Below are 72,089 nucleotides of genomic sequence, written 5' to 3'. Positions count from 1 at the left end.
TATTCATATGGAGGGTTGAAAAAGTATGTAATTCTAGTGGAATAGAACTTCTAATAGGAATTGAACTGATTTTCACTCATATAGTTACAGGATGGTAAGGTATATGTTTCTGATAGGACATTCGCGTCTGGATCCCAATTGAAGTCATATTTATCGCTATCACCCCTTTCTAAATCAAAAGGAGTAAAAACATAATGCACATTTGTAATAGAAATTGATGCAGTGGTGTTGGTAATGTAATGGTTATAAAAAAAAAAACGTGTATAAAAAGTGCTGTTAAAAATGCTAAAATGCTTTAAAAACAGTAAGGAAAAGAATGCTCTAATTCATGAAAAGTACATGGTTAAAAACATAACATCATAAGTCATTCTGAATGTTAAAAAAGTGTATTAAGGAGAAATTCATTGCGATCTACTGATCGAGTGATCTATTATCTGCTACTCAGGTCTTCTCGACTAACAAGCAAGATTTGATAAGATAAAAGGGATATCTGTGTTCACTAATTCTTTGTTATTTTGGGAAAGCTCTCTTATTAATGTTTAATGTTGTTTCCTAAACTGCCACTTCTTATTAGTTATTTCTTGAAAACTAATCACCTCTGTGTTCGGTTTTCGATTGCTTATGTCTGAGCTGAGACGGTAGAGGGGAAACGATGTTTCGCTCGTTCATTATAACATTGGACGTGACCGAAGCGGCATCGTGTCTGTGTTTTTCATTTATTATTCCCCTCTACAGGGGTGTAACATTTTCTGGAGGCACCGCTGGGATTGGGTGAGACGAGGTTTGACTTCTGCCAGCAACAGATGTCCCCAGCTCTCATTCGATCCCCTCAACTTACCCAGGCGCGCAGCATCTAGTGGCTTCTACTGTGGTGGTTTGGGTGTCTACAATAAAGAGCACAGGCAATCTGAGGTGAACTTCAAGTACCAGGTGCGCTATTGCTATTGGTTAGTACACAAACTACTACTGCTACAAAGCACTGAGTTGTTGCCACAAGGACAATGGAGTCAAGTGAGATAGAGACATTGCAAATGGAAATACTTGGACTTTTGTTTACACTGCCAGCAGACAGTCTGAAAAGTTTATGTGCCCTCCTCGATATTGCTGGAGAAAAATTTGAGTATGTGGCAGAAAGAAACAGAGCATCGTTAATCACAATGATAAGTAATCACCTGCAAAGGGAGGAGTTACAAGAACTTGAAGATATGGGAATGTCAGAGCTCCTCTCCGTAAAAGACAAGGTAACTGAGCTCCACACTGAGGTAGCCATGATTGAACACTTAGCCAAACTTAAAGCAACACCAAATGGGGAGAAAGATAGACAAGATCAGGCTCAGGTCACCACAACTATCCCCACGGCACCAGTCTCAGCTATAGGTCCAGGTCAGGCCCCTCCCCCCTGGCACAGAGAGTTTAAAATATCGGGACAGATCGGGGAACCAGGACAAAAAGACCGCCTCACATTCTCCAGCTTAGCACGGCAAATCGAGCATGGCCTCCTAAAGGGCTTTCCTGAGACTGAGATTGTTGATGCCGTCATAAGAGCCATTGTTCCAGGAATGCAATTACGTAGTTACTTAGAGGGGAAGCGTGACCTCAAACTACCAACACTCAGGAGGATACTCCGCTTGTCATTATCAAGAAAAGAGCGCTACAGAATTATATAAACAGCTGTCATCTGAAGTCCAGGGCACAAAGGAGACGCCTCAAAACTTCCTCATCCGTGCTCTAGATTTAAGACAGAAGATTCTGTTTGCCTCACAAGAGTCGGAGTCAGGCCTAAGATATGATCCAGTGCTAGTACAGAACATGTTTCTTTACTCAGTGATGACTGGCCTGCAGAATGATAATGTCAAACGAGATCTCCAGCCATACCTGGAACAACCTGGTGTTTCTGATGAACTTCTGTTTGAAAAATTGAATACAGCATGTGCTTATGAAAGTGAGAGGCAAGATAAGAGGAAAATGACAACACCACACCGACCTGTAGCCGTTCACTCTGCTCAGTCTGACCACACTCCTGCTGAAAAGAAGGAAAAAACGAACCAGCCGGGTCACGGTAAGAATCAGACTGATATTCTCTCAGAACTGCAGGAGATGAAAACTAATATGTCTCTCTTAAAGGACCTTAAAGCCGAAGTGGCTTCCATCAAAGAGTTCATGCAGCAGCCCTCTTACCCACCCAGGCAGCACCCAGATCCAGTGTTACCACCAGACTATACTCCTCACCATCCAGCACCAGTTCATCACGGCCCACCACAGAGACAATGGTTTGCCAACCAACGCCCTTTCCCCACACCTACACCACGCCGTAGAAGGAGATGTTATGCTTGCGAGCAGGAAAATGTAGAAGACTGCATTCACTGCTTCAGATGTGGCAGTAATGAACACTTTGCAGCCGGTTGCAGAATAGGCAGGTCAGGTCAATCCAGAGGGAGCGCTTTAAACGGGCCAGGGTTACCCCAGCGGGGCAGGGAGTGACCGCTTCATCAACAGCGCCCCAACTTTGTGTACACTGTGGTGCACATGGAAGCAACATGAGACTGAGACAATGTGCATCATGTAAAAATGTGTTATATTGTTCCAAAGCATGTCAACATGAACACTGGGTCATTCACAGGAATCAGTGTTTAACAACCTCTTGCAACACAGTCCGAGCTACAGCACGAAAGAGAAAAACCAAAGTTGCTCCCCTGGTCGGAAAAAAATATCTTATTGACTGCCACATCCAAGACCGTCAGGTTAGAGCCTTATGGGACTCCGGCTCACAAGTGACTGTGGTGAGTGAACACTGGAAAGCAGAGCACTTACCACATGTAAGATTGAGAGACATTTCTGAAATCATTGACGCTAATGACACTTTAAACCTTGTTGCTGCTAATGGGGAAGACATGCCATATGTTGGATGGATAGAGGTGACATTTAGATTGGCTGCAGATGGAGTCCCCACAACAGGGGTCGTTGTTCCCACCCTAGTGATCAAAGGTAACAGTCTTCCACAACCTATTATTGGCTCAAATGTTATTGGACTGATTGTTGATACTTTGCTGCAGCAGAACAACGCCACTGAAAAACAGCAGCTAATAAAAATTGTCCAAGCAGCTTTTCCTGGCTTTGAAATGGATTGTGCTAAAGTTTTTGTAGAACAAGTTACTGCTGAACAACGATCACATGAATATGTAGTCAAGATGACCAGAGAGCGAGTGCATGTCCCCAAACACACATCGATAAAAATAGACTGCCGTGTTCTGACAGCACCTTTAAAAACTGAGACAGTACTGATGTTTGAGCCTAGTGTTGACCCACAGTGGCCAGAGGGCCTTGAATTTACTGACACTCTTGTGACACTGAAAAAAGGGGCAAAACCATTCATAATTGTGGATGTGCAGAATCCTACAGACCATGACATCATGCTCACTGGCAGAACTGCTATTGGGACAGTGCAGCAAGTCTAAGCAGTTTATCCGTCGACAATCTTCAAACGGTCCTGTGCCTCTCCCCCAGTAACGGTGAATAATGTGAGAATGAGAAATGAACAAACATGTGAATGGGATCCCCCAGTTGACGTGAACCATCTCAGCCCATCTGAAAAGGAGATAGCTCAGCAAATGTTAAGAGAAGAGTCAGGTTCTTTTTCTCATTCTGACGACGACATTGGCTGTATTGAAAATCTACGACTCTCCATCTCACTGAAAGACGCAGAGCCTGTGGCCAAAACTTACATCTCTGTGCCAAAACCACTCTATCAAGAGATGAAGAGCTACTTGCATGACCTCATCACACAAGGTTGGGTGCACAAATCGAACTCGCCCTATGCATCTCCAGTTGTGTGTGTTCGTAAAAAAGATGGAAGCTTACGCCTGTGTATAGATTACCGTGAGCTAAATCACAAAACTGTACCAGATCGTCAGCCCATTCCCAGGGTCCAAGATATTATGGACGGCCTGGGTGGCCACTCATGGTTTTCCTTGTTGGACCAGGGGAAAGCCTACCACCAGGGGTTTATGGCGGAAGAGAGTCGACCCCTCGCTGCTTTTGTGACCCCCTGGGGCTTATATGAATGGATCCGAATCCCCTTTGGCTTGATGAACGCACCGGCTGCCTTCCAGCGATGCATGGAGGAGTGTCTGGAGGGAATTCGAGATCAGATTTGTATTCCATATCTTGACGATATACTTGTGTTCAGTCAGTCATTCGAAAGTCATGTTGAAAATGTCAGAACTGTGCTGCGACGATTGAGAGGGTATGGCATAAAATTAAAGCCGGCCAAGTGTGAGATGTTTCGCCGAGAGGTTCGCTATCTTGGACGGGTCGTTTCATCAGAGGGCAGTAAGATTGACCCTGCGGACACCATAGCTGTTAGAGCCCTAAAAGACAAGCAACCAACTACTGTGGGAGAATTAAGAGCCATCATGGGTCTCCTCAGTTATTATCGTCAGTACATTCGTAATTTCTCTCAAATAGCTGCCCCTCTGTACGACCTCTTGAGAGCTCCTACTGCTGAACAAAAGAGTGACAAACATGGAACGAAAATGAGACACATGAAAAGGAAACACAATGGGGCGTCCTCTAACCAGCCCATTGTGTGGACAGAAAAACATCAGCACTTGCTTGAGGAACTTTTGGATCATCTAGTGGAGCCACCAATACTCGCCTTTCCTGACTTCAGCAAACCCTTTGTCCTTCACACGGACGCGTCCAACCTGGGCCTGGGGGCCGTTTTATATCAGCAACAGGAAGGAAAGATGCGAGTAATAGCATACGCGTCCCGGACCCTCACCGTATCTGAGAAGAACTACCATCTACATTCTGGAAAATTGGAGTTCCTGGCCCTAAAATGGGCCGTGTGTGAAAAATTCAGAGACTATTTGATTGGCTCATCATGCACTGTGTACACGGATAATAATCCGCTCACGTATGTTTTATCCACGGCAAAGCTAAATGCAACTGGATGTCGGTGGGTTGCTGAATTAGCGGATTTTCACCTCACTATAAGATACCGACCAGGAAGGGAAAATGTTGATGCCGACAGTCTTTCAAGGATGCCAGTAGATATCGACACCATGTTGAAAGACTGCACTGAGGAATTGTCATCTCGTTCAGTACAAGCAGTAGTACAGTCAGTTGAGGATCCAAGTCCTAATCCAGCATGGTCCATGGTTCTGTCTGCTCAGTGTAAAGACATAAAAAAGTCAAAACATCAGCCTCTCTTGCCAGCAGAGATTTGTCAAGCTCAAAGAGAAGATAAAAATATTGGCCCAGTGATTGAGTGTCGTCAGCTCAATGAAAAACCTGATAACAAACAGTTAAAATCATTCAGTGTGCAAAGTAAAAGACTGATACGTGAATGGGAAAAACTCACCTTAGATGATGATGGCATCTTGCGTCGAAAAACAGCCACACGAACACAGCTTGTTCTGCCAGAAAAGTACAAGACAACTGTTTTGAAGGAGCTACATGATGATATGGGGCACCAAGGAGTCGACCGCACCACCTCATTGGTAAGAGAGCGCTTCTTTTGGCCTCATATGCAACAGGACATTGAACATTATGTTGCCCGAAGCTGTTCATGTTTGAAACAAAAGAAGCCCAGCCGAGAGCTTAGAGCACCCCTAACCAACATTGTCACAACCCAGCCCTTTGAATTAGTCTCCATTGATTTTTTGCATCTTGACAAGTGTGCTGGCGGGTACGAGTATATATTGGTTATCATTGACCATTTTTCAAGATTTGCCCAAGCCTACGCCACAACCTCCAAGTCAGCGAAAACGGTAGCAGACAAACTGTTCAACGATTACGCCTTGAAATTTGGATTCCCTCAAGGCATCCATCATGATCAGGGAGGTGAATTCCAAAACCAGCTCCTCGCACAACTGAAGCAGACCTCGGGAGTGCTTGGCTCGCGAACAACGCCATACCACCCCGAAGGAAATGGCCAAGTCGAGCGTTTCAATCGGACACTCATGCAAATGCTGAGGACACTGACAGAAAAGGAGAAATCGAACTGGAAGGACTCATTGAACAAGCTGATTTTTGCATACAACTGTACAAGATGTGAAGTCACAGGCTTTTCTCCCTTTTATCTCCTTTTTGGGAGGACTCCAAGACTGCCCATCGACATACTCTTCCGCCTGACACCTGAAATAGGTACGCCTGACCACAGAGAGTACATGCGAAAGTGGCGAGAAGGGATGCAAGAGGCATATGAAATAACAAAGAACAGTGCAAGAAAGTCAGCTGAACGAGGTAAAAGAAACCATGATCGCAAAGTAAGGAGCTCAGAGTTGGAACCAGGAGACCGTGTTCTGGTCAGAAACTTGACCCCAAGAGGAGGAACTGGCAAGCTACGCAGTCATTGGGAAGAAATTATCCAAAAGGTTGTTCGACGAGTAAACAAGGATGCTCCAGTTTACGAAGTGGTACCAGAACAAGGAAAGGGGAGAGATAGCAGGATATTGCATCGCAATCTTTTGCTTCCGTGTGACCATCTGCCGTTGGAAGTTCCCCTAAAAATCGCCAGATCACAGAGGAAAAACTTAACACAAACAAATGAAGGGAAAACCAATACTCAGCAAGAGGATGGCAGTGATGAAGACTCAGAGGATGACTGGTTCTATTATCCACCTCAACAGCCTCCCCAGGATGCACATCCACAGGCAGCAGACTCTGAAAAGACAGGGGCACAACACGAGCAAGGGGAGCCAGAGGAAAGATTGATACAGTTGAGGGAGGATCCAAGCGGGATTGAGTTGCTAAGCAGAGATGAGGGGCCACAGGAACAGGAAATTCTTGGAGACAACCCTGTACCGCCACCTCTGTCACCTCCACCTCATGACAGTCACAGTGAAAATGAACAAGCACAAGAACGGCCAAGGAGAGCCCGGCGACCGCCAAAACTATTCACCTATAATGAGTTTGGTAGTCCAGTTTGCTACAGTATGGGACCTCCAGCCAGACCCATGTATAAGTTGAACCCTATAGAACACTACAGAGTCCATCAACCAGGAACCTTGTGGCCAGATTCTGTCCAGTATCCCACATACCAACCTGTGTTCCTGCACGGGTACCCATAGACATTTTATGGACTGTCTTGCACACATGCACTCATGGACTTTTAGGGAAGCAGAGTGACAATACACACAAACACACTGATAATGGACTGCTGAAGCAGCACACACTCACACACTCAAGGACTTTCCAAGTGCCTATATAAGAACTGTTGGAATATCTTGATTGTATGCTATGCACCTGCCTTAATCATTTCATGTCGAGGACGACATCTTTATTGAGGGGGCGTGTGTAATGGTTATAAAAAAAAAAACGTGTATAAAAAGTGCTGTTAAAAATGCTAAAATGCTTTAAAAACAGTAAGGAAAAGAATGCTCTAATTCATGAAAAGTACATGGTTAAAAACATAACATCATAAGTCATTCTGAATGTTAAAAAAGTGTATTAAGGAGAAATTCATTGTGATCTACTGATCGAGTGATCTATTATCTGCTACTCAGGTCTTCTCGACTAACAAGCAAGATTTGATAAGATAAAAGGGATATCTGTGTTCACTAATTCTTTGTTATTTTGGGAAAGCTCTCTTATTAATGTTTAATGTTGTTTCCTAAACTGCCACTTCTTATTAGTTATTTCTTGAAAACTAATCACCTCTGTGTTCGGTTTTCGATTGCTTATGTCTGAGCTGAGACGGTAGAGGGGAAACGATGTTTCGCTCGTTCATTATAACATTGGACGTGACCGAAGCGGCATCGTGTCTGTGTTTTTCATTTATTATTCCCCTCTACAGGGGTGTAACAGTAACAGCAACATAATCGCTATTTCCTAAAGAATGAAAGGGAAACAGTCCAGTACATGTCTGACAAAACCAGTTTGACCATAGATCAATGTTCTTCTTTGTAACAAGTGGACATCGATAGTGGGATATGTTTTTGCAAATACCACAACAAATACAAGTATTTAGCCTTTTTTGCATCTTGCACACATTGATCATGATCTGTTGGTGTCCAAAAGACAATGGCTTAATTGCTACCCTGGGCAGCATTTTAAGATGCTGGCTTTAGAGAGGGTTGACTGTTTATCTTTTTGCCTAAGTAGCTTTACTATCAGGACTCAGAGCAGAGGAACCCAAAAGCACGAACACAGAGACAGTGGACTGGTATAAGTATAGGAGACTGATGGGGGAATGGGCCTCAGGTGGGAAGATGGGTGGAGCAAACCAGGTGCAGGGAATGAAGGTGATAACCAGGCAGGTGGGTGTGTCAGGAACTGCAGAGACAGGAGAGAGAGATCAAGTAGATGTGACGGTGACATTTACTACCGTAGGTCTTGTTTTTTTCCCATCCCCGCCGGCCAACAGCTTCCCAGTGTGGTGCGCTCGTTCGATTTCAATGTGCCTTTGATCAATTTAGTTTTTTCCAGTTAGATTTTGTCTAAATTTCTTCTCCGAAATCAAACCAACTTTCATTAAGTGACTCGGTGATGCCGTCTATGATGATGCTGTTCCTCCTAGATTGGTTTTCCAGATATTCAGCGTTGTCCATCCAGTGTTCAATATCAACTTGCAGGGCTTCAGCATTGGATTGGAGATGTTTAATGGTATCCATGGTCACAGACGTAAAGGGACTTTCAGGCCATCCACTTCACTTTGAGTAAATTCAAGGCTTCTTTTTACCTCCTGCAGTTCTCTAGTCAGGTCATCAACACGATTACTGTTGGAATCATTAATTATTTTCACAAAGCCCTTAAAGCTCTTGTTGCATGATCAGGTCTTTATAAAAAGCCTTTTGCTGATCCAAGAGGTCTCAAACAACTGAGAGAAACATACTCTTCTTCTCTCTTCTTAAGTGGCATTTTATAAAACTATCAGCCGATAATCAGACAAAACAGAGTCCTACCAGTTGGATGTGAAGATAAGCTGCTTGGAGAAGGCTTCGGGCTCCTTCCTTGTCATACTTCTGTCCCATCGTCTGTGTAGACAGTATTTGTGTCTGAACTTCTTCCTGAACTTTTGATTTGACCCACTGGACTCCTGAGGGCAGGGGTGCAGCCTGATGAGGCTGCAGTTTTTGCACCAGCAAATCAAATCAAATCAAATCAGATTTATTTGTATAGCGCCAAATCATAACAAAGTTACATCAAGGCACTTTACATATAGAGCAGGTCTAGACCAAACTCTTTATAAATTTATTTAAAGAGACCCAACAGATCCCCCGATGAGAAAGCACTTGGCAACAGTGGCAAGGAAAAACTTCCTTTAAGAGGCAGAAACCTCGAGCAGAACCAGGCTCAGGGGGGGCGGCCATCTGCCTCGACCGGTTGGGTTGAGAGAGAGAGAGAGAGACAGGCAGGCAGACATTGGAGGGTGGGGGTGTAGGCAGGAACATGTTGTTGCATGAAGTTCATGGAGTTGAGCTGTAATACAGAATTCATGCTATATGGGACCAGCAGGTGTTGCAGGAACATGGGATGGAGATGAGTCACCACCTGCAGGATGAGGACAGGGAGAGAGAGGAGAGGAACTGGGAGAGACAGAGACTTTGGCAGAACATGGTTAGTAAATGCAGTATAAATGCTTAGAACTGGGTGAAACTGTTTTTTTTTTTTTTTTTTTTAAGAAGGATGGTTTTTATCAGCGCATGCAAGGAGGGAGTTAGAGAGAAAGAGGGAGAGAGGGTGACAGGGAGAGACAGAGAGCGGGAGAGAGAGAGAGAGAGAGAGAGAGAGAGAGAGAGAGAGAGAAGCTCAGTCCTTCCCCCAGCAGCCTAGGCCTATAGCAGCATACCTAAAGAGTAGAGGACTTTTTAACTGTACGCTCTGTCATACAGGAAAGTTTTAAGCCTGGTCTTGAAAGTTACTAAAGAGTCCGCCCCCCGGACCGATGCTGGGAGTTGGTTCCATAGAAGAGGAGCCTGATAACTGAACGATCTGCCTCCAGATTTACTCTTGGAGACTCTAGGAACCACAAGTAAACCTCCATCTAGAGAGCGGAGTGGCCTGCTAGGACAGTAAGGAACTATGAGCTCTCTGAGAAACGATGGAGCTTGGCCATTAAGAGCTTTATACGTTAAAAGAAGGATTTTGAATTCTACTCTATATTTTACTGGCAGCCAATGAAGAGCAGCTAACACGGGAGAGATGTGATCTCTTTTCCTAGTTCCTGTTAATATTCGTGCAGCAGCGTTCTGAATTAACTGAAGGCCTTTTAGAGATTTGTTTGGACATCCAGATAGTAATGAGTTACAGTAGTCCAGCCTAGAAGTTACAAATGCATGGACTAGTTTTTCTGCATCATCCTGAGAAAGGATGTTTCTGATTTTCCTAATGTTTCTCAGGTGGAAGAAAGCTGCCCGACTAACTTGTTTTATGTGAGGGACAAAGGACATGTCCTGGTCAAAAATTACTCCAAGGTTTCTTACAGTGGAGCTGGAGGCCAAAGTAATGCCGTCCAAACTGATGAGATGATTAGATAGTATTTTTCTGAGGTGCTTAGGACCGAGTACAATAACTTCTGTTTTGTCAGAGTTGAGAAGTAAAAAATTTCCAGTCATCCAGACTTTTATGTCTTCAAGACATGCCTGCAGTCTGACTATCTGACTGACTTCATTTGGCTTCATTGATAGGTACAGCTGAGTATCGTCTGCGTAGCAGTGGAAATTGATGCTGTGTTTCCTGATAATGTTGCCTAGAGGAAGCAGATAAAGCGTAAAGAGGATTGGTCCAAGTACCGAACCCTGCGGGACTCCATGACTGACTACAGTACATGAGGAGGAGCTGTTGTTTACATGAACAAACTGATGTCTATCTGATAAGTAGGATTTGAACCACTTTAGTGCAGTTCCTTTAATTCCAATTTCATGTTCCAGTCTCTGTAGTAAAATATTATGATCTATGGTGTCGAATGCAGCACTAAGATCTAGAAGGAGAAGTATGGAGGCTGATCCATTGTCTGAGGCCATTAGAATGTCATTGGAGACTTTAACCAGCGCTGTTTCTGTGCTATGATGGGCTCTAAATCCTGACTGAAACTCTTCAAACAAACTGTTCCCATCCAGATGCTCGTGTAGTTATTTTGCTACAGCTTTCTCAATGATTTTAGAAATAAATGGAAGGTTCGATATGGGTCTATAGTTTGCCAAAACATCTGGATCAAGATTAGGCTTTTTAAGCTGGGTTTGATGACCGCAGTCTTAAGTGCCTGAGGTACATAACCCAGAAATAAAGTCAGATTAACCAAATCTAGAGCACCAGCACCAGCACCAACCAGGGTCCATATCGGCTGATAATAGCGCATCTAAAAAAAAATATTTTGTGCACTGAAAAAAAAAAACAAAACAAAACAAAAACATATATATATGTGTGTGTGTGTGTGTGTGTGTGTGTGTGTGTGTGTGTGTATGCATGGCCTCAGACTGGTTTCACTGGCTTTGTTACATCTTGTTATTCATTTCTCAACACATAATACAATGTTAGACAACAGGCCACTGTACCAGGAAAAGAAAAAGGTGTTTGGAACCAGGTTAATCTCTTTGTTATGAAACCCTCAGGTGGCTCGTTCCCTTTGAAAGCATTACACGCTGTAGAAAATGTAACCACATTTGTCTCGTTTTTCAAAATATGGTTACCAAAGCACAAAGACCTGAGCAAAGCGAGAGGAAGGAATCTTTTAGATCAAACTGTGATCCAGGAAAAAATGAAGCTTCAGGTGACAAAGACAATACAGACTTTCAAAGGTGTGTTTGCCCATTTCAGGTTTTAACCACATCTAACTCAGTTAACAGCGTTATGAAAACCATTCTCTGCAGCTTTGGACACACAGCACAGGTCATTTTTACTGGGACAATATTTAATATCATTACTCATTCTTACAAATCATGATGCTTTATTGATACCAAGGTACTTTGAAAGTCTCCCACAGAAGAGAATTACACACTTTGTGAATTTTTTATGGGATTTTTTTTTCCTTGTTTGTTTCAGTATTGCACTTTGGACACCAGGGGTCACCAACTCCGCTCCTGGAGAGCAACTGTCCTGCACGTTTTAGGTGTTGTCCTGCTCCCGGTGTGAGCTTCAAACTAAAAATGCAGCAGTTTGACACAGTTTTAGTAAAACTGTAAACAGACACACAGTAAAAAGAATCCATAAACATCTGACATAAACATCTACTGAGACATTTTCATTTCAGCTCGTACCGCAGCCAGTCAGTAAACGTGGTCCGATTATCTTTTTTTTTACTTTTAAAAATAAACAACTAAAGCAATACAAAAATAACACAACAGTATTTGTAATAGTGAACTCGACAGAGGCAGACAGGCTCGGTTCCTGGTGTCTTTCTGTGCGGAATCTGCGCTAACTACTGTGCCGCCGTGCTGCCACTTTAAGAGGCAAAGGTTGGAAATTGACGACAGACAAAAGCGCCAAATAAAGCGCAGAATAAAGAGGGATAAAAATAACACCGGGAATAAATACTTATCACCCGCAAATTATAGACAAGTTAAACTGTTCACTAATGTGCCTGGACAAACAGATTTACGTTTATTCACACTAATGGCGGCGTACGGAGACCTTCGAAAGTTCCCGGAAGTTAGCATAAGCTAGCCGCAGCTCAATGTATTTGAAAGGAGCAGATTGTCGGAGCCACACATTTTCAAGGTAAAATGTTTAAATAATCGTCTTTCCATATCAGCTGTACATCGAAATCAAATTTGTTCGAGTATTTAAGTATGTTGACGGAATGTCGCCGTCTCGATTCGTAGATTTATAGAATATTAACCGATAAACATTAAGGCTAGCACACTGGATAATGATAGCAACAGATGCCACAGGCTGATAAATGCAAATTCTGTTCTTAAATATAACTTCATCCAACACAGTTGATAGCGACATTAATATATTGGGATAGCTATTGTAAACATTTGTCCAACTGTATTTATTTTTATTTCTTCTATATCTATTTCTGCAACTGTGAACGCAAGACTACCTGACAATGACGTCACTCGTATTTATCAAAGCAGCGAACGATAGCGCTGTGAAACGTCACAGATGACGTCAGATGTACTTGTATATAGGACCGTTTGCTTTGATCTGGTATCAGGATAAGGACCGGAAATCAGAGTGAAAGATACTAAAGAAGTATTCAGGGAAAGAGACCACAGAAGCCCACAGACATGGACAATCTGGAGATAGAACAGAAAGACAAGATCGTTAGGAAGAAGAGTTATCAAATTTCTTATCTGCAGCAGACTGAATTTCAGACACTGGAAATGCAGACAGAGAGTAAAGATCGAAGGGAGAATTTTCTTACTCTGCAGGAAGAAAATACATTCTTCAAAATTAAGCTCAAGCATCTCAATAACAAGGTATCTCATTTAGAATTTCTGAGAGACATACATAGAGCCGAGGTTGACAGCTTGAGAAGAGGAATCAATTGTCTTGTGTCCCAACAGGGCCAGCATCTTAACTTGGATAAAGATGAGGACATCAGGGCTCTAGAAATTGAGTTAAAGGGGCTAAGGGCCAAAGAAAGCAAATGTATACAGCAACAAGAAGAGACGCTTAAACTGCAGAGCCAGTTGGACAAGCTCAAATTTGAGTTGGGTGTAAAGACACTGCAGGAAACTGAGCTGAGAAAGGAGAACACCAGACTGCAGCAGTCTGTCAGTGAAATCCCAGAGATGAAGGAATCACTAGAGCGGGTCTCTAAACTCTTTTCCCAGGAGCAAATTGTAAGGGAAAAAAACAAAGCTTACATCAAAGAGTTAGAGACAGAAAAACAGTTTTTTTGCAAGACAAAGACAAAAATGGCTGCTGATCTGACTCGACTTGAATCTCTGACAGAGAGACAGAAAATAGAAAATGAAAACCTGCAGGCAGAGAATTGTGCTCTATGTGAAAAAATACAAACAATAGATGAGAATAGTAAGAGCCTCATTGCTGAGCTGACAGATAAATATCAAAGAGAGAATGAAAGTCTGAAAACAGCAATGAGGGATCTTCAGTCTCAAGTGTACAATACTCACCAAGAGCTATTGAAAAACAAGGAACAATGTACAAAGTCCAATGAAGTCATGGCTCATAAGCAGCAAGTGACAGAAGAGCCTGGTGCTTTTACAACCTTTTCAACACAATTAGCCCCTGATGTTGAGAAGCAGGAGGAGGACACTTTGGCTGGAGCAGAGAATCACACAGAGGAATCTGGGATTTTTCTTGAAAATACAGAAGAAGAACCAAAACTGTCTGAAGAGCAGAGAGTTGAAAGCCAACCGGAGACTCTTGTTGCAGAAGCTCAACAGCTGGAGACTCCTCCTGCAGCAATATGTGACCATGAGCTTACAGTAGAGCATGTTCAGCAAGACAGCAACGACAGAGATACGCTGTTGCAAAAGCTTGTGGAAGTTGAAGGCCTGAATGATAAACTGTTGGCAGCACTGGACAAGGCACAGAACAAGAATGACAGATTGAGGGCTCAGTTAGCTCTACTTGAATCTGAGGCAGATGAACAACAAGCAGAGAATAAATGTCTGCGTGCAGAGATTAAAGCTCTAAAGGATAAGGAGAAAACATTGAAAAATGACATGGACTGCCTTGAATCTGCGACAGAGAATTATCAAGCAGAGATTAAAGGTCTGAGAGCAGAAGTCTACCTTCTTCAGTGTCAAGTTAATGATGGCGAGGAAGTATTCAGAGAAAGAGAGCAGTTAGCACAGAAGCTCACTGACACGGAGACTCTGTTGGAGAAAAAACAAAAAGACATAGTGAAGCTGAAGGAATCCCTGCACCATCATCAACAAAATGAAGAATTTCTGAATGAACACAACTACATTGTTGCTACTGAGATAGGCAAACTCCAGTCTTTGAGAGAAAAACAGATTGAAGAGAACCAAAACCTGAAGGCAGTCATCCTGGAACTTCAGTTCCAATTGAAGGAAAATGAGGAACTGATTTTAACGAAAGATGAGATCATTAGCAAACAGAATAAACAAATGCAGCAGGACACGGATGAGCTTCACACACTCATAATTGAGATGAGACAGTCAAATATGGACCTTAAGAAGCAGCTGGAAATAAAGCAGAATGATGAGATACTGGCCGGAGCAATTCATTTCAGAGAGGAAGCAAAGGCCTTTTATGAATATCCAGAAAAACTGGGAATGCCCGAGGAGGACAGCATTGAAAGCCTCGAGGAGACTGAGTGGTATGATGCTCCAGAAGACATTAACCTACAGGAGACACTTGCAGTAGAGCCGTTACAGTTGGACCCTCCCGTTCTTGAAGTCGATCAGATGGACACTCCTTCAGCAGAACCTAAATGGTGTCGTTTCAAACGTATACTCAAGCTAAGCCTAAATATTTTCTCTGCCGCAGGGTGTTTTGTTCGTTTTGCAGACATCCTGACCAACAGCTGGTTTTTCCTGTTAAATGCAAGTCCTTGTATCTCTGAGTTTGTTTACGAGCTGCTAGAACCGCATTGTGGCTGTCAGGCTACCCCAAAACCCTTCTAAACACCATAGACTGCATAAATGAATACCAACACCGGCCTGGTCTGTCAAGGTCTTCAGACATCGACATCATGGACATAGCACGAGCTGCCGGGATTTGCACAAATGTACAATAAGTAGATACTGTAGAACGTTTTATTACTCCATACAATTATTTATGAATGATACAAAGATACAAACACAAAAAAATAAAACTAAGGCAATGCAGAGGCAGAACAGCGGCATAGTGGTTAGTGCTGTTGCACCCACAATCAGAAGGTCATGGGTTTGGCTCCCAGCCTGGGGCCTTCCTGTGTGGAGTTAGCGTGTTCTCCTGCCTGTGTGGGTTTCCTCCGGGTACTCCGGTTTCCTCCCACCATCCAAAGACCTCATGTTTGTGTTAATTGATGACTCTTAATCAGACTTTGCGCTAAACTTTTTCATTGTCCATCATTTTGACCGACAGGTAAAAAAAATCCATCATAATCTATTTTTCTTTCTTTCTTTCTTTTTCTTTCATTTTAATTTAGGTTTTTTAATTAGAATAAACACAGTCAATAGCATTAAATTTTCATTAATTTTTTTTTTTTTTTTTTATTCAATTACAACCAACTAAATGATGCACTTATAAAGGCATGAGAGAAAACATTCATCGTGTCAACACCACATTTCCCCAAAGTGACATCGGTGGCCACTAAAAACACTAACTGTGGCCATGTGCGAAATGAACAACGCAGTTTTTGGACTTTATTTTTTTTATTTTTTTCCTTCATAACACAAACAGGAGGTCATATACAGACATTCAGACATATTGGGTAATTTACGCGGGTGCTCACCACAGGATAATAAGCTTTTGTTCAAAATCAACAGCAGTTTCAACCGTCACACTCAGCATCAGCTAGGTATGTAACCCATTTGGCCCAATAATCTTTCCCCTTTTCCTTCTGTAGCCTCAAAGAGAAAGTTAAGCTTTCCATATTGTATATGTCATTCATTATATTTTTCCATAGGTGCAGGGTGGGAAGTTCTCTCAGAAACCAGCATCTGGTTATTGCTTTCTTACTTGCTACCATAAGTATCTTTAATAAATATCTGTCTCTGTTATGCAAATCCTTTGATACATTCCCCAAATAAAATGAAAGACAAGTAAAGTCAATGTCGAATCCCAGAATCTTCCTTGTTGTTGCTTGAACTTGGGTCCAGAAAGGTTGCAAGGCGGGGCAGGTCCAGAAAATATGAGTATGGTCTGCCATTAGTTGGCCACATTGTCTCCAGCATCGGGCCTGATGGCCTGGTTGCCTTGATTTTATTTTGGGGGTTATGAAAAACCTCACCAGGTTCTTCCAACAAAAAGTTCTCCAACACTGTGAGTTTGTGGTCGACATCTGGGTGTGTATTGTGGCAGTCCATTCCTCTGGGGAGATTGTAATTTCCAACTCTCTTTCCCATTTTTGTTTAATATAGTCTGTTGAGTGAGTCTTCATATGTGAGATACTTGAGTACAGATTCCCAATAATTCGTTGAGAGGACTTTGAGTTATAAGCTCTCATGAACATTTGTGTAACCCCAGATTGTTCCTCTATACCATGACCTTTCACCTCGTTTTGATAGTAGTGACATATTTGTGTATGTCTATACAAATCTTGTCTTCCTAGACCATATTTTCTAGACATAGACTGAAAGTCCATTAATTTCCCATCCTTCACTAATAGAGAGTATGATGTAATTCCATACCTTATCCACTGTCTATATTTTAAATCTAGGGATGCTGGCTTAAAATCTGGGTCGTATGCTGGCCACCTCAATATTTTTACTTCTTTTTGGATCTGATACTTCTTTACAAAGTCTAGCCACACATTCAAAGAAAAACAAACCCATTGATTTTGAAGATCAGGAAGGTCCTTGATAACAGAAGGGCAGCCCAACAAAGATTGCACAGGTCTATTTGATATTGATAATTCAATATCTTTCCAGTTGGCTTCATACTCGGGGTCACACCAAAGAATCAAGGGTCTTAATTGTGCTGCTACATAGAAATCCCTCAGGCATGGTAGGGCCAACCCCCCCTCCTCCCTCGGCAACCGCAATGTATTATATCTTATTCGTGGTTTTTTCCCTTCCCATATGAATCTTGAAATTTGCTTGTCCCATGCTTTAAACTGTGAGTCAGGAATTTTGACTGGTAGTGACTGGAATAAATATAACAAGCGAGGTAAGATATTCATTTTGATGGTCATTATTCGGCTGCCTAAGTCGAGAGGGAGTGAGCCCCACCTGTTAAAATCGTCACCTATCTTCTTGTTAACTACTACATAATTCTCATTGTAGAGGTGAGTTGTGTCCTTTGTCAATATCACTCCCAAATATTTTATACTTGTAGCGTTCCATTTAAAATTGTACCTGTTAACAAGATCCTGCGGGGGGATGAAATTAAAAACCAGAGCTTGGGTTTTCTCTATATTGAGGGTATAACCTGAGAAGGTGCCATACATTGTTAAGAGATCCATGAGTAAGGGTACACTTAATGGTGGTGCTTTCAAAGCTACCAGGACATCGTCCGCGTACAAGCATATTTTATGTTCTGAACCTCCTATTGTGATGCCTTCAAGGGCTGTCTCTTGCCTTATGAGTTGGGCTAATGGTTCAATAAACAAGTTAAAGAGTCCTGGGCTAGCAGGACAGCCCTGACGACATCCTCGTTGTAAATGTATGGTCTTCGACATATGGCCATTAATCTTAATTCTAGCGGTTGGTAGCGTATATAGTGTTTGTATGTAGTGTATGGACTGTATAAATTTTTTACAGAAACCAAATTTCCCCATTACCTGGTAGAGGAACTCCCACCCCACCGAGTCGAACGCCTTTTCAGCATCGAGACTCACCAGGACAGCACTAATCCTTTCGTGTTTTATTTGTTCTATTATATGGAGAGACCTCCTTATGTTATCCTGGGTTCGTCTGTCACTAATAAAGCCGGTTTGGTCTTCATTTATTATTAATGGTAACACCTTCTCCATCCTTTTAGTCAATATGGAAGCATATAATTTGTAATCTTGATTCAGCACGCTGATTGGCCTGTATCCGCTGCATTTTTTCCTGTCTTTGCCTTCTTTTGGGATTACAGAGATAAAGGCTTCCCTCCAAGATGGAGGCAGAACTCCCTCTTTTAGGACATAATTAAAACACTCGCAAAGTAGAGGGGTTATTTGTTCCCTAAAAGACCTATACCACTCACCAGGAAACCCGTCGGTGCCCGGTGATTTCCCTGCTTTCAGACCAGAGATTGCTTTATCAACTTCCTCAGTTGTTATTTCTTTTATGAGATCATCGTTGTGTAACTTCCCTATAGAAGGAAGGTCTAGTTGATTTAAGAACCGTTCTACAATATCTGACTCTGGTCTGTCTGGCTGTGTGTACAGGCGTTCATAATATTTCTCAAATGCTTTTTGAATGCCATCCAGTGTGCGGGTTGTTTTATTAGAATTAGGATCTCTTATTTCGTGAATAGTATTTTCAGCTTGTTGTTTTCGCAGTCTCCACGCTAACAGTTTTGTTGCTTTCGAACCTGTCTCATAAAATTTTTGCCTCATAAACCGAAGCTTTTTCTCTAACTCTTCACTGTGAATTTTATCTATTTCCTGCTTAATTGGTCTAATTTGTTGCAGTAGAAGGGGATTTTTGTGTTTGCTATGCAACTGCTCTAATTGTAGCAAATTATTTTGCAGATCAATTAGTCTTTGGGCTTTTGTCTTCTTCATAAAGGCAGTAATTGATATAATTTTACCTCTGAGGACAGCTTTTGCGGCGTCCCATAGTGTCACTGCATTTACCTGTCCGTTATTATTATTTTCCAGATATGTTTGTAATTCTCCTTTAATAGTTGTTTTAAATCCTGGGTCATTTAACAAGTTAGTGTTCAACCTCCACAGTGTATTTTTGCGTTTGCTGTCCACGTGCAGTTTTAAGTGCAAACTAGAATGGTCAGACAGGTCTCTTGTGCCCATCCTACATTCCTTTACTCTATGTTTTTCAGAGTTGTACATAAAAAAGTAATCTATTCTGGAGTGTACATCGTGGCGTGCAGAATAAAAAGTGTATTGTCTATCTTGCTTATGGAAATCTCGCCATATATCTATCAAACCTAAATCCTGTAATCTTTTCTTTACCCATTTTTCTAAGTTATTTATTTTCCTTTTTTGGTTAGTTGTATCTAGTTTGGGGTTAATTATCATGTTTAAGTCCCCCGCACAAATAAGAACACCAAGAGTTTCACAGGAAATTAGATCAAAGATTTTCTTGAAAAGAACCTTATTGCTTCCAGGAGGGGCATATATGTTAAGTAGGGTCACCTCTTTGTGATCCAATTTACCCTTGACCAATATAAATCTTCCCTCCTTGTCCTTAATCTCTGATATAAATTCAAAGTTAACCGAGTTTGAGATCAAAATTGCAACCCCACGTTTGCGACCTCTTTTATAAGAGGAGTAAAATGTATTTCTGAATCCCATCTTTTTTAGCTTTTCATGTTCAGACGACTGTAAGTGTGTTTCTTGCCAGAATACGATTTGTGATTTCTCCTTCTTAGCCTTAGCTATCATCTTTGCCCTCTTAGTAGGGCTACTGAGACCATTTACATTGAGTGTGACAACATGAAATTCTCTTTCACCCATAATCTGCAATTGTAAAGCATCTCAGTTCCTGTGGTGATACCCTCTTAGACCTCAAAACATAATAACAATATAACACGACGGAACAGTATAAACAAACATAACTATAATACAAAAAAAATGAGTGAGCTTCCAACTTGGAGGTTCAGGCTAATCCAACCTCTGGGGTGGGGATATGTTCCAGCCACTGGGTGGGGCCCCTGACTAGTTACAACCAGTAGTTCACTGGTGGCTTACTCTGTATATGCCGGTATTTTATCAGACTAAATTTATAACATTAGGGTCCGTTGCTATTACGTCCCGAGAATCAGAACTTAGTGAAGTAAATTCCAGCTGCAAGTGAGCAGCGCAAACGCTGTGATTCAAAGCTTACAAGTCTCCACAGGACCGGGCCTGTATATTACCAACCTGATCAGTCATTTATTTTAAGGCTTTAACTTGGTTTGCAGACAGAGAACAAAAACCAAAGACCGATGTGGGCCAAAAAGGGGATAAAGCAACCAGACTCTCTCTCTCTCAGTCGCCGGCGGGTGTAGTTTCCTCCTCTCCTGTGCGCCGCTGAAATCCCCTCAGTTTCTCGCGTACGCTTCGTTGGAATTTTGCCGGGTCTCTATGGCGGGGGCCTTTGACATTCTCCCACAGTGGCTGAAGGTTGTCCAGCGTCCTCTTAGTCGGGCGGGTGGGGGGCACTGCAACACCCCTGGCACGTAGATCGTCTGCTGCTTGCTCAGCGCTGTGATATGTGACAGGTCCATCTTTGAGGAATACGCGCATCCTTGTTAACGGAGTTTGAAACCGGATGCCCTTTTCTTTAAGTGTCTTCTTTATTATCGTGTATTCCTTTCGTTTTGACAACACTTCAGTTGCGTAGTCGTGGTCAAAGGACAGCCTTTTGCCCTCAAAAGTGATAGGCTTCTTCCAGGCGGCCCGAATAACTTTTTCCTTCGTTGTGAATTTAAGGAATTTTATGACAATGGATCTTGGAGTTGCGTTGTCCGGGGGCCTCGTGCCCAGGGCTCTGTGTGCCCGCTCGATGCCCAGATTCGTGTCGGGGGGGATGTCCTCACCCAGTTCAGTCTTGATAAGTTTCTCCACAAAGTCAGCCACGGAGGTGGCTGGTGGCTTCTCTTACGCCGTACAGCCTGATGTTATTCCTGCGCGAGTGCCCTTCTAACTCCGTAACTTTAGCTCGTAGAGCGTGTTGTGTTTTCAGAAGGGAATTCACTGCATCTTTCGCGTCCGTACTCCATGTCTCCATATCCCCGATGCGTTGCTCGGCTTCCTCGAGTCTTTCGTTTGTGAGGGCGATTTTCCCTGTTGCCTCCTCCATTTCTTGATGTACGTCAGCTCTCAGTTCGTTCAGCTGTTTCTTAATATCTGCCTGGAAGCTAGTTTGAAAGTCAGTTAGTCGATTTGCAATATCAGTTTTGATTTCCGTCATCAGTTCTCTTATGGTGGTCAATATTGCGGACTCTTCTCCTGACATTGGCTTCGTAGCTGATGCTTCCTCGCCGCCATCTTCTACGGTGTTTGCGCTTTCAATGGTGTCGTCCTCTCGATCAAAATCGTCCTTCTTAGCTCTTCTTTGTGACTTACCACGGCCCTTTTCCTTCCCCCCTTCCATCTTCAGATGTATTTAGGTCGATTTTAGTATCAAAAACTTTTGAATTGGGGGGGGTTTAGCTAACCGGTAGAGAGCAATTTTTTACACAACCATCCTCGAGCTCGCGCCACCGGAAGTCCAATCTTGAGATTGATATCAAAATCACCCAAAATGAACATTAATTTCCCCTCCTTATTAATAACATCCATCACATTAGCCACACAATCACTGAATTCACTGATAACAGTATTTGGTGGATTACACACAACCTATAATGATTTTTTGGCTTCAACAAGCATTTCAATTAAAATTGATTCAGTTGGCACAGTTTCAGAATTAAAGTACAGATCATGTCTTAACTTGTATTCATAATCGCGATGGACAAAAGTTGATACACCGCCGCCCGCTTTCTTCACTCTGTAAGAGTGAACTGAATTGTTGTGGGAAGCTCATATAGACTGCTAATGTTATCAGAAAGCCAAGTTTCTGTAAGTGCTATTATTGGGGAAAGTATGCTCAAGAGATGACAGATAATGAATTAGCTGATCATGATTCTTTACCAAACTCCAAATATTCATATGGAGGGTTGAAAAAGTATGTAATTCTGATGGAATAGAACTTCTAATAGGAATTGAACTGATTTTCACTCATATAGTTACAGGATGGTAAGGTATATGTTTCTGATAGGACATTCGCATCTGGATCCCAATTGAAGTCATATTTATCGCTATCACCCCTTTCTAAATCAAAAGGATTAAAAACATAATGCTCATTTGTAATAGAAATTGATGCAGTGGTGTTGGTAACAGCAACATAATCGCTATTTCCTAAAGAATGAAAGGGAAACAGTCCAGTACATGTCTGACAAAACCAGTTTGACCATAGATCAATGTTCTTCTTTGTAACAAGTGGACATCGATAGTGGGATATGTTTTTGCAAATACCACAACAAATACAAGTATTTAGCCTTTTTTGCATCTTGCACACATTGATCATGATCTGTTGGTGTCCAAAAGACAATGGCTTAATTGCTACCCTGGGCAGCATTTTAAGATGTTGGCTTTAGAGAGGGTTGACTGTTTATCTTTGTGCCTAAGTAGCTTTACTATCAGGACTCAGAGCAGAGGAACCCAAAAGCACGAACACAGAGACAGCAGTAAGTCCGACAGGCTTTAATCAGTCTTAAAACAGGTAGGGGTCAGAAACCAGGCAGAATCTCTAAAACTGCAGAGACAGGCAGGTAGGTGAAGACACACTAGACAATCTGGCAGAGAGCAGGTGAAAGTGGACTGGTATAAGTATAGGAGACTGATGGGGGAATGGGCCTCAGGTGGGAAGATGGGTGGAGCAAACCAGGTGCAGGGAATGAAGGTGATAACCAGGCAGGTGGGTGTGTCAGGAACTGCAGAGACAGGAGAGAGAGATCAAGTAGATGTGACGGTGACATTTATTACCGTAGGTCTTGTTTTTTTCCCATCCCCGCCGGCCAACAGCTTCCCAGTATGGTGCGCTCGTTCGATTTCAATGTGCCTTTGGTCAATTTAGTTTTTTTATAGTTATAGTTATAGTTTTATAGACAAGTTAAACTGTTCACTAATGTGCCTGGGGAAACAGATTTACGTTTATTCACACTAATGGCGTCGTACGGAGACCTTCGAAAGTTCCCGGAAGTTAGCGTAAGCTAGCCGCAGCTCAATGTATTTGAAAGGAGCAGATTGTCGGAGCCACACATTTTCAAGGTAAAATGTTTAAATAATCGTCTTTCCACATCAGCTTTACATTGAAATCAAATTTGTTCGAGTATTTAAGTATGTTGACGGAATGTCGCCGTCTCGATTCGTAGATTTCTAGAATATAAACCGATAAACGTTAAGGCTAGCACACTGGATAATGATAGCAACAGATGCCACAGGCTGATAAATGCAAATTCTGTTCTTAAATATAACTTCATCCAACAGTTGATAGCGACGTTAATATATTGGGATAGCTATTGTAAACATTTGTCCAACTGTATTTATTTTTATTTCTTCTATATCTATTTCTGCAACTGTGAACGCAAGACTACCTGACAATGACGTCACCCGTATTTATCAAAGCAGCGAACGATAGCGCAGTGAAACGTCACAGATGACGTCAGATGTACTTGTATATAGGACCGTTTGCTTTGATCTGGTATCAGGATAAGGACCGGAAATCAGAGTGAAAGATACTAAGGAAGTATTCAGGGAAAGAGACCACAGAAGCCCACAGACATGGACAATCTGGATATAGAACAGAAAGACAAGATCGTTAGGAAGAAGAGTTATCAAATTTCTTATCTGCAGCAGACTGAATTTCAGACACTGGAAATGCAGACAGAGAGTAAAGATCGAAGGGAGAATTTTCTTACTCTGCAGGAAGAAAATACATTCTTCAAAATTAAGCTCAAGCATCTCAATAACAAGGTATCCCATTTAGAATTTCTGAATGAAATACATAGAGCTGAGCTTGACAGCTTGAGAAGAGGAATCGATGGTTTTGTGTCCCAACAGGCCCAGCAACTTAACTTGGATAAAGATGAGGACACTTTGGCTGGAGCAGAGAATCACACAGATGAATCTGGGATTTTTCTTGAAAATACAGAAGAAGAACCAAAACTGTCTGAAGAGCAGAGAGTTGAAAGCCAACCGGAGACTCTTGTTGCAGAAGCTCAACAGCTGGAGACTCCTCCTGCAGCAATATGTGACCATGAACTTACAGTAGAGCATGTTCAGCAAGGCAGCACTGACAAAGATAAGTTGTTGCAAAAGCTTGTGGAAGTTGAAGGCCTGAATGATAAACTGGACAAGGCAGAGAACAAGAATGACAGATTGATGGCTCAGTTAGCTCTACTGGAATCTGAGGCAGATGAACAAAAAGCAGAGAATAAATGTCTGCGTGCAGAGATTAAAGCTCTAAAGGATAAGGAGAAAACATTGAAAAAGAAGAACCAGTACCTCATTAATGACATGGACTGCCTTGAATCTGCGACAGAGAATTATCAAGCTGAAATTAAAGGTCTGAGAGCAGAAGTCTACCTTCTTCAGTGTCAAGTTAAAGATGGCGAGGAAGTATTCAGAGAAAGAGAGCAGTTAGCACAGAAGCTCACTGACACGGAGACTCTGTTTGAGAAAAAAACAAAAAGACATAGTGAAGCTGAAGGAATCCCTGCACCATCATCAACAAAATGAAGAATTTCTGAATGAACACAACTACATTGTCGCTACTGAGATAGGCAAACTCCAGTCTTTGAGAGAAAATCAGATTGAAGAGAACCAAAACCTGAAGGCAGTCATCCTGGAACTTCAGTTCCAATTCAAGGCAAATGAGAAACTGATGTTAACGAAAGATGAGATCATTAGCAAGCAGAATAATCAAATTGCTTATCTGCAGCAGGACACGGATGAGCTTCACACACTCATAATTGAGATGAGACAGTCAAATATGGACCTTAAGAAGCAGCTGGAAATAAAGCAGGATGAGGAGATACTGGCCGGAGCAATTAATTTCAGAGAGGAAGCAAAGGCTTTTTCTGAATATCCAGAAAAACTGGGAATGCCCGAGGAGGACAGCATTGCTCCAGAAGACATTAGCCTACAGGAGACACTTGCAGTAGAGCCGTTACAGTTGGAGCCTCCCGTTCTTGAAGTCGATCAGATGGACACTCCTCCAGCAGAACCTAAATGGTGTCGTCTCAAACGTATACTCAAGCTAAGCCTAAATATTTTCTCTGCCACAGGGTGTTTTGTTCCTTTTGCAGCCATCCTGACCAGCAGCTTGTTTTTCCTGTTAAGTGCAAGTTCTAGTATCTCTGAGTTTTTTTACGAGCTGCTAGAACCGCATTGTGGTTGTCAAGCTACCCCAAACCCCTTCTAAACACCATAGACTGCATAAATGAATACCAACACCGGCCTGGTCTGTGAAGGTCTTCAGACATCGAGGTCATGCGTGTTCTCCTGCTTGTGTAGTTTCCTCCGGGTACTCCGGTTTCCTCCCACCATCCAAAGACATGTTTGTGTTAATTGGTGACTGTAAATCAGACTTTGCGCTAAACTTTTTCATTGTCCATCATTTTGACGGACAGGTAAAAAAAATCCATCATAATCTATTTTTCTTTCTTTCTTTTTCTTTCATTTTAATTTAGGTTTTTAAATTATAATAAACACAGTCAATAGCATTGAATTTTCATTAATTCGGTTTTTTTTTTTTTTTTTTTTTTTAATTCAATTACAACAAACTCAATGTGGGCAATAAATACTATTTATAAGATTAATTTTTGTTATTACAAGATTTCTATGATCCTGAGGTAAACTAAGGTTTGCTCATATCTCCACTGCATTTAGGTCTAGCAAAACATTTGTTAAATACTACATTCAGTGAATGAGAAAAACACTTGTAAGCAGATTCAGCACTTCACATCTATACACTTTGCTCCATGAGACGTCCTGAAGCTCTCTCTTAAACATTGAAATGTTACGTTTGCTGAATTTACGATGGGCTGTTTACTATATTGACCGTTAAGCCTAGTAAACTGATATGTAGGAAAATGGTCAGATAAGTCTGTAACTAGTATTCCACAATGGATTACCTCATTCAAAGAATTGGTAAAAATATTATCAATCAAAGTAGCCGATTTATCATTTACTCTGGTGGGTTTACTTATGACTGGATAAGAGTAATTGGATTAAATGGCACTTAAGAAGTCCTCAGTCCCAGAATGCGTCTCAATCTTGAGATTGATATCAAAATCACCCAAAATGAACATTAATTTCCCCTCCTTATTAATAACATCCATCACATTAGCCACACAATCACTGAATTCACTGATAACAGTATTTGGTGGATTACACACAACCTATAATGATTTTTTGGCTTCAACAAGCATTTCAATTCAAATTGATTCAGTTGGCACAGTTTCAGAATTCAAGTACAGATCATGTCTTATCTTGTATTCATAATCGCGATGGACAAAAGTTGATACACCGCCGCCCGCTTTCTTCACTCTGTAAGAGTGAAGTGAATTGTTCTGGGAAGCTCATATAGACTGCTAATGTTATCAGAAAGCCAAGTTTCTGTAAGTGCTATTATTGGGGAAAGTATGCTCAAGAGATGACAGATAATGAATTAGCTGATCATGATTCTTTACCAAACTCCAAATATTCATATGAAGGGTTGAAAAAGTATGTAATTCTAGTGGAATAGAACTTCTAATAGGAATTGAACTGATTTTCACTCATATAGTTACAGGATGGTAAGGTATATGTTTCTGATAGGACATTCACGTCTGGATCCTAATTGAAGTCATATTTATCGCTATCACCCCTTTCTAAATCAAAAGGATTAAAAACATAATGCTCATTTGTAATAGAAATTGATGCAGTGGTGTTGGTAACAGCAACATAATCGCTATTTCCTAAAGAATGAAAGGGAAACAGTCCAGTACATGTCTGACAAAACCAGTTTGACCATAGATCAATGTTCTTCTTTGTAACAAGTGGACATCGATAGTGGGATATGTTTTTGCAAATACCACAACAAATACAAGTATTTAGCCTTTTTTGCATCTTGCACACATTGATCATGATCTGTTGGTGTCCAAAAGACAATGGCTTAATTGCTACCCTGGGCAGCATTTTAAGATGCTGGCTTTAGAGAGGGTTGACTGTTTATCTTTTTGCCTAAGTAGCTTTACTATCAGGACTCAGAGCAGAGGAACCCAAAAGCACGAACACAGAGACAGTGGACTGGTATAAGTATAGGAGACTGATGGGGGAATGGGCCTCAGGTGGGAAGATGGGTGGAGCAAACCAGGTGCAGGGAATGAAGGTGATAACCAGGCAGGTGGGTGTGTCAGGAACTGCAGAGACAGGAGAGAGAGATCAAGTAGATGTGACGGTGACATTTATTACCGTAGGTCTTGTTTTTTTCCCATCCCCGCCGGCCAGCAGCTTCCCAGTGTGGTGCGCTCGTTCGATTTCAATGTGCCTTTGATCAATTTAGTTTTTTCCAGTTAGATTTTGTCTAAATTTCTTCTCCGAAATCAAACCAACTTTCATTAAGTGACTCGGTGATGCCGTCTATGATGATGCTGTTCCTCCTAGATTGGTTTTCCAGATATTCAGCGTTGTCCATCCAGTGTTCAATATCAACTTGCAGGGCTTCAGCATTGGATTGGAGATGTTTAATGGTATCCATGGTCACAGACGTAAAGGGACTTTCAGGCCATCCACTTCACTTTGAGTAAATTCAAGGCTTCTTTTTACCTCCTGCAGTTCTCTAGTCAGGTCATCAACACGATTACTGTTGGAATCATTAATTATTTTCACAAAGCCCTTAAAGCTCTTGTTGCATGATCAGGTCTTTATAAAAAGCCTTTTGCTGATCCAAGAGGTCTCAAACAACTGAGAGAAACATACTCTTCTTCTCTCTTCTTAAGTGGCATTTTATAAAACTATCAGCCGATAATCAGACAAAACAGAGTCCTACCAGTTGGATGTGAAGATAAGCTGCTTGGAGAAGGCTTCAGGCTCCTTCCTTGACATACTTCTGTCCCATCGTCTGTGTAGACAGTATTTGTGTCTGAACTTCTTCCTGAACTTTTGATTTGACCCACTGGACTCCTGAGGGCAGTGGTGCGGCCTGATGAGGCTGCAGTTTTTGCACCAGCACCAACCAGGGTCCATATCGGCTGATAATAGCGCATCTAAAAAAAATTATTTTGTGCACTGAAAAAAACAAAAAAACAAAAACATATATATGTGTGTGTGTGTGTGTGTGTGTGTATGTATGGCCTCAGACTGGTTTCACTGGCTTTGTTACATCTTGTTATTCATTTCTCAACACATAATACAATGTTAGACAACAGGCCACTGTACCAGGAAAAGAAAAAGGTGTTTGAAACCAGGTTAATCTCTTTGTTATGAAACCCTCAGGTGGCTCAGTCCCTTTGAAAGCATTACACGCTGTAGAAAATGTAACCACATTTGTCTCGTTTTTCAAAATATGGTTACCAAAGCACAAAGACCTGAGCAAAGCGAGAGGAAGGAATCTTTTAGATCAAACTGTGATCCAGGAAAAAATGAAGCTTCAGGTGACAAAGACAATACAGACTTTCAAAGGTGTGTTTGCCCATTTCAGGTTTTAACCACATCTAACTCAGTTAACAGCGTTATGAAAACCATTCTCTGCAGCTTTGGACACACAGCACAGGTCATTTTTACTGGGACAATATTTAATATCATTACTCATTCTTACAAATCATGATGCTTTATTGATACCAAGGTACTTTGAAAGTCTCCCACAGAAGAGAATTACACACTTTGTGAATTTTTTATGGGATTTTTTTTTTCCTTGTTTGTTTCAGTATTGCACTTTGGACACCAGGGGTCACCAACTCCGCTCCTGGAGAGCAACTGTCCTGCACGTTTTAGGTGTTGTCCTGCTCCCGGTGTGAGCTTCAAACTAAAAATGCAGCAGTTTGACACAGTTTTAGTAAAACTGTAAACAGACACACAGTAAAAAGAATCCATAAACATCTGACATAAACATCTACTGAGACATTTTCATTTCAGCTCGTACCGCAGCCAGTCAGTAAACGTGGTCCGATTATCTTTTTTTTTACTTTTAAAAATAAACAACTAAAGCAATACAAAAATAACACAACAGTATTTGTAATAGTGAACTCGACAGAGGCAGACAGGCTCGGTTCCTGGTGTCTTTCTGTGCGGAATCTGCGCTAACTACTGTGCCGCCGTGCTGCCACTTTAAGAGGCAAAGGTTGGAAATTGACGACAGACAAAAGCGCCAAATAAAGCGCCGAATAAAGAGGGATAAAAATAACACCGGGAATAAATACTTATCACCCGCAAATTATAGACAAGTTAAACTGTTCACTAATGTGCCTGGACAAACAGATTTACGTTTATTCACACTAATGGCGGCGTACGGAGACCTTCGAAAGTTCCCGGAAGTTAGCATAAGCTAGCCGCAGCTCAATGTATTTGAAAGGAGCAGATTGTCGGAGCCACACATTTTCAAGGTAAAATGTTTAAATAATCGTCTTTCCATATCAGCTGTACATCGAAATCAAATTTGTTCGAGTATTTAAGTATGTTGACGGAATGTCGCCGTCTCGATTCGTAGATTTATAGAATATTAACCGATAAACATTAAGGCTAGCACACTGGATAATGATAGCAACAGATGCCACAGGCTGATAAATGCAAATTCTGTTCTTAAATATAACTTCATCCAACACAGTTGATAGCGACGTTAATATATTGGGATAGCTATTGTAAACATTTGTCCAACTGTATTTATTTTTATTTCTTCTATATCTATTTCTGCAACTGTGAACGCAAGACTACCTGACAATGACGTCACCCGTATTTATCAAAGCAGCGAACGATAGCGCAGGGAAACGTCACAGATGACGTCAGATGTACTTGTATATAGGACCGTTTGCTTTGATCTGGTATCAGGATAAGGACCGGAAATCAGAGTGAAAGATACTAAAGAAGTATTCAGGGAAAGAGACCACAGAAGCCCACAGACATGGACAATCTGAAGATAGAACAGAAAGACAAGATCGTTAGGAAGAAGAGTTATCAAATTTCTTATCTGCAGCAGACTGAATTTCAGACACTGGAAATGCAGACAGAGAGTAAAGATCGAAGGGAGAATTTTCTTACTCTGCAGGAAGAAAATACATTCTTCAAAATTAAGCTCAAGCATCTCAATAACAAGGTATCCCATTTAGAATTTCTGAATGAAATACATAGAGCTGAGCTTGACAGCTTGAGAGTTGAAAGCCAACCGGAGACTCTTGTTGCAGAAGCTCAACAGCTGGAGACTCCTCCTGCAGCAATATGTGACCATGAACTTACAGTAGAGCATGTTCAGCAAGGCAGCACTGACAAAGATAAGTTGTTGCAAAAGCTTGTGGAAGTTGAAGGCCTGAATGATAAACTGGACAAGGCAGAGAACAAGAATGACAGATTGATGGCTCAGTTAGATCTACTGGAATCTGAGGCAGATGAACAACAAGCAGAGAATAAATGTCTGCGTGCAGAGATTAAAGCTCTAAAGGATAAGGAGAAAACATTGAAAAAGAAGAACCAGTACCTCATTAATGACATGGACTGCCTTGAATCTGCGACAGAGAATTATCAAGCTGAGATTAAAGGTCTGAGAGCAGAAGTCTACCTTCTTCAGTGTCAAGTTAAAGATGGCGAGGAAGTATTCAGAGAAAGAGAGCAGTTAGCACAGAAGCTCACTGACATGGAGACTCTGTTTGAGAAAAAACAAAAAGACATAGTGAAGCTGAAGGAATCCCTGCACCATCATCAACAAAATGAAGAATTTCTGAATGAACACAACTACATTGTCGCTACTGAGATAGGCAAACTCCAGTCTTTGAGAGAAAATCAGATTGAAGAGAACCAAAACCTGAAGGCAGTCATCCTGGAACTTCAGTTCCAATTCAAGGCAAATGAGAAACTGATGTTAACGAAAGATGAGATCATTAGCAAGCAGAATAATCAAATTGCTTATCTGCAGCAGGACACGGATGAGCTTCACACACTCATAATTGAGATGAGACAGTCAAATATGGACCTTAAGAAGCAGCTGGAAATAAAGCAGGATGAGGAGATACTGGCCGGAGCAATTAATTTCAGAGAGGAAGCAAAGGCCTTTTATGAATATCCAGAAAAACTGGGAATGCCCGAGGAGGACAGCATTGAAAGCCTCGAGGAGACTGAGTGGTATGATGCTCCAGAAGACATTAACCTACAGGAGACACTTGCAGTAGAGCCGTTACAGTTGGAGCCTCCCGTTCTTGAAGTCGATCAGATGGACACTCCTCCAGCAGAACCTAAATGGTGTCGTCTCAAACGTATACTCAAGCTAAGCCTAAATATTTTCTCTGCCACAGGGTGTTTTGTTTGTTATGCAGCCATCCTGACCAGCTGGTTTTTCCTGTTAAATGCAAGTCCTTGTATCTCTGAGTTTGTTTACGAGCTGCTAGAACCGCATTGTGGTTGTCAAGCTACCCCAAACCCCTTCTAAACACCATAGACTGCATAAATGAATACCAACACCGGCCTGGTCTGTGAAGGTCTTCAGACATCGAGGTCATGCGTGTTCTCCTGCTTGTGTAGTTTCCTCCGGGTACTCCGGTTTCCTCCCACCATCCAAAGACATGTTTGTGTTAATTGGTGACTGTAAATCAGACTGCGCTAAACTTTTTCATTGTCCATCATTTTGACGGACAGGTAAAAAAAATCCATCATAATCTATTTTTCTTTCTTTCTTTTTCTTTAATTTTAATGTAGGTTTTTAAATTATAATAAACACAGTCAGTAGCATTGAATTTTCATTAATTTGTTTTGTTTTTTTTAATTCAATTACAACAAACTAAATGATGCACTTATAAAGGCATGAGAGAAAACATTCATCGTGTCAACACCACATTTCCCCAAAGTGACATCGGTGGCCACTAAAAACACTAACTGTGGCCATGTGCAAAATGAACAACGCAGTTTTACAAAATTAAATACTTGTAATTAAAATATGAACAAACTTCGCAAGACATGACCTAAAATCAACTCAGTTCACCTGTTGCGGCCTGAACTCAGTCTGATTCACACCTTCCTCCTGATGCGCATGGAGTGAAACAGGGTGCCTGCTTGTGCGTAATCAAATGCATCAAGTGAGGTTGCTGCAGTGGTGACAAACCCTGCTCTAAATTGTCCGTAGGTCTGAGTGTTGGCCCTGAGATGGACTGGTGACCTGTCCAGGATGAACCCGCCCTCGTCCAATGTGACTCGGAAACAGATAAGCAGCAGAAGATGGATGGATGGCACCTCTACATTTACTTCCTCACTGGGGAATTTTTGATCCTGGCCTTATCCTGTCATATCATATTTATGAAAATGTTACCCAATCAATTATGATTAAAATACAAAAAAAATCAGAGATGAAACGATAAAAAGAAGACTCAATGTTGTCCACTTGTGTGACTGCCATCCTTGTTGGCCCTGGTTTCATCCTCATCATGTTGGCAGCCCTGCAGAGTGGCTCTGTTTTTGGGAATAGACCATTGTATATAACCAAGCTGGTTATGAGGGCAAAAGTAGGCTGCCTCTGGTACAAGGAGGGTGTACCTAATAAACTTACTCGGTCTTTATTTTAAAGTCACATCCGCTGCCATATTGAGGTACCTTCACAGACCGTCAGAATTGTCTGTATGGTGTTTGGCCTTTGTGATTTTGTACTGATAGTAAAATATTGTTGAGTCCAAAGTCAGTCCGATCAGTCCGTCAGTCATCACAGAAAAAAACGTACCCTTTCCATTTGCCCTCAGAGAGACAAATCTGAAAGTCAGACAGGCCTTGACCATTACCTCAGATTTGGGAAATATTTCTAAACTAATGGACTTTGATGGTAAGATGATGCCTGACATCTTTTTTTCGACAAGTATTTAACAAATGTTGCTTGGACCCGAGGAGGGGGAGGAAAAAAAAATTCTCAGATGTGCTCAAAAACCACTTCTGTATAAACCTGCATGCGACATATACTGTATGAATGAGTGTTTGATTTTTTTCTTTTGATGACAGTGTTACTCTTTTTACTGCATTTCTCAAGTGAAGTCATTTGTGAGCCACCAAACAACAAAATGGATACATTTACAGGAGCCTTGTACTAGATAGACAGTAGATACCGTCTAGATAATAAAATGCTGCTGCGAGGTTGTGTACTCAGAAACAGAGTGGTGCTTCAGAATGGTCATATTTGCTGGTTGGAAATTGTTATTTTAACATTTTCAGTAACCACCTCCTGCAGCATTGTGTGTTTCTTTCTTTCTTTCTTTTCTCCGATAGGAAACTCATGAACCTTTCTGTTGATCTTTTTCTGGCAGGGCTCCAAACCAAACGCAAATGCAAAACTGTGAAAGAACAAAGTTGAAGAGGACAAGCATCGACAGGGTGATGAACACTTTGGTTTTGTGAGCTGAAAGCTGTACACTGCCCTTTCGTGGTAACTTTGACTAGCTAACATAGATGTGTACTCTGACACAGCCCTGACAGGAGGAGGTCAAATCAGACACAGTCAGTGAAAACAACTGGAATGTGTATCTACTGCAAGTTATTCATATGTCCACTGTCCACTTGACACATTGTTCTTTATCTCAGATCTTTGCCTTCCTCATTTGTATGGGAGTCAGTTTGGCCATTGGGAACACTGTTGGGAGAGTCGGAGTGGCAAAAACTTCCAGCTGTTCTTACCGTGGAACGAATTTCAGACCAGCGCTGCTTTTTCTGGCTTTCTCACCTTTTGGTCTTACATCATCATCCTCAACACTGTTGTTCCCATTTCATTGTATGTGAGGTGAGTTCAAAGAACATACGGTGTGCCCAAGTCTAAAAAACCCTTAAACCATTTCATACGTTACACTATCTTGTCATTTTCAGCTTACATTTTATTTTGAAAGTAATTCTTTCAAATGATTTCCTGTTGGAAACTGTATCATACAACAAAACATGCAAACCTTCCTTTAGTGTCGAGGTCCTGCGCCTCAGCCACAGTTACTTCATTAACCGGGACCGCTAGATGTATTGTAGTCTAACGGCCACTGCAGCTGAAGCTTGGACCACCACCCTGAATGAGGAACTCGGTCAGGTGGAGTTCATCTTCTCAGACAAGACCGGCACCTTCACCCAGAACATCATGGTGTTCAGCAAGTGCTCCATCAACGGACAGACGTATGGTATGAGGCTTGTTCAAACTCTTGCATATTATTTTTCTTTACATGTCTTATTGTAAAATTCAAAATTTCCAACAATTCATCCAGATGTGTAAGGGTTTTTAAACAGATTTTAAAAATGGAGAGAGAAAGCTCTATTGGATTCAATCAATTTATATTTCCCACTTTATCTGCTGTTTTTAGTGACATTTCCATCTTCAACCTAACCGCTGAAAGATGAGGATAATTTTGAGCGCTATCCACTCACTAATGAACACATAAATTAATAAAACACTTACATCCTGTCAGTTTTAGACAGTTAAATTGTCGGTAAATTTGTCTTGCCTAAAAGGTTTGGATAGATCAACCGCTCCTTCCCTCCCACCTGACAGTTAAATCACTTGATTATTATCTTGCAATCTAATATAAAATGTTACTGTTTTTCCATAAAGAAGAAAAAATTTAAATTCTTTGCGTTTAGGTCAAAAGATTAACCATGGTTATAAATCATCGCTGAGTTTGCTCTTCAAATTGGCCACATTGACTCAGAGTTCGGCGCAAATAATCAACCTCACAGGCACAAGTGTGTTTCTGTATCTCTGTATCTATGAGCATGGTCTCCCCTGGGTTTCCTCCCATGTTTGGGTTCATTGGTGACTCTAGATTGTAGGTCTGAGGCTGAGTGTGTGTCTCTGACTGTCACTGTGTGTTGACCCTGTAATGGACTGGTGACCTGTCCAGGGTGACCCCGCCCTCACCCAGTGTGAGCTGGGACTGGCTCCAGCGTCCCGCTGTGCGACTTGGAAAAGGAAAAGCGGTAGAAGATGAATGAATGATATTCAGCGTTGCTCTGTTCTCTCTTAGGTGACATTTATGATGAATTTAGCCAAAAGTGGATATTACAGACATAAGTTAAGCAAAACAATCAAAAACACAAACCTTCTGATGCAGTCGGTCATCGTTACATCTAATTTCCCTCAGACGCTGTACGATGGTCCATGTCCCCGCAGAAAACAGCCTGTGTGGACTTTTCCTTCAATCCTCTCTGTGACAGACGGTTTAAGTTTTATGATGGCAGCCTGGTTGAGGCCGTTAAAGTGGAAGATCCTGCAGTGCAGGATTTCTTCAGACTGCTGGCTCTGTGCCACACTGTGATGCCAGAGGAGAAGGGCAGAGTGAAGGTGGAGCACACACACAGTTTAGACACAGCAGCAGCCACAATTAAAGCAATTACTTAATTATTAAGTGATATTGTATGTGCCTGATGTTTCTGTTAACATGAAGGACATCTGATGTACCAGGCCCAGTCACCTGACGTAGGAGCGCTGGTCACTGCAGCACAAAACTCATCATCATGTTGTACGAGGTGGGACAAGCAGTCACCTATCAGTTGCTGGTCATACTGGACTTCAACAATGTGCGCAAGAAAATGAGTGTCATTGGTTAGGTCTTCACTTATAACTGAAATGCTGAAGTTCACTCTCTAGTTGTCAGCACAATTCAACGTACACATCAATAATCTGATCATCTATTAATACTAGTTAAGACATTAATGGAAATCAACAGTCTTTCATTCCTCTAATTTGGCACTTTCTGAGGAGGCAACATTTATAAATGGCATAATTCCTTCTTAATCATTTGCTAATGCTTTACAGATCAATTATAAGTCAGTAAAAAGAAAGAGTTAAGGGTCGCCAGGTTGTACAACCAGCACAATGTGTTCACATTCACACCTTAGACTGTTTGATTGTTAGACCTCTGGAAAATCTGGACCAACGTCCTTCAATAAAACAGGTTATCAACTCCGTAGATTATCGTGCACAGCTGCAGGAATGAGCTATTAAAATGTAAATTCCTGTTTTATCTGTGACATTCTAACTTTTATGACCGAAGAGTTGATGACCAAGAAATTAAACAGCAATATTTAATGCTGGCAGACGGCTGTCTACAACCTGCCAACACAAAACTTGTTGTTCCTTTCCCATAATCGACCTGTGAAATATCACTTTTTAATGACACCTTTTAGCGTTTTTAACTTTCTAAATTATATTTGTGGCAGTAATGTATTCTTATTTTCAAATTATCTTTTCAAGTTCAAGTCTTTCTGTTTGCAGTTTGCTAATAGGATTTGGTCAAGAGTGTGATTTGTGTTTGCTATGCTCCTGTGTTTTGAAGTGAGAAACCCCCAATTTAAGCTTTACTGCAATATCTTTGACTGTCTGGATCCCTCCTTTGAAGACCTCTTGTGCACCACCTCAGAGCATCTCAGTGTAAGTGTTACCTGATCAGATAGCACAACTCTGTAGATGTAGATACTATTATTTTTATTCCAAAATGGCAGCCAATGCTTCATATTGTTAAACACTAGATTTTCGTTACTAGTTTTTTTCCCTCTGCAAAAATTTGCAGGTGAGGGGCTTCGAACTTTAGCTCTGGCCTACAAAGACCTTGATGAAAACTATGATGAGGTTTGGATGAAGAAGCTCCTGCTTGCCAGCACTGTAATTGAGAACCGTACGGATCAGATGGCTGTGCTCTATGAAGAGATTGAACAGGGCTTGAAGGTACAACTTGCATCCTTTTGTTTTCATCCTCGAAGCCCTCAACCTCCTTTGGGGCCCCCCTGCAGTCTGACTGCTGTTCTGGCTGAAGCTTCTAGGAGCCACAGCAATAGAGGACAAACTACAGGACAGAGTCCCAGAGACCATGGCCTGTCTAAATCTGGCCAACATCAAAATCTGGGTCCTTACAGGAGACAAACTAGGTAATTTAATCCATGTAAATGATCTCTTTTACCAGAAACTGGAGCTTTGATAATAGGTCTGATACCAGCATTCAGAGACTGCAATGAACATCGGCTACTCCTGCAACATGCTGCGAGATGACATGAGTAAGGTGTTTGTTATCTCAGGACACTCACTGCTGGAGGTGCAGCAACAACTCAGGTGGCAAATTATACGTTCACCTTTTCACCTCCCCTCAGACAGCAGGTTGATTTTTTTTCTTTTTAACAACAATCAAGTCGTGGAGGAAAACTGCTGTGCTGTTTATGCCATTTATGGCTCCATTGGGTGACTAAAATATAAAAAAATTGGTGCCTATGGATAATATTTTATCCTGGTGAATCTACACCAATCAGTTTAGAAAGTGACTGAAGATGTATGTTGACATGCTTTTCTGCCTTTACAGGGGTGCCTGGGAGCACATCCTCAGCCTTAGTCACGTTCGTGGTGCAGGAGATGTTGAGAAGACTGATACATGTGCAGATGACTCTGTGTTTGAAGAGTATGCCTTAGACATTAATGGGCACAGTTTGGTAAGATACTCTATAAGGTTACACTAAATGAAATTATAACTGTAATTATTATCATATATGTAATTATTGTTTAGTTTTTTTTGTCCATGTCAGTTTTTCTAATGGTATAAATGCCTGAATATTATACCAAACAGTGGTTGTGTTGTTGTGTTTTTTGCTGACTCTTTCATGTCTGTGGTTGCTGAGTCTGCTGTACTGCTGAGGTTTTTATTAACATCCATTTCCTCACAGGGGAGCTGCTCCCCCACTGTGCACTGCAGCTCAGTGGAAATGATACCTGGAGCAGCTGTTTTGTTTTGCCTCTGCTGGGGCTTAATGTTACAGGTAATAATAGACTGAGCAGGTGTGATGTCTGTGTTCTCCCTGCAGGCTCACGCTCTGGAGCCACAGCTGGAGCACGTCCTGCTGGACATGGCCTGTTTGTGTAAAACGGTCATCTGCTGCCGCGTCACTCTGATGCAGAAAGCTCAGGCGGTGAAGCTGGTGAAGAGGCACAAGAAGGCGGTCATCCTGGCCATAGGAGATGGAGCCAATGATGTCAGCATGATCAAGAGTAAGTCATCACCCCAAGACTGTGGCACATCGAAATAATCTCTTAATGTTCTCTTAATATTCATTTTATAATCAAAAACAGTCCTCTGAAAACACTCCTGCCGCATGTAAGATTCTTAACGTTATCAAACTCCCCTATTTTTAGGAAATAATGATGATTGTAAGAAAAGCCTTGGATGCATCTCTGATTACCTTCAGAAGAGCAGAAAAACTGCTAAATGACTCCCTGGGTTTTTTTTTTTTGCAGATGTATTATAGAAAATCAGATGGCTTGTTCTCTCACTCCAGTCCACATTGGCACAAACTGGGAGTACTGGGAAGTAGGTGAGTTGACTTTGACTTGAAGCTGTGTCATCAGACAACACTAAGATCATGATCGAAGGTCAATAACTGCAAGTCGATAACTGGGGATAAATAACAGTTTGTCTTTCTTCTGAAACAAATTTTTTTGTCATCAGCAGCTTTTTCACAGACACTCTGACCTTCATGGGCATAAAACCATTTTTAATTTTTATTTTTTATTTTTTTTTAACCACATGAATTGTATAAATGTTGTTCATATTCAAAGAGTGTGTTTTTACTTCAAATTCAACTTAATTGTTGCTTGAACAATCAACCTAATGAACCCTAACTCCCATCAGTGTCCCATCGTACACTGTTAATTTAACATTTTCACCAAGCACTAACTAACCTCAGTATAGCTCTCCCATTATTATGTAGGATATTTGTAAATTAAAAATGCACCACCCTCGTGCTGTCTGTTTTCTACAGGACGTCAGTGACCAGAACAGACCTCACTACCCGAGCTTGTACAAGCCCAGGCAACAAAACCTTCTCTTCAACAAGCGCCAGTTTTTCCTGTGCACACTGCATGGGATGGCCACATCATTCCTGCTCTTGTTCGTTCCCTGTGGAACCTTCACTTCCATGGTGAAGGACGACAGCTCCAACTTCTCTGACCAACAAATCTTTGCTGTTACCATAGCTACATCCTTGGTTATTGTAGTAAGTGTGCAGTTGAGATAATAAAGAGAGGAAAAACATCCCTGATGTTTGGAACAATTAATGCTATAATACCGTTCACGGTGTTTGTATCTATCCTCTAGATTGCACTTGACACTCACTATTGGACAGCTGTCAATCAACTTTTCATATGTGGCAGTCTAACTCTGTACTTTGTCATTTTATTTGCAATGCAAAGGAATGGCATTTTTGGCATTTTTCCAAGCGCTTTTCTGTTCATAGGTATGTTTTGATTTGTGTAATTATGTGTAAGGAAATAATGTTGTTGCCTGGAAAACTGAGCACAAATTAATGTTGTTGTGCGTTTCCTCAGGCGCAGCCCCCAACTGTCTACAGGAGATGAGTGTGTGGTGTGTGTGGTGCCTGGTTTAGTCGTCTGCTTCCTGAGGGTTGACCTCTTCCCAACTTTAACAGACAAGGTACAGTATCGGTCAGTCTTCAAAACTTAAAACTGTCGAGTCGAAGTCAAAATAATGAATATATGTCTGTGAAACAAGACTTTCCCAAGTCATTAATCATCTTCAGTGATGATCTGTAGTCACTGACAACCCCGTACCGCTTTATCAGAATTAACAATGTAAGAATGTCATATGTAATCATATGCCAGTCGTTGGGATTTTCAGAGTGAGTATTAGTGGCATTTATATTGTTACACATTTTTTACTTCTGTGGCCTTGGTACTATTTATTAAAGATCTAAGGGCTTCCACCCCTGCAACATTACAACAGTTTTGTCACCTACAACAGTCCAGACAGCGGCAGGACCCTCAGGAGCAGAGCCTGAGGCGACTACACAAGACGAGTTCCCGTCGCTCTGCCTATGCTTTCTCCCACCAACAGGGCTGTCAGCCAAAAACATGAGGGTGAGAACAGTGTCGTCTGCTCACTCCCCTGAAAGGACACCATGCAGCCCTAAGTGGATAGAAAATGTCCTAAAAAAGAGGAATGAAGTCTCTTGCGTGCCGGAAAGTACGGGAGCACCAGAAAGCATCAAAACGGAGATGCAGCCCCCAAAGCATCAGCACTCAGGCTGAGCCTGACCTCTAACAGGGTCAATACATACGGCAGAATGCATGGACACACAGACCAAGCATATCGTATGAGTGTCCTTCATTTGGGTGAGTTTTTACTCAAATCCAACTACACAAACATACATAATTTTTTATTAGTGCAATTCACATGGAAATGGTTGAATGTTCAAAGCCTGTTAAAACATGATCACGTGGAGGAATAATTTAGAAAAACTGCAAGCAGATAAAGAACTATGACTGATCTGTACCGTTGTGCCCTTTTCTAACTAACAAAAATTAACAAAAAAATCTGAAACAGCAGTGTAATGCCAACATTTAAAAGAGGAAAGGGAAACGTAATCCCAAGCGCCAGTAAAGTTTGTCTATCAGTAGACTAAAGTCTGAGAAAGTCTATGTTTTAAAGCTTTCATCTCAACCTTCATCCAAAGTGCTGAAATGCATGTTTTGTAAATAACTAAAGCTGCTGAATATGAAGATAAGCCCAGTTTAATCACTGATTTATACTTTACTGACTCCATAACTTGCCAGAATGCCATCAAACTAACTGGAATCTCAAATATGGGATATGTAATGCTGCAAGCATTTTTGGATGAGGATGTGCAAGAATCACTCTGAAGTCTGTTTCCCAGTGCTGTGCCTTGTTAGGCCCCTGTTTTTTTTTGTTTTTTTTTTTAAATAATAATCCCCCTTTTTTATTATAAGTTTTTTCTTTTTGTTCATTACATTTGGATCTGAAATGTTAAAATAAGATGGTTGAATGTATTTTAAGCACAAAATAAACATGATGAAATTGAATGTTTTATTTGTGATCTTGTTTTGTTTATAAGAAAAAGAGAAAAAAAAAATCAGAGCGTACAGTGAGTTGGGTGTACAAAATCATGCCAATATCCAAAAGATTCATGATTTTAAAATAAAAAAAAAAAATTGTGATACAAATATCATTTAAAAACAAAGATCATCCACAAAAAAAATTCCCTTCATAAGAAACAGGTTGTAAACAACTATTTAAGTTTGCATTTTGTATCATCTTGTCATTGATAAGTGCCTTTGGCCTTCAGTAAGAAAATGTCAAAGAAAAAGACAACGCTTTTTCCCTTGCAGCAGTGTCTTTGAACCTGACTTACGTTTCTAGAAACAATTTTGGATTAGTGAGTTTCTTTTCACTCCTCAAGGAAAACTGCAGCACCCCCTCCTGGCTTTGACACAAATAGACTTTGTTTCTCCATGGCTGCTCTGTGTGCGTCAGGGAGGTAGTACGCTTCTCTCACAGCTTGTAGGAAAGACTCCACTGTCTCAGAGGGAACCATGGAGACGGCACAGCCGCCCCAACCTGCCCCTGTCAGTCGGGAGCCAACAGCCCCCGACTTCCTGTAATCGAGAGAAACAAGAACAGCACAGGTCAGCGTCAGTAAGTCCACCCTTTAACACAACCACAAATTTTGGATGAATGTGGATTTATGAGGAAAAAAGGAAACATGGCAAAGAAAGCAGGCAGAAAATCGTCGTTGTATGTAGGAGTGACCTTTGCCGACATTAAAATCATCTGGAACTTTACCCTTATCCATTGAGACGGAAAAGATATAGGTTAACGGCTCTGCAAGACACTCTTTGACTTCTTTTATAAGAAAGGTATCAATTCCGTCGTGTCATGCGGCGCTATTATTCAACCCTACAATTATTTCTTTAATTACTTCAAGTTTACATTTGATAAAATTAGACATAATCGGAAATGTACCAAAAATATTATCTGCAGGATTACACTCTACATAAGGAATCTTTTTTGCAAGTGAAACACCAATATTAGCAAAGAAATCATTAATTCATCAATCAATCAATCATCAGCAACAAGTTGCGGATAATCTTCCATGTGTGTTTGATGTTATTTGATGATTCCTTTAATTGTTGAGAGTAATAGTTCTTTTTTGCCAATCTCAGAAGATGATTGTATCTGTTTTTATAGCTTTTATATAATACTAAAGCTTTGAGGTGTTGGCAATAAATACTATTTATAAGATGAATTTTTGTTATTACAAGATTTCTATGATCCTGAGGTAAACTAAGGTTTGCTCATATCTCCACTGCATTTAGGTCTAGCAAAACATTTGTTAAATACTACATTCAGTGAATGAGAAAAACACTTGTAAGCAGATTCAGCACTTCACATCTATACACTTTGCTCCATGAGACGTCCTGAAGCTCTCTCTTAAACATTGAAATGTTACGTTTGCTGAATTTACGATGGGCTGTTTACTATATTGACCGTTAAGCCTAGTAAACTGATATGTAGGAAAATGGTCAGATAAGTCTGTAACTAGTATTCCACAATGGATTACCTCATTCAAAGAATTGGTAAAAATATTATCAATCAAAGTAGCCGATTTATCATTTACTCTGGTGGGTTTACTTATGACTGGATAAGAGTAATTGGATTAAATGGCACATAAGAAGTCCTCAGTCCCAGAATGCGTCTCAATCTTGAGATTGATATCAAAATCACCCAAAATGAACATTAATTTCCCCTCCTTATTAATAACATCCATCACATTAGCCACACAATCACTGAATTCCCTGATAACAGTATTTGGTGGATTACACACAACCTATAATGATTTTTTGGCTTCAACAAGCATTTCAATTCAAATTGATTCAGTTGGCACAGTTTCAGAATTCAAGTACAGATCATGTCTTATCTTGTATTCATAATCGCGATGGACAAAAGTTGATACACCACCGCCCGCTTTCTTCACTCTGTAAGAGTGAACTGAATTGTTCTGGGAAGCTCATATAGACTGCTAATGTTATCAGAAAGCCAAGTTTCTGTAAGTGCTATTATTGGGGAAAGTATGCTCAAGAGATGACAGATAATGAATTAGCTGATCGTGATTCTTTACCAAACTCCAAATATTCATATGGAGGGTTGAAAAAGTATGTAATTCTGATGGAATAGAACTTCTAATAGGAATTGAACTGATTTTCACTCATATAGTTACAGGATGGTAAGGTATATGTTTCTGATAGGACATTCGCGTCTGGATCCCAATTGAAGTCATATTTATCGCTATCACCCCTTTCTAAATCAAAAGGAGTAAAAACATAATGCTCATTTGTAATAGAAATTGATGCAGTGGTGTTGGTAACAGCAACATAATCGCTATTTCCTAAAGAATGAAAGGGAAACAGTCCAGTACATGTCTGACAAAACCAGTTTGACCATAGATCAATGTTCTTCTTTGTAACAAGTGGACATCGATAGTGGGATATGTTTTTGCAAATACCACAACAAATACAAGTATTTAGCCTTTTTTGCATCTTGCACACATTGATCATGATCTGTTGGTGTCCAAAAGACAATGGCTTAATTGCTACCCTGGGCAGCATTTAAGATGCTGGCTTTAGAGAGGGTTGACTGTTTATCTTTGTGCCTAAGTAGCTTTACTATCAGGACTCAGAGCAGAGGAACCCAAAAGCACGAACACAGAGACAGCAGTAAGTCCGACAGGCTTTAATCAGTCTTAAAACAGGTAGGGGTCAGAAACCAGGCAGAATCTCTAAAACGGCAGAGACAGGCAGATAGGTGAAGACACACTAGACAATCTGGCAGAGAGCAGGTGAAAGTGGACTGGTATAAGTATAGGAGACTGATGGGGGAATGGGCCTCAGGTGGGAAGATGGGTGGAGCAAACCAGGTGCAGGGAATGAAGGTGATAACCAGGCAGGTGGGTGTGTCAGGAACTGCAGAGACAGGAGAGAGAGATCAAGTAGATGTGACGGTGACATTTATTACCGTAGGTCTTGTTTTTTTCCCATCCCCGCCGGCCAACAGCTTCCCAGTGTGGTGCGCTCGTTCGATTTCAATGTGCCTTTGATCAATTTAGTTTTTTCCAGTTAGATTTTGTCTAAATTTCTTCTCCGAAATCAAACCAACTTTCATTAAGTGACTCGGTGATGCCGTCTATGATGATGCTGTTCCTCCTAGATTGGTTTTCCAGATATTCAGCGTTGTCCATCCAGTGTTCAATATCAACTTGCAGGGCTTCAGCATTGGATTGGAGATGTTTAAGATGTTTAATGGTATCCATGGTCACAGATGTTAAAGGGACTTTAAAGCCCTTAAAGCTCTTGTTGCATGATCAGGTCTTTATAAAAAGCCTTTTGCTGATCCAGGAGGTCTCAAACAACTGAGAGAAACATACTCTTCTCTCTTCTTAAGTTGCATTTTATAAAACTATCAGCCGATAATCAGACAAAACAGAGTCCTACCAGTTGGATGTGAAGATAAGCTGCTTGGAGAAGGCTTCGGGCTCCTTCCTTGACATACTTCTGTCCCATCGTCTGTGTAGACAGTATTTGTGTCTGAACTTCTTCCTGAACTTTTGATTTGACCCACTGGACTCCTGAGGGCAGTGGTACGGCCTGATGAGGCTGCAGTTTTTGCACCAGCACCAACCAGGGTCCATATCGGCTGATAATAGCGCATCTAAAAAAAATTATTTTGTGCACTGAAAAAAAAAAAAAACAAAAACATATATGTGTGTGTGTGTGTGTGTGTGTGTATGTATGGCCTCAGACTGGTTTCACTGGCTTTGTTACATCTTGTTATTCATTTCTCAACACATAATACAATGTTAGACAACAGGCCACTGTACCAGGAAAAGAAAAAGGTGTTTGAAACCAGGTTAATCTCTTTGTTATGAAACCCTCAGGTGGCTCAGTCCCTTTGAAAGCATTACACGCTGTAGAAAATGTAACCACATTTGTCTCGTTTTTCAAAATATGGTTACCAAAGCACAAAGACCTGAGCAAAGCGAGAGGAAGGAATCTTTTAGATCAAACTGTGATCCAGGAAAAAATGAAGCTTCAGGTGACAAAGACAATACAGACTTTCAAAGGTGTGTTTGCCCATTTCAGGTTTTAACCACATCTAACTCAGTTAACAGCATTATGAAAACCATTCTCTGCAGCTTTGGACACACAGCACAGGTCATTTTTACTGGGACAATATTTAATATCATTACTCATTCTTACAAATCATGATGCTTTATTGATACCAAGGTACTTTGAAAGTCTCCCACAGAAGAGAATTACACACTTTGTGAATTTTTTATGGGATTTTTTTTTCCTTGTTTGTTTCAGTATTGCACTTTGGACACCAGGGGTCACCAACTCCGCTCCTGGAGAGCAACTGTCCTGCACGTTTTAGGTGTTGTCCTGCTCCCGGTGTGAGCTTCAAACTAAAAATGCAGCAGTTTGACACAGTTTTAGTAAAACTGTAAACAGACACACAGTAAAAAGAATCCATAAACATCTGACATAAACATCTACTGAGACATTTTCATTTCAGCTCGTACCGCAGCCAGTCAGTAAACGTGGTCCGATTATCTTTTTTTATTTTTTACTTTTAAAAATAAACAACTAAAGCAATACAAAAATAACACAACAGTATTTGTAATAGTGAACTCGACAGAGGCAGACAGGCTCGGTTCCTGGTGTCTTTCTGTGCGGAATCTGCGCTAACTACTGTGCCGCCGTGCTGCCACTTTAAGGGGCAAAGGTTGGAAATTGACGACAGACAAAAGCGCCAAATAAAGCGCAGAATAAAGAGGGATAAAAATAACACCGGGAATAAATACTTATCACCCGCAAATTATAGACAAGTTAAACTGTTCACTAATGTGCCTGGACAAACAGATTTACGTTTATTCACACTAATGGCGGCGTACGGAGACCTTCGAAAGTTCCCGGAAGTTAGCATAAGCTAGCCGCAGCTCAATGTATTTGAAAGGAGCAGATTGTCGGAGCCACACATTTTCAAGGTAAAATGTTTAAATAATCGTCTTTCCATATCAGCTGTACATCGAAATCAAATTTGTTCGAGTATTTAAGTATGTTGACGGAATGTCGCCGTCTCGATTCGTAGATTTATAGAATATTAACCGATAAACATTAAGGCTAGCACACTGGATAATGATAGCAACAGATGCCACAGGCTGATAAATGCAAATTCTGTTCTTAAATATAACTTCATCCAACACAGTTGATAGCGACGTTAATATATTGGGATAGCTATTGTAAACATTTGTCCAACTGTATTTATTTTTCTTTCTTCTATATCTATTTCTGCAACTGTGAACGCAAGACTACCTGACAATGACGTCACCCGTATTTATCAAAGCAGCGAACGATAGCGCAGTGAAACGTCACAGATGACGTCAGATGTACTTGTATATAGGACCGTTTGCTTTGATCTGGTATCAGGATAAGGACCGGAAATCAGAGTGAAAGATACTAAAGAAGTATTCAGGGAAAGAGACCACAGAAGCCCACAGACATGGACAATCTGAAGATAGAACAGAAAGACAAGATCGTTAGGAAGAAGAGTTATCAAATTTCTTATCTGCAGCAGACTGAATTTCAGACACTGGAAATGCAGACAGAGAGTAAAGATCGAAGGGAGAATTTTCTTACTCTGCAGGAAGAAAATACATTCTTCAAAATTAAGCTCAAGCATCTCAATAACAAGGTATCTCATTTGGAATCTCTGAATGAAATACATAGAGCTGAGCTTGACAGCTTGAGAGTTGAAAGCCAACCGGAGACTCTTGTTGCAGAAGCTCAACAGCTGGAGACTCCTCCTGCAGCAATATGTGACCATGAACTTACAGTAGAGCATGTTCAGCAAGGCAGCACTGACAAAGATAAGTTGTTGCAAAAGCTTGTGGAAGTTGAAGGCCTGAATGATAAACTGGACAAGGCAGAGAACAAGAATGACAGATTGATGGCTCAGTTAGATCTACTGGAATCTGAGGCAGATGAACAACAAGCAGAGAATAAATGTCTGCGTGCAGAGATTAAAGCTCTAAAGGATAAGGAGAAAACATTGAAAAAGAAGAACCAGTACCTCATTAATGACATGGACTGCCTTGAATCTGCGACAGAGAATTATCAAGCTGAGATTAAAGGTCTGAGAGCAGAAGTCTACCTTCTTCAGTGTCAAGTTAAAGATGGCGAGGAAGTATTCAGAGAAAGAGAGCAGTTAGCACAGAAGCTCACTGACACGGAGACTCTGTTTGAGAAAAAACAAAAAGACATAGTGAAGCTGAAGGAATCCCTGCACCATCATCAACAAAATGAAGAATTTCTGAATGAACACAACTACATTGTCGCTACTGAGATAGGCAAACTCCAGTCTTTGAGAGAAAATCAGATTGAAGAGAACCAAAACCTGAAGGCAGTCATCCTGGAACTTCAGTTCCAATTCAAGGCAAATGAGAAACTGATGTTAACGAAAGATGAGATCATTAGCAAGCAGAATAATCAAATTGCTTATCTGCAGCAGGACACGGATGAGCTTCACACACTCATAATTGAGATGAGACAGTCAAATATGGACCTTAAGAAGCAGCTGGAAATAAAGCAGGATGAGGAGATACTGGCCGGAGCAATTAATTTCAGAGAGGAAGCAAAGGCCTTTTATGAATATCCAGAAAAACTGGGAATGCCCGAGGAGGACAGCATTGAAAGCCTCGAGGAGACTGAGTGGTATGATGCTCCAGAAGACATTAACCTACAGGAGACACTTGCAGTAGAGCCGTTACAGTTGGAGCCTCCCGTTCTTGAAGTCGATCAGATGGACACTCCTCCAGCAGAACCTAAATGGTGTCGTCTCAAACGTATACTCAAGCTAAGCCTAAATATTTTCTCTGCCGCAGGGTGTTTTGTTCGTTATGCAGCCATCCTGACCAGCTGGTTTTTCTTGTTAAGTGCAATTCCTTGTATCTCTGAGTTTGTTTACGAGCTGCTAGAACCGCATTGTGGTTGTCAAGCTACCCCAAACCCCTTCTAAACACCATAGACTGCATAAATGAATACCAACACCGGCCTGGTCTGTGAAGGTCTTCAGACATCGACGTCATAGACATAACACAAACAACTTTGTAACATGATACAAAGATACAAACACAAAAAAATAAAACTAAGGCAACGCAGAGGCAGAACAGCGGCATACTGTTGCACCCACAATCAGAAGGTCATGGGTTTGGCTCCCAGCCTGGGGCCTTCCTGTGTGGAGTTTGCGTGTTCTCCTGCCTGTGTGGGTTTCCTCCGGGTACTCCGGTTTCCTCCCACCATCCAAAGACATCATGTTTGTGTTAATTGATGACTCTAAATCAGACTTTGCGCTAAACTTTTTCATTGTCCATCATTTTGACGGACAGGTAAAAAAAATCCATCATAATCTATTTTTCTTTCTTTCTTTTTCTTTAATTTTAATGTAGGTTTTTAAATTATAATAAACACAGTCAGTAGCATTGAATTTTCATTAATTTGTTTTGTTTTTTTTAATTCAATTACAACAAACTAAATGATGCACTTATAAAGGCATGAGAGAAAACATTCATCGTGTCAACACCACATTTCCCCAAAGTGACATCGGTGGCCACTAAAAACACTAACTGTGGCCATGTGCAAAATGAACAACGCAGTTTTACAAAATTAAATACTTGTAATTAAAATATGAACAAACTTCGCAAGACATGACCTAAAATCAACTCAGTTCACCTGTTGCGGCCTGAACTCAGTCTGATTCACACCTTCCTCCTGATGCGCATGGAGTGAAACAGGGTGCCTGCTTGTGCGTAATCAAATGCATCAAGTGAGGTTGCTGCAGTGGTGACAAACCCTGCTCTAAATTGTCCGTAGGTCTGAGTGTTGGCCCTGAGATGGACTGGTGACCTGTCCAGGATGAACCCGCCCTCGTCCAATGTGACTCGGAAACAGATAAGCAGCAGAAGATGGATGGATGGCACCTCTACATTTACTTCCTCATTGGGGAATTTTTGATCCTGGCCTTATCCTGTCATATCATATTTATGAAAATGTTACCCAATCAATTATGATTAAAATACAAAAAAAATCAGAGATGAAACGATAAAAAGAAGACTCAATGTTGTCCACTTGTGTGACTGCCATCCTTGTTGGCCCTGGTTTCATCCTCATCATGTTGGCAGCCCTGCAGAGTGGCTCTGTTTTTGGGAATAGACCATTGTATATAACCAAGCTGGTTATGAGGGCAAAAGTAGGCTGCCTCTGGTACAAGGAGGGTGTACCTAATAAACATTACTCGGTCTTTATTTTAAAGTCACATCCGCTGCCATATTGAGGTACCTTCACAGACCGTCAGAATTGTCTGTATGGTGTTTGGCCTTTGTGATTTTGTACTGATAGTAAAATATTGTTGAGTCCAAAGTCAGTCCGATCAGTCCGTCAGTCATCACAGAAAAAAACGTACCCTTTCCATTTGCCCTCAGAGAGACAAATCTGAAAGTCAGACAGGCCTTGACCATTACCTCAGATTTGGGAAATATTTCTAAACTAATGGACTTTGATGGTAAGATGATGCCTGACATCTTTTTTTCGACAAGTATTTAACAAATGTTGCTTGGACCCGAGGAGGGGGAGGAAAAAAAAATTCTCAGATGTGCTCAAAAACCACTTCTGTATAAACCTGCATGCGACATATACTGTATGAATGAGTGTTTGATTTTTTTCTTTTGATGACAGTGTTACTCTTTTTACTGCATTTCTCAAGTGAAGTCATTTGTGAGCCACCAAACAACAAAATGGATACATTTACAGGAGCCTTGTACTAGATAGACAGTAGATACCGTCTAGATAATAAAATGCTGCTGCGAGGTTGTGTACTCAGAAACAGAGTGGTGCTTCAGAATGGTCATATTTGCTGGTTGGAAATTGTTATTTTAACATTTTCAGTAACCACCTCCTGCAGCATTGTGTGTTTCTTTCTTTCTTTCTTTTCTCCGATAGGAAACTCATGAACCTTTCTGTTGATCTTTTTCTGGCAGGGCTCCAAACCAAACGCAAATGCAAAACTGTGAAAGAACAAAGTTGAAGAGGACAAGCATCGACAGGGTGATGAACACTTTGGTTTTGTGAGCTGAAAGCTGTACACTGCCCTTTCGTGGTAACTTTGACTAGCTAACATAGATGTGTACTCTGACACAGCCCTGACAGGAGGAGGTCAAATCAGACACAGTCAGTGAAAACAACTGGAATGTGTATCTACTGCAAGTTATTCATATGTCCACTGTCCACTTGACACATTGTTCTTTATCTCAGATCTTTGCCTTCCTCATTTGTATGGGAGTCAGTTTGGCCATTGGGAACACTGTTGGGAGAGTCGGAGTGGCAAAAACTTCCAGCTGTTCTTACCGTGGAACGAATTTCAGACCAGCGCTGCTTTTTCTGGCTTTCTCACCTTTTGGTCTTACATCATCATCCTCAACACTGTTGTTCCCATTTCATTGTATGTGAGGTGAGTTCAAAGAACATACGGTGTGCCCAAGTCTAAAAAACCCTTAAACCATTTCATACGTTACACTATCTTGTCATTTTCAGCTTACATTTTATTTTGAAAGTAATTCTTTCAAATGATTTCCTGTTGGAAACTGTATCATACAACAAAACATGCAAACCTTCCTTTAGTGTCGAGGTCCTGCGCCTCAGCCACAGTTACTTCATTAACTGGGACCGCTAGATGTATTGTAGTCTAACGGCCACTGCAGCTGAAGCTTGGACCACCACCCTGAATGAGGAACTCGGTCAGGTGGAGTTCATCTTCTCAGACAAGACCGGCACCTTCACCCAGAACATCATGGTGTTCAGCAAGTGCTCCATCAACGGACAGACGTATGGTATGAGGCTTGTTCAAACTCTTGCATATTATTTTTCTTTACATGTCTTATTGTAAAATTCTAAATTTCCAACAATTCATCCAGATGTGTAAGGGTTTTTAAACAGATTTTAAAAATGGAGAGAGAAAGCTCTATTGGATTCAATCAATTTATATTTCCCACTTTATCTGCTGTTTTTAGTGACATTTCCATCTTCAACCTAACCGCTGAAAGATGAGGATAATTTTGAGCGCTATCCACTCACTAATGAACACATAAATTAATAAAACACTTACATCCTGTCAGTTTTAGACAGTTAAATTGTCGGTAAATTTGTCTTGCCTAAAAGGTTTGGATAGATCAACCGCTCCTTCCCTCCCACCTGACAGTTAAATCACTTGATTATTATCTTGCAATCTAATATAAAATGTTACTGTTTTTCCATAAAGAAGAAAAAATTTAAATTCTTTGCGTTTAGGTCAAAAGATTAACCATGGTTATAAATCATCGCTGAGTTTGCTCTTCAAATTGGCCACATTGACTCAGAGTTCGGCGCAAATAATCAACCTCACAGGCACAAGTGTGTTTCTGTATCTCTGTATCTATGAGCATGGTCTCCCCTGGGTTTCCTCCCATGTTTGGGTTCATTGGTGACTCTAGATTGTAGGTCTGAGGCTGAGTGTGTGTCTCTGACTGTCACTGTGTGTTGACCCTGTAATGGACTGGTGACCTGTCCAGGGTGACCCCGCCCTCACCCAGTGTGAGCTGGGACTGGCTCCAGCGTCCCGCTGTGCGACTTGGAAAAGGAAAAGCGGTAGAAGATGAATGAATGATATTCAGCGTTGCTCTGTTCTCTCTTAGGTGACATTTATGATGAATTTAGCCAAAAGTGGATATTACAGACATAAGTTAAGCAAAACAATCAAAAACACAAACCTTCTGATGCAGTCGGTCATCGTTACATCTAATTTCCCTCAGACGCTGTACGATGGTCCATGTCCCCGCAGAAAACAGCCTGTGTGGACTTTTCCTTCAATCCTCTCTGTGACAGACGGTTTAAGTTTTATGATGGCAGCCTGGTTGAGGCCGTTAAAGTGGAAGATCCTGCAGTGCAGGATTTCTTCAGACTGCTGGCTCTGTGCCACACTGTGATGCCAGAGGAGAAGAGTGAAGGTGGAGCACACACACAGTTTAGACACAGCAGCAGCCACAATTAAAGCAATTACTTAATTATTAAGTGATATTGTATGTGCCTGATGTTTCTGTTAACATGAAGGACATCTGATGTACCAGGCCCAGTCACCTGACGTAGGAGCGCTGGTCACTGCAGCACAAAACTCATCATCATGTTGTACGAGGTGGGACAAGCAGTCACCTATCAGTTGCTGGTCATACTGGACTTCAACAATGTGCGCAAGAAAATGAGTGTCATTGGTTAGGTCTTCACTTATAACTGAAATGCTGAAGTTCACTCTCTAGTTGTCAGCACAATTCAACGTACACATCAATAATCTGATCATCTATTAATACTAGTTAAGACATTAATGGAAATCAACAGTCTTTCATTCCTCTAATTTGGCACTTTCTGAGGAGGCAACATTTATAAATGGCATAATTCCTTCTTAATCATTTGCTAATGCTTTACAGATCAATTATAAGTCAGTAAAAAGAAAGACTTAAGGGTCGCCAGGTTGTACAACCAGCACAATGTGTTCACATTCATACCTTAGACTGTTTGATTGTTAGACCTCTGGAAAATCTGGACCAACGTCCTTCAATAAAACAGGTTATCAACTCCGTAGATTATCGTGCACAGCTGCAGGAATGAGCTATTAAAATGTAAATTCCTGTTTTATCTGTGACATTCTAACTTTTATGACCGAAGAGTTGATGACCAAGAAATTAAACAGCAATATTTAATGCTGGCAGACGGCTGTCTACAACCTGCCAACACAAAACTTGTTGTTCCTTTCCCATAATCGACCTGTGAAATATCACTTTTTAATGACACCTTTTAGCGTTTTTAACTTTCTAAATTATATTTGTGGCAGTAATATATTCTTATTTTCAAATTATCTTTTCAAGTTCAAGTCTTTCTGTTTGCAGTTTGCTAATAGGATTTGGTCAAGAGTGTGATTTGTGTTTGCTATGCTCCTGTGTTTTGAAGTGAGAAACCCCCAATTTAAGCTTTACTGCAATATCTTTGACTGTCTGGATCCCTCCTTTGAAGACCTCTTGTGCACCACCTCAGAGCATCTCAGTGTAAGTGTTACCTGATCAGATAGCACAACTCTGTAGATGTAGATACTATTATTTTTATTCCAAAATGGCAGCCAATGCTTCATATTGTTAAACACTAGATTTTCGTTACTAGTTTTTTTCCCTCTGCAAAAATTTGCAGGTGAGGGGCTTCGAACTTTAGCTCTGGCCTACAAAGACCTTGATGAAAACTATGATGAGGTTTGGATGAAGAAGCTCCTGCTTGCCAGCACTGTAATTGAGAACCGTACGGATCAGATGGCTGTGCTCTATGAAGAGATTGAACAGGGCTTGAAGGTACAACTTGCATCCTTTTGTTTTCATCCTCGAAGCCCTCAACCTCCTTTGGGGCCCCCCTGCAGTCTGACTGCTGTTCTGGCTGAAGCTTCTAGGAGCCACAGCAATAGAGGACAAACTACAGGACAGAGTCCCAGAGACCATGGCCTGTCTAAATCTGGCCAACATCAAAATCTGGGTCCTTACAGGAGACAAACTAGGTAATTTAATCCATGTAAATGATCTCTTTTACCAGAAACTGGAGCTTTGATAATAGGTCTGATACCAGCATTCAGAGACTGCAATGAACATCGGCTACTCCTGCAACATGCTGCGAGATGACATGAGTAAGGTGTTTGTTATCTCAGGACACTCACTGCTGGAGGTGCAGCAACAACTCAGGTGGCAAATTATACGTTCACCTTTTCACCTCCCCTCAGACAGCAGGTTGATTTTTTTTCTTTTTAACAACAATCAAGTCATGGAGGAAAACTGCTGTGCTGTTTATGCCATTTATGGCTCCATTGGGTGACTAAAATATAAAAAAATTGGTGCCTATGGATAATATTTTATCCTGGTGAATCTACACCAATCAGTTTAGAAAGTGACTGAAGATGTATGTTGACATGCTTTTCTGCCTTTACAGGGGTGCCTGGGAGCACATCCTCAGCCTTAGTCACGTTTGTGGTGCAGGAGATGTTGAGAAGACTGATACATGTGCAGATGACTCTGTGTTTGAAGAGTATGCCTTAGACATTAATGGGCACAGTTTGGTAAGATACTCTATAAGGTTACACTAAATGAAATGATAACTGTAATTATTATCATATATGTAATTATTGTTTAGTTTTTTTTGTCCATGTCAGTTTTTCTAATGGTATAAATGCCTGAATATTATACCAAACAGTGGTTGTGTTGTTGTGTTTTTTGCTGACTCTTTCATGTCTGTGGTTGCTGAGTCTGCTGTACTGCTGAGGTTTTTATTAACATCCATTTCCTCACAGGGGAGCTGCTCCCCCACTGTGCACTGCAGCTCAGTGGAAATGATACCTGGAGCAGCTGTTTTGTTTTGCCTCTGCTGGGGCTTAATGTTACAGGTAATAATAGACTGAGCAGGTGTGATGTCTGTGTTCTCCCTGCAGGCTCACGCTCTGGAGCCACAGCTGGAGCACGTCCTGCTGGACATGGCCTGTTTGTGTAAAACGGTCATCTGCTGCCGCGTCACTCTGATGCAGAAAGCTCAGGCGGTGAAGCTGGTGAAGAGGCACAAGAAGGCGGTCATCCTGGCCATAGGAGATGGAGCCAATGATGTCAGCATGATCAAGAGTAAGTCATCACCCCAAGACTGTGGCACATCGAAATAATCTCTTAATGTTCTCTTAATATTCATTTTATAATCAAAAACAGTCCTCTGAAAACACTCCTGCCGCATGTAAGATTCTTAACGTTATCAAACTCCCCTATTTTTAGGAAATAATGATGATTGTAAGAAAAGCCTTGGATGCATCTCTGATTACCTTCAGAAGAGCAGAAAAACTGCTAAATGACTCCCTGGGTTTTTTTTTTTTTGCAGATGTATTATAGAAAATCAGATGGCTTGTTCTCTCACTCCAGTCCACATTGGCACAAACTGGGAGTACTGGGAAGTAGGTGAGTTGACTTTGACTTGAAGCTGTGTCATCAGACAACACTAAGATCATGATCGAAGGTCAATAACTGCAAGTCGATAACTGGGGATAAATAACAGTTTGTCTTTCTTCTGAAACAAATTTTTTTGTCATCAGCAGCTTTTTCACAGACACTCTGACCTTCATGGGCATAAAACCATTTTTAATTTTTATTTATTTATTTTTTTTAACCACATGAATTGTATAAATGTTGTTCATATTCAAAGAGTGTGTTTTTACTTCAAATTCAACTTAATTGTTGCTTGAACAATCAACCTAATGAACCCTAACTCCCATCAGTGTCCCATCGTACACTGTTAATTTAACATTTTCACCAAGCACTAACTAACCTCAGTATAGCTCTCCCATTATTATGTAGGATATTTGTAAATTAAAAATGCACCACCCTCGTGCTGTCTGTTTTCTACAGGACGTCAGTGACCCGAACAGACCTCACTACCCGAGCTTGTACAAGCCCAGGCAACAAAACCTTCTCTTCAACAAGCGCCAGTTTTTCCTGTGCACACTGCATGGGATGGCCACATCATTCCTGCTCTTGTTCGTTCCCTGTGGAACCTTCACTTCCATGGTGAAGGACGACAGCTCCAACTTCTCTGACCAACAAATCTTTGCTGTTACCATAGCTACATCCTTGGTTATTGTAGTAAGTGTGCAGTTGAGATAATAAAGAGAGGAAAAACATCCCTGATGTTTGGAACAATTAATGCTATAATACCGTTCACGGTGTTTGTATCTATCCTCTAGATTGCACTTGACACTCACTATTGGACAGCTGTCAATCAACTTTTCATATGTGGCAGTCTAACTCTGTACTTTGTCATTTTATTTGCAATGCAAAGGAATGGCATTTTTGGCATTTTTCCAAGCGCTTTTCCGTTCATAGGTATGTTTTGATTTGTGTAATTATGTGTAAGGAAATAATGTTGTTGCCTGGAAAACTGAGCACAAATTAATGTTGTTGTGCGTTTCCTCAGGCGCAGCCCCCAACTGTCTACAGGAGATGAGTGTGTGGTGTGTGTGGTGCCTGGTTTAGTCGTCTGCTTCCTGAGGGTTGACCTCTTCCCAACTTTAACAGACAAGGTACAGTATCGGTCAGTCTTCAAAACTTAAAACTGTCGAGTCGAAGTCAAAATAATGAATATATGTCTGTGAAACAAGACTTTCCCAAGTCATTAATCATCTTCAGTGATGGTCTGTAGTCACTGACAACCCCGTACCGCTTTATCAGAATTAACAATGTAAGAATGTCATATGTAATCATATGCCAGTCGTTGGGATTTTCAGAGTGAGTATTAGTGGCATTTATATTGTTACACATTTTTTACTTCTGTGGCCTTGGTACTATTTATTAAAGATCTAAGGGCTTCCACCCCTGCAACATTACAACAGTTTTGTCACCTACAACAGTCCAGACAGCGGCAGGACCCTCAGGAGCAGAGCCTGAGGCGACTACACAAGACGAGTTCCCGTCGCTCTGCCTATGCTTTCTCCCACCAACAGGGCTGTCAGCCAAAAACATGAGGGTGAGAACAGTGTCGTCTGCTCACTCCCCTGAAAGGACACCATGCAGCCCTAAGTGGATAGAAAATGTCCTAAAAAAGAGGAATGAAGTCTCTTGCGTGCCGGAAAGTACGGGAGCACCAGAAAGCATCAAAACGGAGATGCAGCCCCCAAAGCATCAGCACTCAGGCTGAGCCTGACCTCTAACAGGGTCAATACATACGGCAGAATGCATGGACACACAGACCAAGCACATCGTATGAGTGTCCTTCATTTGGGTGAGTTTTTACTCAAATCCAACTACACAAACATACATAATTTTTTATTAGTGCAATTCACATGGAAATGGTTGAATGTTCAAAGCCTGTTAAAACATGATCACGTGGAGGAATAATTTAGAAAAACTGCAAGCAGATAAAGAACTATGACTGATCTGTACCGTTGTGCCCTTTTCTAACTAACAAAAATTAACAAAAAAATCTGAAACAGCAGTGTAATGCCAACATTTAAAAGAGGAAAGGGAAACGTAATCCCAAGCGCCAGTAAAGTTTGTCTATCAGTAGACTAAAGTCTGAGAAAGTCTATGTATCAAAGCTTTCATCTCAACCTCCATCCAAAGTGCTGAAATGCATGTTTTGTAAATAACTAAAGCTGCTGAATATGAAGATAAGCCCAGTTTAATCACTGATTTATACTTTACTGACTCCATAACTTGCCAGAATGCCATCAAACTAACTGGAATCTCAAATATGGGATATGTAATGCTGCAAGCATTTTTGGATGAGGATGTGCAAGAATCACTCTGAAGTCTGTTTCCCAGTGCTGTGCCTTGTTAGGCCCCTGTTTTTTTTTGTTTTTTTTTTAAATAATAATCCCCCTTTTTTATTATAAGTTTTTTCTTTTTGTTCATTACATTTGGATCTGAAATGTTAAAATAAGATGGTTGAATGTATTTTAAGCACAAAATAAACATGATGAAATTGAATGTTTTATTTGTGATCTTGTTTTGTTTATAAGAAAAAGAGAAAAAAAAAATCAGAGCGTACAGTGAGTTGGGTGTACAAAATCATGCCAATATCCAAAAGATTCATGATTTTAAAATAAAAAAAAAAAATTGTGATACAAATATCATTTAAAAACAAAGATCATCCACAAAAAAAATTCCCTTCATAAGAAACAGGTTGTAAACAACTATTTAAGTTTGCATTTTGTATCATCTTGTCATTGATAAGTGCCTTTGGCCTTCAGTAAGAAAATGTCAAAGAAAAAGACAACGCTTTTTCCCTTGCAGCAGTGTCTTTGAACCTGACTTACGTTTCTAGAAACAATTTTGGATTAGTGAGTTTCTTTTCACTCCTCAAGGAAAACTGCAGCACCCCCTCCTGGCTTTGACACAAATAGACTTTGTTTCTCCATGGCTGCTCTGTGTGCGTCAGGGAGGTAGTACGCTTCTCTCACAGCTTGTAGGAAAGACTCCACTGTCTCAGAGGGAACCATGGAGACGGCACAGCCGCCCCAACCTGCCCCTGTCAGTCGGGAGCCAACAGCCCCCGACTTCCTGTAATCGAGAGAAACAAGAACAGCACAGGTCAGCGTCAGTAAGTCCACCCTTTAACACAACCACAAATTTTGGATGAATGTGGATTTATGAGGAAAAAAGGAAACATGGCAAAGAAAGCAGGCAGAAAATCGTCGTTGTATGTAGGAGTGACCTTTGCCGACATTAAAATCATCTGGAACTTTACCCTTATCCATTGAGACGGAAAAGATATAGGTTAACGGCTCTGCAAGACACTCTTTGACTTCTTTTATAAGAAAGGTATCAATTCCGTCGTGTCATGCGGCGCTATTATTCAACCCTACAATTATTTCTTTAATTACTTCAAGTTTACGTTTGATAAAATTAGACATAATCGGAAATGTACCAAAAATATTATCTGCAGGATTACACTCTACATAAGGAATCTTTTTTGCAAGTGAAACACCAATATTAGCAAAGAAATCATTAATTCATCAATCAATCAATCATCAGCAACAAGTTGCGGATAATCTTCCATGTGTGTTTGATGTTATTTGATGATTCCTTTAATTGTTGAGAGTAATAGTTCTTTTTTGCCAATCTCAGAAGATGATTGTATCTGTTTTTATAGCTTTTATATAATACTAAAGCTTTGAGGTGTTGGCAATAAATACTATTTATAAGATGAATTTTTGTTATTACAAGATTTCTATGATCCTGAGGTAAACTAAGGTTTGCTCATATCTCCACTGCATTTAGGTCTAGCAAAACATTTGTTAAATACTACATTCAGTGAATGAGAAAAACAACTTGTAAGCAGATTCAGCACTTCACATCTATACACTTTGCTCCATGAGACGTCCTGAAGCTCTCTCTTAAACATTGAAATGTTACGTTTGCTGAATTTACGATGGGCTGTTTACTATATTGACCGTTAAGCCTAGTAAACTGATATGTAGGAAAATGGTCAGATAAGTCTGTAACTAGTATTCCACAATGGATTACCTCATTCAAAGAATTGGTAAAAATATTATCAATCAAAGTAGCCGATTTATCATTTACTCTGGTGGGTTTACTTATGACTGGATAAGAGTAATTGGATTAAATGGCACATAAGAAGTCCTCAGTCCCAGAATGCGTCTCAATCTTGAGATTGATATCAAAATCACCCAAAATGAACATTAATTTCCCCTCCTTATTAATAACATCCATCACATTAGCCACACAATCACTGAATTCACTGATAACAGTATTTGGTGGATTACACACAACCTATAATGATTTTTTGGCTTCAACAAGCATTTCAATTCAAATTGATTCAGTTGGCACAGTTTCAGAATTCAAGTACAGATCATGTCTTATCTTGTATTCATAATCGCGATGGACAAAAGTTGATACACCACCGCCCGCTTTCTTCACTCTGTAAGAGTGAACTGAATTGTTCTGGGAAGCTCATATAGACTGCTAATGTTATCAGAAAGCCAAGTTTCTGTAAGTGCTATTATTGGGGAAAGTATGCTCAAGAGATGACAGATAATGAATTAGCTGATCATGATTCTTTACCAAACTCCAAATATTCATATGGAGGGTTGAAAAAGTATGTAATTCTGATGGAATAGAACTTCTAATAGGAATTGAACTGATTTTCACTCATATAGTTACAGGATGGTAAGGTATATGTTTCTGATAGGACATTCGCGTCTGGATCCCAATTGAAGTCATATTTATCGCTATCACCCCTTTCTAAATCAAAAGGATTAAAAACATAATGCTCATTTGTAATAGAAATTGATGCAGTGGTGTTGGTAACAGCAACATAATCGCTATTTCCTAAAGAATGAAAGGGAAACAGTCCAGTACATGTCTGACAAAACCAGTTTGACCATAGATCAATGTTCTTCTTTGTAACAAGTGGACATCGATAGTGGGATATGTTTTTGCAAATACCACAACAAATACAAGTATTTAGCCTTTTTTGCATCTTGCACACATTGATCATGATCTGTTGGTGTCCAAAAGACAATGGCTTAATTGCTACCCTGGGCAGCATTTTAAGATGCTGGCTTTAGAGAGGGTTGACTGTTTATCTTTGTGCCTAAGTAGCTTTACTATCAGGACTCAGAGCAGAGGAACCCAAAAGCACGAACACAGAGACAGCAGTAAGTCCGACAGGCTTTAATCAGTCTTAAAACAGGTAGGGGTCAGAAACCAGGCAGAATCTCTAAAACGGCAGAGACAGGCAGGTAGGTGAAGACACACTAGACAATCTGGCAGAGAGCAGGTGAAAGTGGACTGGTATAAGTATACACTCAAAAAAATAATTCATTGGATGAACATAATTTTACCTTGCCACCTATATTCCATCTAAACGAATCATGTTAAGTCAGTCTATCTTGATTGTGTTAGTCTGATTAAAGTAAATTAAGTTAGTACAACATAATTCAATCATGTTGGATGAACTAATATAGGTTTTGTCTGTTACACTATTGTAAATCTTGTTGGATGAACTAATATATGTTCTGTTATACTAATATCTTGTTTTAGTGTTGTTTTCACTGTTAGTGTAAGCATTATGTTTAATTAAATTACCAAAGATCCACTAACACACATAAAGAACATGCAAAAACAGTTTTAGCACTTGGGTGCGACACAGAACCAACACCCGATGTTTGTCTTTAATGCATGTCTCAAATCCTTGAAAAAATTAATTAAATCAATTTTCTCCAGGACTCATGTTGTTTGTGTCAGATATTAACTAAATGATGCATTTGGGAATGCTGTATTAGGAGTTTGTGTTTACAGTCTTACAAAAATATGTGCACTTCTGTCATTTAACGTTTAATATTCAAGATGCAATATTCATTTTCAACCATTGTCAAAAATGCTTGTAGAATATTTTCCAAACAATATAATTGAGACTCAGTAAAAAAAACAGCCTCAAACAATCTTAACAATGCAATACAATGTTTGCATAACTATAAAAATATGCATTTTATCACTTTAAACACTGAATTATTACAATCAACACATGTGCACCCTTTTCTTTTAAAAGAAAATCAGAAATGGTGAAAAAATACTGTAAAAGAAATGTCATAAAAATCTTTAAATAAAAATAGGAGCCTTCAACAAGATGAAAATCTTAATCTCAGTCATTGTGCAAACTAAATTGTCTGTTGGAACATTTTTCTTCTAATTTTGAACTTTCAAAACAAAAATCTGCATTGGCAGACGTGAATTAATGCTTGAATCAGTCTTCATCAGGCTTATTTACCCTATAAGCTTGTTTTTTAGGAACTGTGCCTTGGATGACAACCTCTGCCCATTCAGCTTCAGCAGAATCTTCTGCAGGACTTTGAAAGTGGATTTGAGCTCGGGTGGGTAGCTCAGGTTCAGACAGTATATCAGTCCGAATAACAGTGCACAAGCCATCGCAGGGTCCCCCAAACCACTGAGGACCTCCACACCTTCAATCAGGACACCAATGTCCTCTGGATCATCTCCAGGCTTTGCACCCTCAGTCTGTATGATGTACACTCCCATCACAGTTTGTTCCATTGAGGAGTTGGCCTCAGTGTCTGTGCTCTATGGAGTAAAATATGACAATAAATACATTTGCTATGAGTCTAGACAAAGTATGGAAATATAATTTTATGAAGAAAAGAAGTACAAATTAAGTTGTACATTTGGAGATGTACAGAAGTAATACAGATGCGTACATTACAAACATGGTACAAAGTGAAATCTAAGGTTGGAAGGCCTGGCCTGCCTTTGTACTAAATATATTAAAATTGTTAATATCATTTTAAGAAATTTAAAACATGAATTCAGGCAATTCTATATCTCTAGTTTTCAACCTTGCAAAAACGTTTCGAAATAGCAGATGATTAAAAACAAGGGCAAAGCAAAATGTACTTTAGTTGTACAGAGTTTTAATGTTTAAATATGCAATATTTATCACCCCTAATTTTTGCTTCAAATTTAACACATCCAGCAAGTAAATATGTGCTTTCTCTGACTGGCTACTTTGTTACACTTGGTGTATGTAACTCACCATATATTGCTTAATGAGTTTTTCATGGTGTTCGTTCAGGTAGACACACGACTTCAGGATGCATGCTCGTCGTGTATGTATTGTGTCATCCTGTGGAAAAAAGGGAACCAGGATTCTTGGAACTTTAGCTTACATACATAGAGATTTATGCTTCTGTAATAGTCATGACAGGGACATAAAAAGTATTTCATAAGCATAGGTCTACACAATTTAATACAAACCTTGGAAATGGCCACCATTATCTGTCAAATTTTTTTCCCAGCTGCTCCACCTTTCCCTTTAAAGAGCTCCATCATATTGGTCGAGCTCGGCAAAGAATGTGGATAGGAGAGGTACAGTTGATATGCGCATGAACTCGTTGTCGATCTGAAAAACACCAACAATACACTTGTCACTCATCCTATTTGAACATCACAACAATATAACCTGTGATGAATGAGCTATATAGACATGGGTGTTCAGTCCACTCCACGTCTTGAATGTGCATGGACAATTTACATATATGCACAGAAAATGTTGGCTTCTTCCATAATGATGATATAGTTTATAATGTTTAAGTAATTTGTACCTGCTACTCTCTCTGGTGTCACAGTGCTTGCACTGCCACATACATGTCACTGAAAGAAAAGAAAAGAAAGAAAAAAAATTCAAAAACATTAGTATATGATAAATAAATATACATTTCATCAAATAGAAAATACCCAATTACAGGGCGAGGGGGTGAGAAGGGGGTGGGGGGGCAAGGCCTAATAAACTACCGGTACAGTGCTACATGCCGACTAGATAACTGGTACACAATGATAATAATAATATTAACAACTTACCATGTTTTTTGAGGTGCATACAAATCTCAGGGCAAGGGGACACTACCTGATTTTGGGATGTATTTCTGGTAAAAAGAGAAATGCAACACACTGTTTCTATAGTGAATAGGGCAAATTACAATATCTATAATTGGTACACTGAAATGTTAAGACTATTACTTAACCTTAATGAAACAATTTCTGTTGGCGAGGACATATGTCTTTATCGAGATCACACATAAGTTACTGCACCACAGCTTTCAAAGCTTAATAGTTTTAACAAATTTAAACAGCCGTTTGCTACCTTCCCAGAACTGCAGCTCCAACTCATGATCGTATATCAGTTATTTAGCCTGGCTCTTCGCTGAAAAATGAGGAGCCATTACAAACGCCGGCAGAGCGACGCTCTCGCGGCAAATCCGAGCCAAATCCCACAACCGACCGCGCACATACACCCTCCCTCCCCACCCACCCACCCACCCACACACACACACACACACACACACACACACACACACACACACACACACAAACAAACAAACATGCTAAACGGACTCCGAAAACTCTAATAGAAAACATGTTGCGGACATTTTTTTTCTTTTCTCAACTCGTTTTTCGGCCACAGAATGAGCTCTGACCCAGTGCCTCATGTAAATAAAAGCTAATGTTAAGCTAAGTTAAGCTAGCATTAACGGTGAGAAACAGTGACTAAAATATGTCTCACAAATGTCTAATGTGTACAATTTATCACTCACGCTTTTCGAATTAATACATTCCTGTATATATATCTGAATTACTTACCTTTAATATCACGGATAGCAAACTATCGCTCGATAGACTCCGTCAACCTTTCCACTCCGACTTCCAGAAATTTCTCTGACGGCGGTGGGCGTGGCGCATGCGCAGTAGCTATCCCTGTCAGAGTCATTGATTTGAAGGACCTCATTCTCATTGGATTGAAATGAATGAATCTAAATCATCTGATTTTTCTTTAATTCATGTTAAACCAACAAGAATGAATCATTTAATGTACATAAACTCAATGAATTAATTTAGAGAGAACATATTTCTGGTTTGTTAATCGAACACATGCCCTGGGTGAGTTTTTTGAGTGTAGGAGACTGATGGGGGAATGGGCCTCAGGTGGGAAGATGGGTGGAGCAAACCAGGTGCAGGGAATGAAGGTGATAAACAGGCAGGTGGGTGTGTCAGGAACTGCAGAGACAGGAGAGAGAGATCAAGTAGATGTGACGGTGACATTTACTACCGTAGGTCTTGGTCTTTTCCCATCCCCGCCGGCCAACAGCTTCCCAGTGTTGTGCGCTCGTTCGATTTCAATGTGCCTTTGATCAATTTTGTTTTTTCCAGTTAGATTATGTCTAATTTTCTTCTACGAAATCAAACCAACTTTCATTAAGTGACTCGGTGATGCCGTCTATGATGATGCTGTTCCTCCTAGATTGGTTTTCCAGATATTCAGCGTTGTCCATCCAGTGTTCAATATCAACTTGCAGGGCTTCAGCATTGGATTGGAGATGTTTAAGATGTTTAATGGTATCCATGGTCACAGATGTTAAAGGGACTTTAAAGCCCTTAAAGCTCTTGTTGCATGATCAGGTCTTCATACAAAGCCTTTTGCTGATCCAAGAGGTCTCAAACAACTGAGAGAAACATACTCTTCTGTCCCATCGTCTGTGTAGACAGTATTTGTGTCTGAACTTCTTCCTGAACTTTTGATTTGACCCACTGGACTCCTGAGGGCAGTGGTACGGCCTGATGAGGCTGCAGTTTTTGCACCAGCACCAACCAGGGTCCATATCGGCTGATAATAGCGCATCTAAAAAAAATTATTTTGTGCACTGAAAAAAAAAAAAAAAAAACATATGTGTGTGTGTGTGTGTGTGTGTGTGTATGCATGGCCTCAGACTGGTTTCACTGGCTTTGTTACATCTTGTTATTCATTTCTCAACACATAATACAATGTTAGACAACAGGCCACTGTACCAGGAAAAGAAAAAGGTGTTTGAAACCAGGTTAATCTCTTTGTTATGAAACCCTCAGGTGGCTCGTTCCCTTTGAAAGCATTACACGCTGTAGAAAATGTAACCACATTTGTCTCGTTTTTCAAAATATGGTTACCAAAGCACAAAAACCTGAGCAAAGAGAGAGGAAGGAATCTTTTAGATCAAACTGTGATCCAGGAAAAAAATGAAGCTTCAGGTGACAAAGACAATACAGACTTTCAAAGGTGTGTTTGCCCATTTCAGGTTTTAACCACATCTAACTCAGTTAACAGCGTTATGAAAACCATTCTCTGCAGCTTTGGACACACAGCACAGGTCATTTTTACTGGGACAATATTTAATATCATTACTCATTCTTACAAATCATGATGCTTTATTGATACCAAGGTACTTTGAAAATTTCAAAGAATTTTTATTGGGACAATAAAAATTATTTTTTTGTGAGCTTCAAACTAAAAATGCAGCAGTTTGACACAGTTTTCCTCAACAGTTGAAATCTGACTTTAGTAAAAAGAATCCCCTCTCCGACATAAACATCTACTGAGACATTTTCATTTCAGCTCGTACCGCAGCCAGTCAGTAAACGTGGTCCGATTATCTTTTTTTATTTTTTACTTTTAAAAATAAACAACTAAAGCAATACAAAAATAATACAACTGTATTTGTAATAGTGAACTCGACAGAGGCAGACAGGCTCGGTTCCTGGTGTCTTTCTGTGCGGAATCTGCGCTAACTGCTGTGCCGCCGTGCTGCCACTTTAAGGGGCAAAGGTTGGAAATTGACGACAGACAAAAGCGCCGAATAAAGAGGGATAAAAATAACACCGGGAATAAATACTTATCACCCGCAAATTATAGACAAGTTAAACTGTGAAGTAATGTGCCTGGACAAACAGATTTACGTTTATTCACACTAATGGCGGCGTACGGAGACCTTCGAAAGTTCCCGGAAGTTAGCATAAGCTAGCCGCAGCTCAATGTATTTGAAAGGAGCAGATTGTCGGAGCCACACATTTTCAAGGTAAAATGTTTAAATAATCGTCTTTCCATATCAGCTTTACATCGAAATCAAATTTGTTCGAGTATTTAAGTATGTTGACGGAATGTCGCCGTCTCGATTCGTAGATTTATAGAATATAAACCGATAAACGTTAAGGCTAGCACACTGGATAATGATAGCAACAGATGCCACAGGCTGATAAATGCAAATTCTGTTCTTAAATATAACTTCATCCGACACAGTTGATAGCGACGTTAATATATTGGGATAGCTATTGTAAACATTTGTCCAACTGTATTTATTTTTATTTCTTCTATATCTATTTCTGCAACTGTGAACGCAAGACTACCTGACAATGACGTCACCCGTATTTATCAAAGCAGCGAACGATAGCGCTGTGAAACGTCACAGATGACGTCAGATGTACTTGTATATAGGACCGTTTGCTTTGATCTGGTATCAGGATAAGGACCGGAAATCAGAGTGAAAGATACTAAGGAAGTATTCAGGGAAAGAGACCACAGAAGCCCACAGACATGGACAATCTGGAGATAGAACAGAAAGACAAGATCGTTAGGAAGAAGAGTTATCAAATTTCTTATCTGCAGCAGACTGAATTTCAGACACTGGAAATGCAGACAGAGACAGATCGAAGGGAGAATTTTCTTACTCTGCAGGAAGAAAATACATTCTTCAAAATTAAGATCAAGCATCTCAATAAGAAGGTATCCCGTTTAGAATTTCTGACAGACATACATAGAGCCGATCTTGACAGCTTGAGAAGAGGAATCGATTGTCTTGTGTCCCAACAGGCTCAGCAACTTAACTTGGATAAAGATGAGAACGTAAGGGCTCAAGAAATGGAGTTAAAGGGGCTAAGTGCCAAAGAGGTCAAATATACACAGCAACAAGAAGAGACGCTTAAACTGCAGAGCCAGTTGGACAAGCTCAAATCTGAGTTGGGTGTAAAGACACTGCAGGAAACTGAGCTGAGAAAGGAGAACACCAGACTGCAGCAGTCTGTCAGTGAAATCCCAGAGATGAAGGAATCACTAAAGCGGGTCTCTAAACTCTTTTCCCAGGAGAAAATTGTAAGGGAAAAAAACAAAGCTTACATCAAAGAGTTAGAGACAGAAAAACTGTTTTTTTGCAAGACAAAGACAAAAATGGCTGCTGATCTGACTCGACTTGAATCTCTGACAGAGAGACAGAAAATAGAAAATGAAAACCTGCAGGCAGAGAATTGTGCTCTATGTGAAAAAATACAAACAATAGATGAGAATAGTAAGAGCCTCATTGCTGAGCTGACAGATAAATATCAAAGACAGAATGAAAGTCTGAAAACAGCAACGAGGGATCTTCAGTCTCAAAGGGTAGAGATTGTTACTCTGCAGGAAAATGAGACAGCGTTGAAAAATAAGAACAAGCATCTCAGTAACAACATAGAATCTCTGAAAGAAATACATAGAGCAGAGCTTGACAGCTTGAGAACAGGAATCGATGGTCTTGTGTCCCAACAGGCCCAGCAACTTAACTTGGATAAAGATGAGGACATCAGGGCTCTAGAAATGGAGTTAAAGGGGCTAAGGGCCAAAGAGGTCAAATATACACAGCAACAAGAAGAGACGCTTAAACTGCAGAGCCAGTTGGACAAGCTCAAATCTGAGTTGGGTGTAAAGACACTGCAGGAAACTGAGCTGAGAAAGGAGAACACCAGACTGCAGGAGTCAGTCAGTGAAATCCCAGAGATGAAGGAATCACTAGAGCGGGTCTCTAAACTCTTTTCCCAGGAGCAAATTGTAAGGGAAAAAAACAAAGCTTACATCAAAGAGTTAGAGACAGAAAAACAGTTTTTTTGCAAGACAAAGACAAAAATGGCTGCTGATCTGACTCGACTTGAATCTCTGACAGAGAGACAGAAAATAGAAAATGAAAACCTGCAGGCAGAGAATTGTGCTCTATGTGAAAAGATACAGACAATAGATGAGAATAGTAAGAGCCTCATTGCTGAGCTGACAGATAAATATCAAAGAGAGAATGAAAGTCTGAAAACAGCAATGAGGGATCTTCAGTCTCAAGTGTACAATACTCACCAAGAGCTATTGAAAAACAAGGAACAATGTACAAAGTCCAATGAAGTCATGGCTCATAAGCAGCAAGTGACAGAAGAGCCTGGTGCTTTCACAACCTTTTCAACACAATTACCCCCTGATGTTGAGAAGCAGGAGGAGGACACTTTGGCTGGAGCAGAGAATCACACAGAGGAATCTGGGATTTTTCTTGAAAATACAGAAGAAGAACCAAAACTGTCTGAAGAGCAGAGAGTTGAAAGCCAACCGGAGACTCTTGTTGCAGAAGCTCAACAGCTGGAGACTCCTCCTGCAGCAATATGTGACCATGAGCTTACAGTAGAGCATGTTCAGCAAGACAGCAACGACAGAGATACGCTGTTGCAAAAGCTTGTGGAAGTTGAAGGCCTGAATGATAACCTGTTGGCAGCACTGGACAAGGCACAGAACAAGAATGACAGATTGATGGCTCAGTTAGCTCTACTTGAATCTGAGGCAGATGAACAACAAGCAGAGAATAAATGTCTGCGTGCAGAGATTAAAGCTCTAAAGGATAAGGAGAAAACATTGAAAAAGAAGAACCAGTACCTCATTAATGACATGGACTGCCTTGAATCTGCGACAGAGAATTATCAAGCAGAGATTAAAGGTCTGAGAGCAGAAGTCTACCTTCTTCAGTGTCAAGTTAAAGATGGCAAGGAAGTATTCAGAGAAAGAGAGCAGTTAGCACAGAAGCTCACTGACACGGAGACTCTGTTGGAGAAAAAACAAAAAGACATAGTGAAGCTGAAGGAATCCCTGCACCATCATCAACAAAATGAAGAATTTCTGAATGAACACAACTACATTGTCGCTACTGAGATAGGCAAACTCCAGTCTTTGAGAGAAAAACAGATTGAAGAGAACCAAAACCTGAAGGCAGTCATCCTGGAACTTCAGTTCCAATTGAAGGAAAATGAGGAACTGATTTTAACGAAAGAGATCATTAGCAAGCAGAATAAACAAATGCAGCAGGACACGGATGAGCTTCACACACTCATAATTGAGATGAGACAGTCAAATATGGACCTTAAGAAGCAGCTGGAAATAAAGCAGGATGAGGAGATACTGGCAGGAGCAATTAATTTCAGAGAGGAAGCAAAGGCCTTTTATGAATATCCAGAAAAACTGGGAATGCCCGAGGAGGACAGCATTGAAAGCCTCGAGGAGACTGAGTGGTATGATGCTCCAGAAGACATTAGCCTACAGGAGACACTTGCAGTAGAGCCGTTACAGTTGGAGCCTCCCGTTCTTGAAGTCGATCAGATGGACACTCCTTCAGCAGAACCTAAATGGTGTCGTTTCAAACGTATACTCAAGCTAAGCCTAAATATTTTCTCTGCCGCAGGGTGTTTTGTTCGTTTTGCAGCCATCCTGACCAGCAGCTTGTTTTTCTTGTTAAGTGCAAGTCCTTGTATCTCTGAGTTTGTTTACGAGCTGCTAGAACCGCATTGTGGCTGTCAGGCTACCCCAAAACCCTTCTAAACACCATAGACTGCATAAATGAATACCAACACCGGCCTGGTCTGTCAAGGTCTTCAGACATCGACATCATGGACATAGCACGAGCTGCCGGGATTTGCACAAATGTACAATAAGTAGATACTGTAGAACGTTTTATTAATCCATACAATTATTTATGAATGATACAAAGATACAAACACAAAAAAATAAAACTGAGGCAATGCAGAGGCAGAACAGCGGCATAGTGGTTAATGCTGTTGCACCCACAATCAGAAGGTCATGGGTTTGGCTCCCAGCCTGGGGCCTTCCTGTGTGGAGTTTGCGTGTTCTCCTGCCTGTGTGGGTTTCCTCCGGGTACTCCGGTTTCCTCCCACCATCCAAAGACATCATGTTTGTGTTAATTGATGACTCTTAATCAGACTTTGCGCTAAACTTTTTCATTGTCCATCATTTTGACGAAGAGGTAAAAAAAATCCATCATAATCTATTTTTCTTTCTTTCTTTCTTTTTCTTTCATTTTAATTTAGGTTTTTTAATTATAATAAACACAGTCAATAGCATTCAATTTTCATTAATTCGTTTTTTTTTTTTTTTTAATTCAATTACAACAAACTAAATGATGCACTTATAAAGGCATGAGAGAAAACATTCATCGTGTCAACACCACATTTCCCCAAAGTGACATCGGTGGCCACTAAAAACACTAACTGTGGCCATGTGCGAAATGAACAACGCAGTTTTACAAAATTAAATACTTGTAATTAAAATATGAACAAACTTCGCAAGACATGACCTAAAATCAACTCAGTTCACCTGTTGCGGCCTGAACTCAGTCTGATTCACACCTTCCTCCTGATGCGCATGGAGTGAAACAGGGTGCCTGCTTGTGCGTAATCAAATGCATCAAGTGAGGTTGCTGCAGTGGTGACAAACCCTGCTCTAAATTGTCCGTAGGTCTGAGTGTTGGCCCTGTGATGGACTGGTGACCTGTCCAGGATGAACCCGCCCTCGTCCAATGTGACTCGGAAACAGATAAGCAGCAGAAGATGGATGGATGGCACCTCTACATTTACTTCCTCATTGGGGAATTTTTGATCCTGGCCTTATCCTGTCATATCATATTTATGAAAATGTTACCCAATCTTTTATGATAAAATACAAAAAAATCAGAGATGAAACAATAAAAAGAAGACTCAACGTTGTCCACTTGTGTGACTGCCATCCTTGTTGGCCCTGGTTTCATCTTCATCATGTTGGCAGCCCTGCAGAGTGGCTCTGTTTTTGGGAAGAGACCATTGTATTTCCCCATTTTTTGACCTCCATGTTTCTGCTACCTGCTGACCAGCTATTTGCTGCTCACTGGCCGGTCCTGGGGCCGGTCCTGAGGCTGGTCCTGAGACTAGCTGTTTACGGGCTCGTTTTGGTGGTCAAGGTCAATGTCATCATCTTCTCTCTCTTCAAAAATAAGCTCCAAAGCCCTCTGAGCAGAAAATCGTCGTTGTATGTAGGAGTGACCTTTGCCGACATTAAAATCATCTGGAACTTTACCCTTATCCATTGAGACGGAAAAGATATAGGTTAACGGCTCTGCAAGACACTCTTTGACTTCTTTTATAAGAAAGGTATCAATTCCGTCGTGTCATGCGGCGCTATTATTCAACCCTACAATTATTTCTTTAATTACTTCAAGTTTACGTTTGATAAAATTAGACATAATCGGAAATGTACCAAAAATATTATCTGCAGGATTACACTCTACATAAGGAATCTTTTTTGCAAGTGAAACACCAATATTAGCAAAGAAATCATTAATTCATCAATCAATCAATCATCAGCAACAAGTTGCGGATAATCTTCCATGTGTGTTTGATGTTATTTGATGATTCCTTTAATTGTTGAGAGTAATAGTTCTTTTTTGCCAATCTCAGAAGATGATTGTATCTGTTTTTATAGCTTTTATATAATACTAAAGCTTTGAGGTGTTGGCAATAAATACTATTTATAAGATTAATTTTTGTTATTACAAGATTTCTATGATCCTGAGGTAAACCAAGGTTTGCTCATATCTCCACTGCATTTAGGTCTAGCAAAACATTTGTTAAATACTACATTCAGTGAATGAGAAAAACAACTTGTAAGCAGATTCAGCACTTCACATCTATACACTTTGCTCCATGAGACGTCCTGAAGCTCTCTCTTAAACATTGAAATGTTACGTTTGCTGAATTTACGATGGGCTGTTTACTATATTGACCGTTAAGCCTAGTAAAC

At 40.6% G+C, this 72,089-nt stretch overlaps 1 long non-coding RNA gene and 2 pseudogenes across 1 annotated transcript; 2 read left to right on the top strand and 1 right to left on the bottom strand.

Moving 5' to 3' along the window:
• The first annotated feature begins 30,773 nt into the window (after nucleotides 1-30,773).
• LOC115056206 (probable phospholipid-transporting ATPase IM) lies at nucleotides 30,774-39,752 on the top strand (annotated as a pseudogene).
• A 7,462-nt stretch (nucleotides 39,753-47,214) lies between these two features.
• Nucleotides 47,215-56,354, top strand: LOC115056205 (phospholipid-transporting ATPase ID-like; annotated as a pseudogene).
• A 5,476-nt stretch (nucleotides 56,355-61,830) lies between these two features.
• On the bottom strand, nucleotides 61,831-64,089 carry LOC115056911 (uncharacterized). Its single transcript, XR_003841836.1, has 6 exons — nucleotides 64,025-64,089; nucleotides 63,245-63,309; nucleotides 62,989-63,037; nucleotides 62,642-62,786; nucleotides 62,421-62,510; nucleotides 61,831-61,951 (listed from the first exon to the last, which is right to left on the bottom strand). It is a non-coding gene; the product is annotated as an uncharacterized LOC115056911 (long non-coding RNA).
• Nucleotides 64,090-72,089: the final 8,000 nt, after the last annotated feature.

The sequence above is a fragment of the Echeneis naucrates genome, chromosome 16 (assembly GCF_900963305.1).
Source record: "Echeneis naucrates chromosome 16, fEcheNa1.1, whole genome shotgun sequence".
Lineage (NCBI taxonomy): Eukaryota > Metazoa > Chordata > Actinopteri > Carangiformes > Echeneidae > Echeneis > Echeneis naucrates.
This window is presented reverse-complemented; position numbering and strand designations above follow the sequence as displayed.